Source organism: Lepus europaeus, chromosome 18 (assembly GCF_033115175.1).
Source record: "Lepus europaeus isolate LE1 chromosome 18, mLepTim1.pri, whole genome shotgun sequence".
NCBI lineage: Eukaryota > Metazoa > Chordata > Mammalia > Lagomorpha > Leporidae > Lepus > Lepus europaeus.
Window position 1 is genome coordinate 18,898,355 of NC_084844.1, and position 66,829 is coordinate 18,965,183.

General features: G+C 61.4%; 4 protein-coding genes across 12 annotated transcripts; 2 read left to right on the forward strand and 2 right to left on the reverse strand.

The window, feature by feature from the left end:
* Positions 1 to 1,015: 1,015 nt before the first annotated feature.
* Positions 1,016 to 9,946, forward strand: FAM171A2 (family with sequence similarity 171 member A2). The gene is given in 9 exon segments (XM_062216060.1): positions 1,016 to 1,133; positions 4,050 to 4,277; positions 4,474 to 4,566; positions 7,071 to 7,229; positions 7,305 to 7,484; positions 7,590 to 7,706; positions 7,798 to 7,924; positions 8,321 to 9,434; positions 9,436 to 9,946. Coding segments are annotated over 9 exon segments (2,493 nt in total). The 3' UTR covers positions 9,793 to 9,946.
* A 345-nt stretch (positions 9,947 to 10,291) lies between these two features.
* GRN (granulin precursor) lies at positions 10,292 to 16,183 on the reverse strand. Its single transcript, XM_062216855.1, has 13 exons — positions 16,124 to 16,183; positions 13,895 to 14,039; positions 13,697 to 13,822; positions 13,494 to 13,578; positions 12,993 to 13,105; positions 12,775 to 12,910; positions 12,573 to 12,691; positions 12,227 to 12,350; positions 11,892 to 11,989; positions 11,555 to 11,800; positions 11,110 to 11,343; positions 10,793 to 11,026; positions 10,292 to 10,704 (listed from the first exon to the last, which is right to left on the reverse strand). Exons 2-13 carry the CDS (start codon positions 14,030 to 14,032, stop codon positions 10,567 to 10,569), a joined length of 1,791 nt encoding a protein of 596 aa, XP_062072839.1. The 5' UTR covers positions 14,033 to 14,039; positions 16,124 to 16,183; the 3' UTR covers positions 10,292 to 10,566.
* An 11,615-nt stretch (positions 16,184 to 27,798) lies between these two features.
* On the forward strand, positions 27,799 to 31,205 carry SLC25A39 (solute carrier family 25 member 39). The gene is made up of 12 exons (XM_062215711.1): positions 27,799 to 27,901; positions 28,556 to 28,655; positions 28,743 to 28,802; positions 28,889 to 28,933; positions 29,096 to 29,205; positions 29,396 to 29,463; positions 29,561 to 29,685; positions 29,819 to 29,992; positions 30,169 to 30,278; positions 30,409 to 30,490; positions 30,562 to 30,642; positions 30,724 to 31,205. Exons 2-12 carry the CDS (start codon positions 28,571 to 28,573, stop codon positions 30,837 to 30,839), a joined length of 1,056 nt encoding a protein of 351 aa, XP_062071695.1. The 5' UTR covers positions 27,799 to 27,901; positions 28,556 to 28,570; the 3' UTR covers positions 30,840 to 31,205.
* Positions 31,206 to 31,679: 474 nt separating this feature from the next.
* On the reverse strand, positions 31,680 to 39,833 carry RUNDC3A (RUN domain containing 3A). Of its 9 annotated transcripts, none has more exons than XM_062215736.1 (11): positions 39,640 to 39,833; positions 36,447 to 36,562; positions 36,016 to 36,152; positions 35,787 to 35,872; positions 34,784 to 34,873; positions 34,615 to 34,695; positions 34,319 to 34,484; positions 34,038 to 34,195; positions 33,304 to 33,441; positions 33,096 to 33,220; positions 31,680 to 32,216 (listed from the first exon to the last, which is right to left on the reverse strand). In XM_062215736.1, the coding sequence occupies exons 1-11, from the start codon at positions 39,744 to 39,746 to the stop codon at positions 32,074 to 32,076; spliced, it is 1,347 nt and encodes a 448-aa protein (XP_062071720.1). In that variant the 5' UTR covers positions 39,747 to 39,833; the 3' UTR covers positions 31,680 to 32,073. The 9 variants fall into 9 exon arrangements, with proteins under 9 accessions (XP_062071720.1, XP_062071721.1, XP_062071719.1 ...); XM_062215737.1 differs by having other exon boundaries at positions 36,016 to 36,149; positions 39,640 to 39,832; XM_062215735.1 differs by having other exon boundaries at positions 36,016 to 36,164; positions 39,640 to 39,831.
* Positions 39,834 to 66,829: the final 26,996 nt, after the last annotated feature.

Below are 66,829 nucleotides of genomic sequence, written 5' to 3' on the forward strand. Positions count from 1 at the left end.
GGAGGGAAGGAGGGAGAGAGAGAGGGAGGGAAAGAAAGGTGAGAGAGAATCTTGGTTTTGTCCGCAAGACCATTATGAGGTCCCCTTAAGTCAGGAGACCCAACCAGGGCACCCAACCTGGAGGATGCCTGCTGTCCTCTCTGGGCTGAGGTCCTCACTCTGGTCTGGATATGCAGTCCCCTCCTGGGCACCACACGGTGACACACCACGGAGAGCCAAGAGAGGGTACAGCCCCAGGTCAGAAGGTCAGAAACTGAGTGATGGAAAAATCACTCAGTTTATAAATGCGGAAGGAAAGACAGCTTGCCCGGAGTTAGTGCAGGCCCATAGGGGTCTTCAAGGGTGAGGGTCAATGCTGGGGGAAGAGGGAGAAGACCGCTCGTCTCAGGCAGCCAGAACCAGTGGGACCAGCAGTGATGGCAGTTTCTGGCCCCCTGCACCATTTGAGTCGTGACATCCCATTAAGCCTGCGGGGCGGGGCCCACTGCTACCCCCACCCTAGAGGAAGACTGAGGACCGTGTTCGCGCAGACGCTCAGCGGCGGAGCGGAGAGTTCTTGCACCTGTCTGACACCCAGGACTACATCGCTTTGGGAATATGTTGTAAGCAATAGCTATTCTCCACCCACCCCCAGTGTTTGCACCAAATTTCGGGGACTCTCGAACCCCAGGAAGCCCCATGATAGGACCCTGACAAGACTTCTGATCGGTACACCGCCTCGCAGCTCGGAGTGCGGGAGCGGGGGTGGGAGACCGCGGGGTGGGCAGAGGGCGGGCAGCGCGAGCGGCTGCGGGCTGAGCGGGGCCGGGAGGGGGCGGCGCCGGGGGCCCGCGGTGTGGGGCGCCGCCTGCAGGGGGCGCTGGCGGGCGGCTCCGGGCGGAGACAATCGCGCCGAGCGGGCGCCGCAGCCGGAGCGGGAGCCCGAGCCGCGCGGCGCAGAGCCGGGGCTGAGCGGCGCCGGCCGAGCGGGGCCGCGCGGGAGCTATGGACCGCTAGGGCCGGGCTGAGCCCCGCGATGCCGCCGCCGAGTGGCCCCAGCGTCCTCGCGCGGCTGCTGCCGCTGCTGGGGCTGCTGCTCGGCGGCGCCTCCCGGGCTCCCGGCAAGTCACCGCCGGAGCCCCCCAGCCCGCAGGGTGAGTCTCGGCCGGGAGGGGCCGCGATCGCGAGCCTGCGCCCCCCGATCAGGCCCCCCGCCCGCCAGCCCCTCTTCGCGGCGCTCGTGAATCGAGCGGACTCTGTTCCTTGGATTTGGGTGGGGGGAGCCAGGCGCCCTGGGGTCGGTGCTGCTGGTGGGGGACGTGGCGTGGGGAAGAGGGAGACCGTCAGGGGCGAGGGTCTCCGAGAGACACAATGGGGAGGGCGGGGGTCTCTGGGCTTGGCGCCGCCGCCCCCTCCCGACTTGTTTTTCTCCCTCCTGGTCCGCGAGGCGCTGCTGCCTGAGCCATTGTCTACCGAAGACACCCGCCCAGAGGCGGGCTGGGGCGGGCGCCGGCTTCGCAGCGCCCCGCGGGGCCCTCGTTCCTGACCCCGGCTGGGTGGGGGCGCAGGCATCGGCTGCCACCCTGGGCCCGGACGGGGGCTGGGCGCCTGGAGCTGGATTCGAAGGGGGGGAGGGGAGAAGGGGAGTGGGTGAGGCTGTGGGCGGGACTGACTGCTCTAATGGGGTTCTCCGCCCTGGAGCCCGCCAGCCCCCAGCCCGCCCCCAGGTTTAGAATTTGGGGGGCACGAAAATAAAGGCCGACCGGCCCGTGACGGAGGAGGGGTTGCAGCTGAGAGAGCTCTGAGAAGAGGGGGTGTCGTGATTCTGGGCTCACGGTGCAGGGCAGGGCTGTGGTGGCAGAGCCATGCTGAGCTGGCTAGCAGGCTGTGGGCAGTGCCAGCTCAGAGGGCAGGTGCCTGGGTCCCTGTCCCCTGCCTGCCCCCAGATCACCCCCTCCTCATCTCCGCTCCCAGCACCTCCCCAGGCCCAGGTGGGTGTGTGCAGTGGGGGTGGGGCCAGCTCCTGCAAGGGAGAGGGTGGGAGAGTGAGACCATGGCTGCACCCCTGAGCTCTGTGCCCTCGGGTCCTCCATCCCCTGCAGCTCTGCACCCACTCCCCAGCCTCCTGCCCACCCCCTCACTACTGCTCTCCCCTCTCCTGCCTGTGGGAACCATGTTCTCCCCCCACCCCCTCCCAACCAAGGGTCTGGCAGGAAAGGCAGGGGGTGGGGGTCTGGACGACGGAGGTGGGGTCCGGATGAAGGAAGGGGGTGGGATTTCCTCTGGAACCAGGCAGGGCTGGGGCTGACAGGCGGATCCTGCGCAGAATGTGAGGCTGCGAGGGCTGAGGCTGGCCCTCTGCCTCAGTCTCCCTCACTCTGGAGGCAGAGAGAAGGCTGGACCAGGTAGAAGCACCCTCAGGAAGCCCCTCCCACAAGCCCCCATACGCCAAGGGTGGGGGTCCGGGGGGAGAGGATCTGCTAGACACCTGCCCCCCAACTTGGCTCCGATGCCTTCAGCAGGCCTTACCTGCCCCCGCCCCGTTTGCTTCCCCAACCCTTTCTCCTGAGGCTCTCTTAAGCCCAAGACATCCCCTCGGATGACCAGATATTCAGACCCCTGGGTGCCTTCTTCCCAGCTGCTCCCAGCCCAGAGTTGGCCTGGGGTGTAGCCAGGCCCTTCCAGCTTCTCAGAATTCCTGCTGGCTGGTGGGGGAGGACCCAAACTGGGGGCTGGTCAAGTGTGTGCGCCCAGCTGGCCAACAGCTGGATGGGATGCCAGGGGCAGGCGCGGCACCGGCCCTGGCATTGGAAACCGGAGCTAAGACACCTGTCACTGTGGAGTGTCAGCCTCCACTCCTAGCGAGGCCGTCCGAAGGTCCCTCCGTCCCGCTGTGCTCAGCTCTGGACTCCTCCTTCTGAACCTGACTTGGTTTGCCTCCAGCACCCCGCCCACAGAGCCTGGGGCCTCTGTACCTTCCCAAATCGGACACCCATGACCAGCAGCAAAGCAGCAGCCAGGCACGTTCTGCAGGGAGGGGCCCTGCCAAGTGGGCAGGGGTAGAGGGCGCCACAGGACAGAGGCTGCTGGGGAAGTCTGGGACCAACTCAAGGCCTGTCCCCTCCCCCATCACCCCATTCTAGATCAGGACTCCACAGGCCCAAGCCTGGCTGGACAGTCCTGGGGCCCGTGGCCAGAGGTGGCCCTGGAAATCCACAGACATAGGCTTCCCTTCCCAGTTTGCCTTGGGCCTGGGTCGGCCCCCCCAGATCGCCTTCCCCTCCTCAGGGCCCCAGCTCCTTGCCTCCTGGGAGGAATGAGGGCGTTGCCATGGCGACTGACTGCCGCTGACCAGCTGGGAGGGGGCAGGCTGGAGATGTGAGGGGAGGGGTCACGGGGCACTTGTTTGGGCTGAGGGGTTGGGGCAGTCCTTGAATCTGAAGTGGTGCTGGCTTGTGCCAGCCGTCCTGGAAGCATTTGCGTGATGAGAATGAGCGCTTCCCCAGTCCTCCTCACATTCTAGCCCAGCCTCCACCCTCCCTCTCCTCTCCACGGGCAGGTGCTCCCCCTGCCCCAGCCCTGCCCCCCCGCTCCTCTCCTGGTCACAAGGGGCCCAGGGGTTAAGAACTGATGTTCCAGAGGCAGACTACCAGATTCTACTGTGCCAGCATGAGAACCCTGTGAGGCTCAGTCTCCCTGTCCGTGAAATGGGCTGTGCATATTTAATCTAACCCAGGGCTCCGTTAACTGCAAGATGAACCATTATTTCCTGCACCAGCAAGAGTGGAAGAAATGTCATCAGTTGTAATTATGACATCCTCAATCATAGACATGGCCTGAATTCAGAACAGTTAACATGTAAATGCTACGTTTAAAATGTAAATGCACAGGTATGTTAGACTTGAGGAAATACGGTCACTGTACCCGTTTAAACACGGGCTCTGTCAATGCTGCTTCTCCTTGTGCAAAAGCTCTCTGGTCTCAGCCCCAGAGCCTCTCCCAGACAACAGCCCCCTCTCTGATCTCCCCCCACCCCTCCTCCTCATCCCCTCCCCCCATGTTGCCCACAGAGATCCTGATCAAGGTGCAGGTGTATGTGAGCGGAGAGCTGGTGCCCCTGGCGCGGGCCTCAGTGGACGTGTTTGGGAACCGGACCCTGCTGGCCACTGGCACCACGGACTCAGAGGGCGTGGCCACACTGCCCCTCAATTACCGCTTGGGCACCTGGGTGCTGGTCGCTGCTGCCCGCCCCGGCTTCCTCACCAACTCTGTGCCCTGGCGTGTTGACAAGCTGCCTTGTGAGTGCAGGGGCAGGGGGAGGGGGGACAACAGCTGACCCTCTGTCAGCCCCTTCCCAAAATAGGCACCTCGGGGGTGGAGGGGGCAGGATTTCCAGCAGCTGCTGCCTGGGCTGGGGTATGCAGAGGGCGTGGAGGGAGGTGTGACACCGCTGGGAGCAGGGGGCGCGGGGCTGATGGGTCACCCCTCCCGCAGTGTATGCGTCCGTCAGCCTCTACCTGCGCCCCGAGCGGCCGGCCACCCTCATCCTCTATGAGGACCTCGTGCACATCCTGCTGGGCTCCCCCGGTAAGGCTGCGTCCTCCCCACCGCCCCAGGCCAAGCCCTCATCCCCACCCCAGGTCTGGAGAGAGACCTGTGCTCCTTCACTTACTGGCTGGGTGCCCTTGGGCAAGTGACTTAACCTCTCTGGGCCATAAAGTGTCCATCTGTAAGATGTGGAAGGGCAGTGCCTACATCATCAAGTTGCGGTGCGGATTACGTAATGTCAGCGTGGCTAAAGGCACGGAAGGCGTTTGGTGACTATTCCCCTGATTGGGCTTCCTTGGGCTTTCTATTCTGGATTCTTACCTCGCTGCCAGCTGTGTCTTCTGTGAACCCACAAGACTTTGCTCTCGCCCACCGGGTGCCTGGCTATCTGTCAGAAGGCCACAGAAGGTCCTTCCACAGGTGTTGGACACCTAGCAAGTGGGGAGCCTGGAGCAGCGGCCCTGGGCCACCCACCAGCTTTGTCGCACCCAGCTCCCACTTCCTTCAGCACACGTGCTGTGCCAGGCATTGGGAGGTGCTGGGAGCAAGGGTGAGGCTGCTCTGTGGGGGTCTAGACAAGATCACTGCAGGCCCTGGAAGGTTCCGGAGGACGGGCAGCAGCCGCGGGGGGGGGGGGGGGGGGGGGGGAGCAGGCCCCTGGAACGTGTGGTGGCGGCCAGGCTGCCCAGAGAACTCGGTGACGGCGGCAGTCGGATCACGGGCACTTGGAGCTAAAGGGGAGCAAAGCTACCTTCATTGGAGAGAGGCAGAGGGCCGCCTCCATGGGCTAACTCTCAAGGGCCACAGATAGAGGCTTTGGAGTAAGGGGACCCCTCCTCAGTGTACATGCTCAGCCCGAGCCCTCTGTCTTCACTCTGACCTGAACCAAGGCAGGGAGAGAGATGTGACATCACTTCCCAAATGGCCACAACCATCGGGGCTGGGCCAAGCCAAAGCCAGGAGCCTGGAGCTCCATCCACGTCTCCTACTTGGGCCATCATCTGCTTTCCCAGGTGCATTGGCAGAGCAGCCGAAGGTGGAACCGGTACTCAGGTACTGCGGTACTCCAACGGGATGGTGGTGTCGCAAATGGGAGCTTAACCCACTGAGCTACAATGTCGGTCCCCTGAACCGAGGCTTCTGAAAGCCCCTGAAGGTCTCTGAAATGCCAGGTGACCCCTCTGTTGCCCCCTAGCTTAAAGCCCTCCCATGGCGCCCCCTGCTGTCCAGGGAGAGCCCAGACCTCTCGCACAGCTGCTAGCCCTCCCCAGTGGGAGTCCTTACTTTCCCACGGTCTCTCCCGGCTGAGTGTCACTCCCCCTGCAGGATGCCACAGGCCTTTCTTGCGCCTGGCTTGCCAAGCTCCCAGCCCCTGCATCTGCAGATGGTAGAGGTGGGGGCCCTGGAAGCCGGAAGGCCTGGGCGTCAACCCCGGCTCAAGCGTGGTGACCTTGGACAAACGACCAAACTGCTCGTGCCTCCACGTCTGGGTCTGTAAAATGGGGTTGATACTAAAGGCATCCGCTTCTGGGGGCTGTTATGCTAATTAAAGGGGCGAATACTCGCAGAGTGCCCGGCATATTTTAGAGCTTACTAAATGTCAGTTCGACCGTACTATTCTGGAATTCTGCTTATGTGTCTGCCCCCTCCTACACACACACACACACACACACCACCCAAGCTGTCTAGTGCACTGGCCGCTAGCTACCTGTAGTTACTTAAATTGAAACAATTTTATTAAGAATTCATCAAATTCCTAGATATTCAAAATGCACCTGCTCTTCAGTAACCCTGGCTATCTTTCCCATGAGAACCAAGGTGGGCCCAGCGGGCAGAGCCAACGTCAAACACCCCCATCACCGCAGCGAGTTCTAACAGGGGCTGAAAGGACAGCACCCCCCAGGTGAACCTGAAGGCAGAACGGGGTCCCTCTGAGCTCGGCATCCCCGGGCCTAACCCTGTGCTTGGCACACGTAGACAAGGCTGGCTGCTTGTGTGGGCTTATAAGGAAGCAGTGTTTCAGAGAGAACAAGGGACCCTGAGAGCCACAGGCCAGGCCCAGGACCGCAGCCGCCAGGCCTCTGGCTCTTCCAGCTAACACTCCGTGGGCTGCCCGGCTCTCCTCCCAGCTCACACCCCTCCCGGGCCTCCTCAAGTGGCCTGACCCAGGGCTCCCCTTCTTAAGAAACTTGCTTTCTGGGGCCCGTGCTGTGGCGTAGTGGGTAGAGCTGCTCCTGGTTGCTCCACTTCTGAGCCAGCTCCCTGCTAATGCACTTGGGAGCATGCTTGGGTCCCTGCCACCCATGTGGGACACTCAGAGAAAGCTCCTGGCTTTGGCTTGGCCCAGCCCTGGCTGTTGCAGCTGTTTGGGAAGTGAACCAGCGGATGGAAGTTCTCGCTCTCTCTCTCTCTCTCTTTCTCTCTCTCTAACTCTGCCTTTCAAATAAATAAAATACATCTTAAAAAAAAAAAAAAAGAAAGAAAGACACTTGTTTTCTGCTCTAGCCCTTGGCCAGGCCACTGCAGTCCCTCTCTCCACCCAGGTGCCCGCTCGCAGCCCTGGGTGCAGTTCCAGCGCCGCGCTGCCCGCCTGCCCGTCAGCTCCACCTACAGCCAGCTCTGGGCCTCACTGACACCTGCCATCACCCCACAGGAAATGCGGGCTTTCCCTGCCTTCCTGGGCACCGAGGCCTCCAGCTCAGGTACTCTGGGGGCTGGGTGTGGAATGGGTCCTTTCCCCTGGAAGTAGTCCTCAGCTCTGCGTTCTCTTCCCGCAGGCAATGGCTCCTGGCTGGAGCTGATGCCCCTGGCTGCCGTGAGTGTGCACCTGCTGACAGGCAACGGGACAGAGGTGCCACTGTCAGGCCCCATTCACCTGTCCCTGCCTGTGCCCTCAGAGACTCGTGCCCTCACTGTGGGCACCAGCATTCCAGCCTGGAGGTTTGACCCCAAGAGCGGTAAGTGCCTGGGGTGGGGGGCACAGGCACTGGGGCTGGGCCAAGGAAAGTGGCACTGAGGTGAGGTGGGGGCGCTGGGCTTGCTGGAACCCCTCCCTCTCGCAGGCCTGTGGGTGCGCAACGGCACTGGGGTGATCCGCAGGGAAGGCCGGCAGCTCCACTGGACCTTCGTCTCCCCGCAGCTGGGGTACTGGGCGGCCGCCATGGCCTCCCCCACAGCTGGTGAGAGCGGGCGCTGGGAGGAAGGGGAGGCCGGGAGCTGAAAGGCGGGAGGCTCGTCCACACCCGGACACAAAGCCCTTGCTGGTCCCAGGGCTGGTCACCATCACGTCCGGCATCCAGGACATTGGCACCTACCACACCATCTTCCTGCTGACCATCCTAGCGGCCCTGGCTCTGCTGGTGCTCATACTGCTGTGTCTGCTCATCTACTACTGCCGGTGAGTGTGCCGGGCCACCCCAGCCTCCCCTCCTTGGGCTGACCCAACGTCATCTTCAAGTTCACGGTCCAGTGCAGGGCTGACAGCTCTGTGCTTGGTCTGTGCTGGGCACCGGGGGCCCAAAAGATGCCTAAGACACGCAGTCTGGTCCTCAGGGCACTGACCGGAAAGGCCACATGTGCACGGGGGCCCTTCTGTGGTTCTCTTCCAAATGTACCCCAAGGGAGGCCACAGGCCAGGCCCCCACAACGCCCAAGCTCTTCCCACAGCCCCACCGGGGCCCCCCTCGACGCATCTCCTGCATGTCCCGGCCCCATGCTGCCGCAGCGGGGTTAGGAAGCTACTCCAGCCCTAACCCTCCTGGGGGTGCCTCTCTACTCCACCCCCCCCCTCCAGGAGGCGCTGCCTGAAGCCGAGGCAACAGCACCGCAAGCTGCAGCTCTCCGGGCCCTCCGACGGCACCAAACGAGACCAGGCCACCTCGATGTCCCAGCTCCACCTCATCTGCGGGGGACCCCTGGAGCCCGCCTCGCCAGGGGACCCCGAGGCCCCGCCTCCAGGCCCCCTCCACTCGGCTTTCTCCAGCTCCCGGGACTTGGCCGCTTCCCGGGACGACTTCTTCCGCGCCAAGCCGCGCGCGGCCAGCCGCCCGGCCGCTGAGCCTGCGGGTGCCCGCGGGGCTGAGGGCGCTGGGCTCAAGGGCGCCCGCTCCGTCGAGGGGCTGGAGCCGGGCCTGGAGGAGTACCGGCGGGGGCCGGCGGGGGCCGCGGCCTTCCTGCACGAGCCGCCGTCGCCGCCGCCGCCCTTCGACCACTACCTGAGCCACAAGGGGGCTGCCGAGAGCAAGACGCCCGACTTCCTGCTGTCGCAGTCGGTGGACCAGCTGGCGCGGCCGCAGTCGCTCGGCCAGGCCGGGCCGCTCATCTTCTGCGGCTCCATCGACCACCTCAAGGACAACGTCTACCGCAACGTCATGCCCACGCTGGTGATCCCCGCGCACTACGTGCGCCTCGGCGCCGAGGCGGGCGCCGCGGGGGTGGGCGACGAAGCCGCCCCGCCCGAGGGCACGGCCCCCGGCCCAGCGCGCGCCTTTCCCCAGCCCGACCCCCAGCGCCCGCTGATGCCGGGCCACGCGGGCGCGGGGGCCGAGGCCGGAGGGGCTGGCGGCGGCGAGGGCTGGGGGGGCGGGCGCTCGGCGCCCGTCAGCGGCTCCGTCACTATCCCGGTGCTGTTCAACGAGTCCACCATGGCGCAGCTCAACGGCGAGCTGCAGGCGCTGACCGAGAAGAAGCTGCTGGAACTGGGCGTGAAGCCGCACCCGCGCGCCTGGTTCGTGTCCCTCGACGGCCGCTCCAACTCGCAGGTGCGCCACTCCTACATCGACCTGCAGGCGGGCGGCGGGGGCCGCAGCACCGACGCCAGCCTGGACTCGGGCGTCGACGTGCACGAGGCGCGGCCCGCGCGCCGGCGGCCCCCTCGGGAGGAGCGGGAGCGCGCGCCGCCCGCCGCGCCGCAGCCGCCGCCCCCCGCCGCCGCCGCCGCCCGCGCCCCCGCGCCTGGCGCTCAGCGAGGACACGGAGCCGAGCAGCAGCGAGAGCCGCACGGGCCTCTGCTCGCCAGAGGACAACTCTCTGACGCCGCTGCTGGACGAGGTGGCGGCGCCCGAGGGCCGGGCGGCCACGGTGCCCCGGGGCCGGGGCCGCAGTCGCGGGGACAGCTCCCGCAGCAGCGCCAGCGAGCTGCGGCGCGACTCGCTCACCAGCCCCGAGGACGAGCTGGGGGCGGAGGCTGGCGACGAGGCGGGCGACAAGAAGAGCCCGTGGCAGCGGCGGGAGGAGCGGCCGCTCATGGTGTTCAACGTCAAGTAGCGCCCGCGGCCAGGCTGCGCGCCCCGGGGGCCCGTGGGGGCCCGCGCTCGTAGCCCCCTCCCCGGGCCGGGGGCCGGCGGAGCCGTTCCGTGGTATGTGTCTTGGGAGAGGGAGCCTGGGGCGGCCTCCAGCCCCGCGCTGGGAGGTGCAGGGGAGGAGGGCTGGGGGGGTTGGGGCTGTACATAGAGAGCTCTGTTGGGGGACAGCAGGAGGGGCGACCTGGCCTCAGCTGCTCGTGTGAGGGCTAGGAAGGGAGGGGGCGTTCTCTGCGGACCCCTGGGAGGGGAGGGTGCTGCTTGCCACCTCTGGGCCATGCCGTCCCGGGGCTGGTGCCGGGGCAGTTCTTGGGGGCTGGGGGCAAATGGGGATGGGGCCGTGGCGAGCAACAGCAAATATACAAGTGGTGAGGGAAACACGTGTGTGTGTTTCTGTGGGGCAGGGGAGCTGCCCTGACGCCCCTGGCTCAGGGAGGCAGGGTGGCCAAATCAGAGGCAGTGAAGAAAGTGTACAAACTTTATTGGAGCGCACACACATGTACACACACACACACACACACACACCCCTGTGGAAAAGGGACAGCACCTGACCACAGGGTCCACAGAAATCGGGGGAGGGGATGGCAGCTTGTTTGGTGGCTTCTGCCCCAGCCCCCCTTCTGACAGGGTCCCAGGCGGGGAGAGCTGGGTGGAGGAAGAGGTGCTGGAGAGGCCTGAGCAGTGGACACCCTCCGGGCGGGACCCCGAGGGCTGCCAAGTGTTTCCGGTCCTCAGTCCCTCACAACAGCTGCTGGGGCGCCAGCTCTCTCGGGGGGGCATCCCAGCGCAGGCTCCCCCAGCGCACACACTTGGTGCTCTTGGCCTTACAGTGGAAGCCGGCGGGACAGCAGTGCTGCCGGTCTGCACAGCAGGAGCCCTGGGCGGTCAGAGAGCACGACAGGGTTAGACGGGGCGGGCCCTGGTGGGCACCCAAACCCAGCCCCAGGGGTGGGGGTGGCGCTGACCTGCGGGTAGGGACAGCAGGCCCAGCCGCCTCGGCGGTCCCGGCAGCACGTCTGGTTATCATGGCAGAAGCGTCCTCCCCCACATGCCACGTCCTGCACACCCTCGCGCAGGCCGGGCAGCAGAAGCGCTGCCGCGGTACGGGCGGCCTCCACCTCCTTCTCGCAGGACCGGGCCTTCACGTTGCACGTGTAGCCAGCCGGGCAGCAGTGCTGGCGGTCCTCACAGCACACGGCCTGCGGCGACAGAACGGCATGGCAGCCTTGTCCCCGCGCCGGCCGTGGCCTCCCCAGCCTGGGGCGGGCAGGTGAGCACTCACGTGGGGCAGCTGGCAGCAGGCCCAGCCCCCGCCGAGGCTCGGGCAGCAGGTCTGCCCCACCGGGCAGCTGGTGTGCTGGTCACAGCCGATGTCCCGGGGGTGGGACAGGGACGCCTGGCGGGCAGGTGTCTTCTGCAGCCCGGCCACCGTCTCGTTCTGCCGCCGACACCGCCCCTCGGCCGTGCACGTGTGGCCCCGCGGGCAGCAGTGCTGCTGGTCCTGACAGCAGACGGCCTGGGGGGAGAGCAGGAAAGGGTGGTCCAGGGAGCTACCACGGGGGACACGGTGCCCCCAGCCACCTCTCCTGCTCACAGCCCCTCCGGCTGGGGAGAACTCAGTTGCGTGCTGCCGTGGCCTGGGCAGAGGGCAGGAGGAGGCAACACGAGCCTGGCCACCCACTGGCCCAGGCCAAGACACCGTCCCCGCCCCCACGGCCACACCGTACCGCTGGGACGGGACAGCAGCCCCACTGCCCCGACGCGAGCCGGCAGCAGGTGCTGAAGACGGGGCAGCTGGCGAGGTGATCACAGGGGACGCCGCTCCTCCAGGCTCGTGGCTCCGGCAAGCTCACGGGGGCTGGGACCTTCTCCATCCACTGCACCCGGTGGGGCCCCAGCTCACAGGTGCCTTTCTCTGTGTGACACTTAAAGCCCTCTGGACAGCAGTGTATGTGGTCCTCGCAGCACACAGCCTGGAGTGGACGAACAAGGGCCAGCAGTGACAGGGGCCTAGCTGAATGCCACCCTCCGGCTCGGCCCACCCCGCCCACTGCTCCTCGGTACCTGTGCGAAGGGGCAGCAGCCCCAGGCCCCTGACGCGAGGCGGCAGCAGGTGTAGCCATCCGGGCAGCTCACCTCCTGGTCACACTTGACATCCTGCACTGCGCGGCGGGCACACAGGACAGTCAGCAGTGGCCCTGGCCACCCTGCGGTGCCCACCTTGGCCAGCTGCATAGGCAGTGCCACCCCACAGTGATCCTGGGGCAGGGCCCAGTGTGGAGGGAAGGGGCTGCACCTGGCTGGCCCCTCCACGTGGCCACAGCACCCCACCCCAGGAACAGCTTGGGAGAGCCCCTGTTTGTGGTGCAGGGGACTGGGGTCTGGGGCCTGCCTGTTACCTGTGCGTGCCGGCAGCTTCGTGAGAAGCTCTGTAGCATTCTCCTTGGAGAGGCATTTACTCTGGACCAGGTCGCACACGGTGTCCTGGGGACAGCAGTGCTGGTGATCGGAGCAGCAGATGGCCTGGGTGGGGACGAGGGTGTATCTTGGTGACTGCCAGCTTGAACGGAGCACAGGGAGCAGACAGGCTGAGGGCTGGCACTGTCTCCAGTCTCCACTAGGGGGCAGCATGAGTCCTGAGTCCCTCGGGCTCCCTGCAACCGCGGAGCCCAGCCCCAGCCCTGGAGGCCCCCGGTAAGTCGCCCGTGCAGCCAGCTGGCCGTGGGCACACAGCCCCTCACTCACATTGGGCATTGGACAGCAGCCGTACTTCCCACTGGGCAGCTCACAGCAGGTAGAGTCATCAGGGCACTGGGAGCGTCCGTCAGGGCACAGGATGGAGGTGGGCAAAGCCACTAACGGCACTGGAGGAGGAGCCAGGTGTGAGGGGGGCCGGCCGGGGTGCTTTCTCCAACAGGGTCTCCCGTGGTGCCCCGCTGCTCCTCACCTAGGCTGTTGGTCCTCTGCGCAGGGGTCTTCTTGGCCAGGGGCTGGGTGCCTGTGGCCATGATGCAGCGGGTATGAACCAGGTCACAGACGGCGCCGTGGGGGCAGCAGTGCACCCTGTCCTCACAGCAAGAAGCCTGAGAAGAGATGGTCCCGATCGGCCTCTGCTCCCACCCAGCCCCCTCCCAGCCCCCTCCAAGCCCCCTCCCAGACCTGTACCTCAGGCATGGGGCAGCAGCCCCAGGAGCCGTCCAACATGACACAGCACGTGGAGGAGTCTGGGCATTGGAACTGGCTCCCGGGGCACTGGACGGCTCCCAGGGAGTTGTTACCTGTGGACAGGTAACAAGCAAGCCGCTCAGCGAAGGGCCTTTCCCCGCCCCTCACGAGGACACACAGGCCCAATGATCTCCCAGGCTCCCCTATACACCCCCGCCCCCCAAGCCAGTCCCTGCCCCAGCAAGATGACATAGGGCAGGGGCAGCCACGGACAGCAGGTCGGCACTCAAACAGCACGACCCCCGCCCCGCCCCGCAGTGCCTGCAGCTGGGCCTGGAGTCCCGCATTCTCTCCTCCCCTCCTCTCGCCCCCTCTGCCCAGAGCAGCCAGGGAGGTCGCACAGGGCAGATGCCGCATGACGAGGGCACAAAGGCAAGAGACAGGGCCACTCCGCTGGCCGGGCTCCGGGCCCGCCGGCCGTCCCCTGTGCCCCCGCCGCACCTGACGCCCGGAAGCAGGCTCGCCCATCCGCGCTGCAGTGGAAGCCCCGAGGGCAGCAGTGGCGGCCATCCGCGCAGGACACAGCCTGTGGGACACAGAGGCATCTGCGTCGGGATGGCCCTCCTACCCGGGAGGGCGGAGGGCAAGCAGGGAAAGTGCGAAGGCAGCTCCGAGCCCCTCCATCGCGTAAGCGGCACCCTCACCTCCGGGAAGGGGCAGCAGCTGGAGGTGCCCGAGACGGTGAGGACGCAGGAGGCACCGTGGGTGCAGTGGGCACCCCCCTGGCAGGGTCTGCCCAGACGCCTGCTCAGTGTCGGGGGCCATTTGTCCTGCAAAGAGAGGCCAGAGAATAAACCAAAGGCCTCTGCCCGCCTTGGGAAGGCTCTCAGCCGGGCACTCACCCGCACGCGGCTGCAGCAGCTGTAGCTGGCTCCTCCGGGGTCCAGGCAGCAGGCCTCGGGGCAGCGCTGACCGTCAGGGCACTGTGTTCCAGCGACCAGCCCTGCCGTGACGGCCACCCAGCTCACCAGGGCCCACATGGTCTGCCTGCGAACACCAACGGGCATCTGTCAACCAGCTGAAGTCCAGGCTGCCTCGGAGTCTGAAGCCGCTCACTCAACGCATCCCCAAGCCGACGTCCAGGCCCGGGAGACCTGGAGCCTGCCTCCCAGCTCCATCCCGACAGGCAGAAACGTGTGGCTCGGACTCAGCTTCCTCCGTGTGTGTCATTGCATGTTCCAAGCACGTGACACCCCCGCGTCTCCGTGTGCGAGTGCGCAGACGCGGGCTTGTGAGACGCAGTGTGGGTTCTGTGGACGTGATATGTGGAGACATGGGCCACCTCAAGGGGTGGGGGTGGGGCCTCAGGGCCAGGGGAGAGGATGGGGCTGGGGTACAGGAGGGGCTTCCCCTCCAGGAGCAGCCAAGGCTCCCCCCTCCTCAGCCAGTCCCCCGAACGCTACACCCACATCTGCCTTTGCTGTGGTCTCGTAGGGCCCAGTGGTCACCTCCTGACACAAGCCACAGGGTTAAGAAAAGTTGTGAAACAGGAAGTGGCAGCCAGCGGAGACTCGGGTGTCTTCCCTCGGGCTCCCTCACTGCTGCCCACGGCGGTCCCCACCCCACCCAGGACAGGAGACACGGAGGCGAGGGCAGCTTCGAGATCCCTCGAACGCCACCAAGGGCCCTGTCAAGTTCCCCAAACACATCACCCGTCCCCCTGCCTCTCTCTGCTGGAAGTGAGGCAGCCACATGTGGGCAGAGACTACTGCGCCCGCTGGGCTGCCCATCTGAGTCAGCGGGTGGAACCGGGCCGCAGGCTCCTGGGGGGAGCCGCCTCCCGCTACCCACACAAGTCTTTCCCCCGGCTCGGGGCCTGCGCCGCCAACCCAAGAGGCGCTACCTTGCCTCCGGGCCGGGCCGCGTGCCTGCCGGGGCCAGGTACAGCACTCCTGGTTGTTTACTGCTTTGCAACCGTCATCCCGCCTGAGGAGCACGACCTTTACCCTCAGAAGGAAACTGGAGCCTGAGGCTTTATGCCAGGAGTCCAGCCCCATGCCAGCTCCAGTGAGAGCCAGCTCTGATGGCTCAGGGGCATGCCGGCCCGGGACGGACCCCAAGCCGCAGGAGGGGTGGGTCTGGGGTCCAGGCACAGGCAGGGAACGGAAGTGTTTCCTGCATTTGCCCAAGTTCCGCCCCCCCCCCCCCCGCTCCCCCACACACCTGGAAGGCCACCCCCGGCTCTCGCAGCCACAGCCTGGTCCTGGACCGAGCTCCCTGGTCCGCGCTCGCCCCTCAGCTCCTAGGCAGAGCCCGCGCAGCTGCCTGCACCTGCTTCTCCGTGCCCAGCCCCAGCGCAGCGCAGGCCGCCAGGTGGGGGCCTGTCTGCCCGGGACTATCCGGCGCCCGTGACCTAGCTGTCGCCCGTGACCTAGCTGTTGTATCTTCCTCGCCCTTTATCTGGAGTGGGGGGATTGCAGTGCACGCTCTGGCGAATCCACAGGCACGCAGGTGCGCACAGCCCCGGCGATGGGGCGAGGGTCTCCCTCACCCCACCTTCACCCCCGGCCCAGAGAGGACGGAGCCTCTGTAAGCCCCTGGCACCTTCCGCTAAGTGGCACCCCAACCCCAGGGCCAAGGGGCCAGGAAATTCCCCAAAGGTGAACTGCGAAGGCGCAGGAAAAAGTGGCGGGGAGAAGAGGAAGTTAGCTCGTGCCACCCCCTGACAGAGGAAGTTGGGGAAGAGCCAGACTCCACCCGGGGGTTCAGTCACCTCTCCCCTGTCCCGCTCCAAGCCCCTCTGGGCCCCCGGACAAGGGGCGGGCGGGCGTGCCTCCCCTTCAGGGACCACCCACCACCCTCACCGCCAGAAGGGGAAGAGCCGGCACCTGCCTGCAGGCGGTGGGGCAGGCTCAAGAATCGGGGGGACTGCGGCTCCCCGGGATTCTGGGGAGGCAGAGAAGCCCCTCGGGTGGGGGTGTCTGCAGTGACTGCTTGCGCCCCCCACCCCGTGCATCAGAAACCCCTAAAGGAGCTTCCACAAGCGGCTCTTCTCTCGTCTCCGGGCTGAGACGCCAGACGACCCCTAAGCCCACATCCCCCTCCAAGCCCCCGCGCCGCCGCCCTCCTACCTGCGTCCGCGTCCGCGTCCGCGCTCGCTGGGCAGCAGCCGCGGCTCCCCTCACGGACGCCGGCCCCTCAGCGCGCTGGCCCGCCCTCCTCCGTTTCCATTGGCCGGGGCTCCCAGATACCGCGCCCCCATTGGCTAATCCTCGACGTAGAGGCGGGGCCAGCCTGGAAAGCTCTGTTTCTTTTTCTCAATTCAGCCTCCTCCTCCCCTTCCTCTCTCTCCCCACACCCCATTTTCTTGGGATCATGTGATTGGGGCATCATATGACGCCTCGGCCCGGCTGCCGCCGCCAGCCTCGCTGCCAGCCGCGTGCCGCCGGCGCCTGGAGTTGTGTGCGGGAGGAGGGGCCCGCGTTATTTGTGGGCGCTGACCGCCGGCCGGCCGCGCCTCGGCGGGGCGTCCGCGGGCTGGGCGGCCGAGCTTTGTGCACTCCGCTCTTGTTCTCTGAGCCGCCTCGCGTTAGCGGCCGGGCAGCCGAACCCCGAGGGGAGATGAGGGATGGCTGTGGACGCCGAAAGGGGCAGCTCCCAGACCCTCGCCTACGCGGCCGGGTTCGGCTTAGCGCGCCTGCAGGGTGCCGTGGAGGTGCCCGGGGGAGAGGAGCGAGGGTGGCTCACGCCCGGGAAGGAGGGATTGAAGTCGGCTCTGGGAACAGTGGCTCGAGCTGAACCCGCGAGGACCTGGGTCGCAGCGGGTGCGGGGCGGGGCACTGGGAGACCGCACAGGCCCGGAGCCAGAGGGGCGCCCGGCGCAGGTGGGCAGCGAGGGCAAGTGGCTCCTAGCTTCCAGGAGCGGACACGGCGAGTGAGGAGCGCAGATTCCCCAACGGGGGCAGTGTTGCCCACCCGGGACGTTCGCAGCAGTGTTTGGAGACGTCTTGGGGTTGTCACGGCCTCAGGGGTGAGGGATGTGTTCGCCTCACACCGGGCGTCTTTTCTGTTAGTTTGCACACTTTTTAATGTTCTCGTTTCCCAGCAACAAGCGGTTTTGAAAAGATGGGGACTGTGTGTGTTGAGGCTTCTAGAAGCAGTCGCTATGGGTTTAGCACAGATTAAGAGCATTCAATAGGAAAATGGCAGAAGGACTTAGAAGTCCAGTGCGCTGGGGACGTTGGCGATAGGGGCACAAGGTCCTGGATGCCCTAAGGCGGCCTTCTCCAAGGCCGGCAGTGAGGCTGAGCAGCCGTGCCCTTGCTCTGATTGCTGGCGGCAGGAAGTGTGCAATCGGTTTGCAATGAGCTTGTCCAGTGGTTGCAGCGAGCCCGCGGCACTTCCACGCCCAGGGACAGAGGGACGTGCGCTGTCACTGGCCAGCTTCTCCCCCAACCCGAGAGCCTCCAGCTCCGGAGCCTTTGCCACTACCCTTGCCTTCCAGGGTGCAGCAGCTGTGGTGAACTTCACGAGAGAGGCAGACGTCCAGCTCATAGAAACGTTTGCCACCGGGGGTCGGGCCCGACGTGCCCCTTCCCCGAGCCTCCCGTGGGCCCCTGGCCAGGCCTGTGGCTCCCTCACCCAGCCACCCTGGCGGGTGCCACCCTGACCTCCCTCGCTTTCAGGTTTTACTATCACTGCCTCCTTCTCCACAGACCCGTTCTCTCCTCCCCCACCTCGGCACCCCAGCGTCCCCGGTCCCTCGGCAGCCTGGCGCTGCCCTGTTGCAAGCTGAGGCCCCTCTACAGACCCCTGGCCGCCTCCTACCTGCCTGCTCTTCCTGCTCTGAGGGCCTCAGCCACTTCCCTGCAAGTCCTGGTCCTCAGCCGGACTCCAGGGTGGGCACCGCGGCCTTGACCTCACAGGCCACTTTGGCAGCACTGGGTGGCAGGGAGGGGCATGGAGCAAGCCTCTGTCCTAGGGAACGTGCATCTTCTCCCCTTCCTTCGCTCCTTCTCGCCTCCCCCTCCCCCTCCTCCCCCTCCTTCTCCTCTTCTTTCCCCGCTTCCCTCTCCTCTCTCTGTCTTCCATCTCCTTTTTTCCCTGCACTGCATGTGGGGCACTGGACATGTGTGGAGCAGCAGAAGGTTCCCAACCCCACCCCAGGACCTGCGCCCCGATTCCCCCCTCCCACCCTGGGCCCCTCTCCTCCCACTTCCGGAAGTGCAGAAGTGGCGGTGACTGGGACTCCCTGGCCTCTGGCCGAGGCCTCGGTCCCCTCTCCGGAGCCTGGGGCCTCGGTGTGACTCACCCCGACCCGCATGCCTCCTTGGGGCTGAGCCCAGCCGCCGCAGTCCAGGGCCTGATGACTCCATGACTCGGGCAGGTGCCTCGGAAACTTGGGCAACAATGGCTCACGAGGGCTGACTCAGGCAGGAAGGGCAGGGGTGGGGGCGGGGGGCTGGCTATTTTTGCGCCCTCTCTGCAGCCCAGCCTTCCAGGGTTGCCAGACTGAGCACAGAACAATACAAGATGCACAGTTGCAATTTAATTTCAGATACAGGATTGACAATTTTTAAGTATAATATTGTCTCAAATATTGCATGGGTATTCTTTTTAAAAAAAGATTTAATTTATTTACTTGAAAGAGTTAGTGAGAGAGAGAGAGAATCTTCCATCCACTGGTTCACTCCCCAGATGGCTGCAATGCCCAGGCCGAAGCCAGGAGCCAGGAGCTTCTTCCAGGTCTCCCATGCGGGTAGCAGGGGCCCAGGCACTTGGGCCGTCTTCTGCTGCCTTTCCCAGGCCATTAGTAGAGACTTAGTTGGAAATGGAGCAGCCAGGACTTGAACCAGTGCCCATATGGGATGCCAGCATTATAGGTGGTGGTTTTACCCACTATGCCACAGCATGGACATGTATATACTAAAAAATTTCACTTTAAAATGTATTTATTTGGGGACCAGCACTGTGGCATAGTGGGTAAAGCGTCCGCCTGCAGTGCCAGCATCCCATATGGGCGCCGGTTCAAGTCTCAGCTGCTCCACTTGTGGTCCTTCTCTCTGCTATGGCCTGGGAAAGCAGTGGAAGATGGCCCAAGTCCTTAGGCCCCTGCACCTGCATGGGAGACCCGGAAGAAGCTGGCTCCTGGCTTTGGATGGCACAGCTCCGGCAGTTGCAGCCATCTGGGGAGTGAACCAGCGGATGGGAAACCTCTCTTTCTCTGCCCCTGCCTCTCTGTAACTCTGCCTTTCAAATAAATAAAACAATCTCTCCTTTTTTTTTTTTTTAAAGTATTTATTTGAAAGGCAGAGAGAGAGAGAAAAAAAAAAAAACAGAGCGAGCTCCCATCTGCTGGTTCACTCCCCAGATGTCTGCAGTGACCTGGACTGAAGCTGAGAGCTGGGAGCTCCATCTCTGTCTCCCACGTGGCTGGCAGGAGCCCAATCTCTCAAGCCATCACCGCTGCCTCCCAGGGTTTGCATTAGCAGAAGCAAGAGCCGGGAATCAAACCCAGGTATCTCCACGTGGGATGTGGGTGTCAACCTCCAGGCTAAACAGTCATCCCCCAAAGTCCACCTTTACGTTGAAGTTCAAGTGTAACTGGGTGTGCGAGCGGTGGAAGTCCCGGCTGTGGGATGGCTGCGGCCCCTCTGGGGCAGAGTAGAAATTCTCAATGAAGAAAATCCTGAAGATCAACCAGGGAGTCAGGGGAGGCGGGGAGACGTGCGGGCCTTGGGCAGGGAAAGCTTCCCAGCCCCTCGTCCAGCCCACACCTCGGAAGCAGTGCAGGGCTGGCCTGGAAGAACCTGGACGTGTGAGGGACATGCAGGGGGCGGGGACCCCTAGGGCCTCTCCAGCCAGGCTCCTGGTCTGCACCACCTGTCACTCCCAGTGCCTCCATCCAGGGCTGGCCTCTGGGGCCCAGCTCAGCCCAGCCGAGGCTGCAACAGGAATAGCAACAGACCAGGAAGGGCATATTTATAACTTCTGAAGCAAGGGAAAAAAGCAGAAGCCACTAAGAGCGGGATTGATCAGTGGTTTTCCCATGACTTTAACATAATCGCACACGACAGACAGCTGGGGAGGAAGTAGCTGCCTTGGACACAGAAACTGGAATAGAGAAACAGCTCGGACGGCTCAGCTCCTAAGAAAACAAACACACAAACACAGCAGGAAGACGAGCAAAGTCTACTGGGATGGTGTTTTGGGTGAGGGAACAAATCACCCTCCGTAGCCTGCGTGGGCCTCGTCCAACTCACGGAAGGGATTTTCCAGCCGGTGACCATGGACTCCAGCTCCACCAGAGCGCCTGGGCTCTCCGATCCGTCAGCTGATGCTAAAGACTCAGGACAGTTGAGAAAGACAGCCTCGTGGCACAGCTTGGGAGGCCAGCACCCTGTATCTGAGTGCAGGTTCGAGTCCCAGCTCCTCCACTTCCTATCCAGCTTCCTGCTAACATGCTTGGGAAGGCAGCAGGGGATGCCCCAAGTTTCTGGGCCCTTGCCATCCTCATGGGAGACTTGGATGGAGTACCTGCCTTCTGGCTTTGGCCTGCCCCAGCCCTGTTGCAGGTATTTGGGAAGTGACTCAGCAAATGGAAGATATCTCTCTTTCTTTCTCTCTCTTCCTCCCTCCCTCCCTCTGTCACTCTGCCTTTCAAATACAGAAATAAACTTAAAGAGAGCGAGCGAGCAAGCGCGCGCCTGGGCCAGCATTGTGGTGTAGCAGGTTAAGCCACTGCCTGTGACTCAGGAATCTCATATGGGCGCTGGTTCAAGTCCTGGCTGCTCCACTTCTGATCCAGCTCCCTGCTAATGCACCTGGAAAGCAACAGAAGATAGCCCAAGTGCTTGGGCCCCTGCGCCCACGTGAGAGACCCAGAAGAATCTCCTGGCTCCTGGCTTCAGTCTGGCCCAGCCCTGGTCATCTGGGGAGTGAACCGGCAGATGGAAGATCTCTTTCTCTGTCCCTCCCTCTCTCTCTGTAACTCTGCTTTCAAATAAAATAAATAAATCTTAAGAACAAAAAGAGCCAAGCACATATAGTTTCTTTGTAAACTATCATTTCTCCCTCCATCATACCTATGTTTGAAAGAAGTTTGATGAGTAAACTGCATTTATTCAAGACAAAGACATTCATTTTTCAAGTAAGTGTTACAAACTGGTAACAGGAAATCTAATCGCAGAAGAGTAGAAGGGGAAAAATCAAAGAAGCAAAAAAAACCAACCAGACAGGGGCTCAGGTCTCCTAAACCCCTCGTGAGCGCCTCTGAGGCCACCCGGGGCCCACATCCAAGGACACCGGCTCTCTCCGCAGGGGTGGCGGCCTGGCCTGGAAGCGTTGGGAAGAGTGGGGAGTGGCCCCAGCCCCCCACCTCGGTGGTCCGGCCACTGTCACACCCTGTGCCTTTTTCTGAACTCGAGGTCCCTGGGCAGCCATGCCTGTCCATGGTGGCCCGGAGGCCACTGCGTTGCTGGTGCACTCTGGGAGCTGGAGCCAGCCGTCACAATGGCCAGGAAGTGGGCAGAAAGCAGCTGAGGTTGTGGGCGCCATGGCAGCCCGTTTGTCAGAGCTGGGCGCTAAGGAGCTTGGTGTTGGTGGCAGAAACATAGGGAAGAATGAAGACTGTGTTTTTAATATGATTTTTATTTAATTATTTTATTTATTTGAAATCAGAGAACCCAACAGAAGTCTCCCATCCACTGCTTAACTCAATGCCTACAGCCCCTGGCCGAAGCCAGGAGCCAGGAACCCTGAGTGGGTGGCAGAGACACAGCCGGCTGAGCCAGCACCGGCTGCCTCCCAGGGTTGCATCAGCAGGTGGCTGGGACTGCATGTGTGGCCAGGATTTGAACCCAGGGATTCTGATGTGAGATGTGGCTGTCCCGAGTGGCATCTTTTTTTAAAAAAATATTTTATTTATTTGAGAGCCAGAGTTAGAGAGAGACAGAGAGAGGTATCTTCCATCTGCTGGTTCACTCCCCAAATGGCCACAACAGCCAGGGCTGGGCCAGGCTTCCATCCAGGTCTCCCACGTGGGTTCAGGGGTTCAAGCATAGGCGCCATCCTCTGAGCGTGTTAGCAGGGAGCTGGATTGGAAGTGGAGCAGCTGACCTCGAACTGGCACCCGTGTGGGATGCTGGTGTCACAGGCGGCGGCTCCACGTGCTTCGCCACAATGCCAGCGCCCCACAGTAGCCTCCTAACTGCTGCACTGTTTCCAGGGTGAACCCTCTCCTGCCTACGGCGACGCTGCCGAGAACTCTCTCCACTGCGCAAGCGCACACCGTGCTAAGGGTCCTGTCCAGGGTCCCGCAGCCAGGGAGCGGAGAGGTCAGAACCCGAGGCTCGGTGATTGAAATCCCAGAGGTCATCAGGAGAATGGGCACACAGCAACCCCGGCGCACCCTCCACGCAGTCCCACGAGGCTCAAACGGGATGAGGGCTGTGAGGAAAGCTCATAAACTGGCTCATCAGAGCCGCCGGGAATTCTCCCCGGGACATCAAGGGCGCTTCGGTCAGCCCCGTGAGCTGTCGCTGGGGCGTCGTCTCCTGGAGCCCCGAGGGGAGGCGGCTGCCAGGGCAGGGAGGGGTGGGGACAGGGCGCGCAGCCAGCATAGGGCTGGGGGGGGGGCGGCGGGTGTGAGTGGGGAAACCGCCCACGCGGGACACCCCTTCCTGCCCACAAACCACATTCACACATCTGTCACTCCAACCTCAGCAGCCCCCAGAGCGAGTAGGGTCCGGGGTATTGCTCGGTCCATTTTAAAGGTGAAGAGACGGAGGCCCAGGAAGGAGACAGGGCCCCAAGGATCAGGCAGAGAAACCTGCCTTGGGACGCCCCTGGCTCTCTGCGGTTCCACCTCTCCCGTGGCTGTCTTCAAACACAAGTCCTGCCCGCACTTGCTGAAGTCGGCATGGTGCCAAGTTCCCTATTATAGTCTCCTTCCATATTTGTGTGTATTCCTTAGTTATTCCAGAGGGAGAGAGCAAGAGAGAGAGATCCTATCTGCTGGGTCTCTCCTCAAATGCCTGCAGCCGGGAACTCCAAGCGAGCCGCCCACGTGAGTGGCTGGGACCCCCTTCCTTCAGCCACCACCTGCTGCCTTCCAGGGTGCCCATCAGGCTGGGACCCCACCCTGGCATGGGACGGGGTGCAGGTGTCTCAACCACTAGCAAAGCACCGCCCTTCTCCTTTAATCTTTAGCGCAGCCCTTTGAGGTTGGTGCAATTGTTAGTTCCATTTTTATGAGAGAACTGAGAGGCAGGTGGGCCAGGCTTCCCAAGGTCACGCGGCTGACAGTGCGGGGGGAGGGGCCCGAGCCAGCATCCAGGCCTGGGCCCCTCTCTCCAGCTGATCCCAAGCCTTCTCCCATGAGACCCTGGCTTCTTGCCCCTACAGATGTCCTCACTGTCCACAGCGGCACGGCTGAGCAGGGGCCTCGGGAGCCTTCATCTTTGCTGCATCCCAGGGCCCACAACAGGGTCTAGCAGAAACCCTCAAAGCTGTTAAAAAAAAGAAGAAGAACCAAAGAGAGAAATGCTCCACAAATCAACAGAAGACTCATGTGTGCGCACACACACACACACACACGTGCAGTCAGTGGGTGCCCAGTGGGGACAGCTCCTCTTCCTTTTGGGTCCCTGTGATCTAGGTTCAGACAGGGCTCGGCCGGGCTGGTCTGGGGCCCCCCGTCCCCCAGGCAGCGGCGGTCACCCTGAGAGGCCAGACCTGGCAGCCACCGCGTGGGACTGGGAGCAACTTGCTGTGGTGAGCACGTGCTCCTCTGTGGGGCTCTTAGCCAAAAACAGCTCCCAAATCTGCTTTTGGTAATGGCGGCTTTGTAGTTCTCTCTCTCTCTCTCTCTCTCTCTCTTTTTTTTTTTGACAGGCAGAGTGGATAGTGAGAGAAACAGAGAGAAAGGTCTTCCTTTTTGCCGTTGGTTCACCCTCCAATGGCCACTGCAGCCGGCTCATCGCGCTGATCCGAAGCCAGGAGCCAGGCGCTTCTCCTGGTCTCCCATGCAGGTGCAGGGCCCAAGCACTTGGGCCATCCTCCACTGCCTTCCCGGGCCATAGCAGAGAGCTGGCCTGGAAGAGGGGCAACCGGGATAGAATCCAGCGCCCTGACCGGGACTAGAACCCGGTGTGCCGGCGCCGCAAGGCAGAGGATTAGCCTGTTAAGCCACAGCGCCGGCCTATGTAGTTCTCTTTTAATATTCAGAAGCAAAATTCTTAGATAATACAATTTTCCTACACAAGGTGTTCTTAAAAATCTAGATAAAGTTCGAGCTATAGGGGCTGGCGTTGTGGTGCAGTGGGTTAAGCCACCGCCACCTGCGACTCCAGCATCCCATATGGGCACCAGTTCCTGTCTCGGCTGGGCCCCTCCACTTCCAGTCCAGCTCCCTGCTAATGGCCTGGGGAAGCAGTGGAAGATGGCTCAAGTGCTTGTGCCCCGGCACCCAAGTGGGAGACCAGATGGAGTTCCTGGCTCCTGGCTTCAGCCTGGCCCAGCCCCAGTGTTGCCACCACTCTGGGAGTGAACCAGCAGGTGGAAGAGCTTCTCTCTCTGTGTAACTGCCTTTCAAGCGAATTCTCAAAAAAAAATTTTTTTTAAAGTTTGAGTGTAATAGAAAGGAACAAAAACTCTGTCCCAGCATTGCATGGTGAAAAATCCCATGTTTATTAAAACTGCTCCCAAAAGATGTGGGGAAAATAGAGCTGCGTGGCCAGTTGCTCATGCCTGTGACCTGAGAAAAGGCAGCGAAGAACCGGGAGAGCTGTCCTTGCTGGACCGACCCTCTGACCCTTGCCTGGACATTGCGCACCGGTGAGCTGCCAGCCCACAGGTGCGGGGCCGGCGACCTTTCCCCACCACCGACACACAGGCTTCGCAGATGTCAGGAACGTCCCCTAGGGGGCGCTGGCACTCCTGCCGCGAGCCCTCGGCAGCGCCCCGCGGCTAAACCCCGGCCTTAGGCTGGAGAGCTCGGCCTCCCTCCAGGGAAGGGAGCATTTTTTTTTTTTTTTTTTTTAAGATGTATTTATTCGAGAGACAGAGTTACACAGAGAGAGGGAGAGACAGAGCGACATCTTCCATGCGCTAGTTCACTTCCCAAAGGGTTATGACAGCCAGGGCTTGACCAGGCCCACGCCAGGAGCCGGGAACTCTCTGGCTCTCTCTTCCTGTGGCTGCCTTTCAAATGGATAACATTTTAAGAATAAATCAATAAAAGCGTCAAACAAAAACGGTTGCTGCTTCGGATTCTTTCAGTACCACCTGTGTATTTGTGGGGGTCCCCTTCTCCTCCAAGTCTTTATTTTAAATACAGCAAGAAAGTTGCAAAAACAGCACAGTGAACACCCCCAGGCCTTGCCTTGACCCACAGTGGGGAACAGTTGCTGCACTGGCTCCCCCCCCTTTCTTGCTCTTGCTCTCTCAAAACCCAGCTGAGACTAAGTTACTGATCCTCCCACATCACCCCCAAAGCCTGCAGCAGGCCTTGATTTCCTGAGAACAGGGGAGAAGTCAGGAGAAACTTCCGCAGCCAAGGCGACATCCCCCACTCGGAGCTCACTCTGGTTTGGCCATTGGTGCTCCAGGGCTCTGGGACCCCCTCTCACCCGCACATTCCAGTCGCAGCTCAGCCTGGCGTCTAGCTCTGTGCCTGGGGAGGGAGCCTCCAGGACGCTACGCTCCACGGGGACAGCTCTGGCCCCAGGCTCACAGGCACTGGGGGTCCCTGCCCTGACCCCCCTGAGCACCTCTCCAGCCCCCTAGCTGCCTCCCTAGGCCCCTGACCGTACACCTGTCACAGCTCCAATCTGCTCCAGAAACGGCTGCGGGGAAGAAGGCGTCACAGGGCCCTGGCCAGCCTCGGCGTCCCCTCCTGGCTCGCAGTCAGGCCAGGACCTGCCCCAGGCCCCCGTGGCAGAGTTGAAAGCAGACATGGGTGCTCGGCAGAATGGTTTCAGTGCGGCGGGCGATGCCCACACCCATATCAAAGGGCCCGGGGTTCAACTGCCAGCTGCTGCTCACCCTGGCGGGCAGCTGGGCCCCTCCACCGCCCTCCTGGGAGACCTGAGACCCAGCTGGACTTGCAGGCTCCCGGCCCCAGCCTGGCCCAGCCCTGGCTGTGGTGGGGGTTTGCCAGCAGCTCTCACAGGGGGGGTTTAGCTTGAGGCAGGGCAGCTGGTGGGAACGCCTTCATTTTGAGACGGGGACGCAGAAGAGTTGTGGCAAATCTTGAAGGTGTCTTACTTAAGGTCGTTGCAAGCCCCGCCTTCTGCCCTGGTGACGCCCGCATGGCGGAGGCACAGGTGGCTCGGAGCTCAGAGAAGTTTCTGTGCTGGGGGCCTGGGGACAACTGATGGTAGTAGTACAATGGCAGCTTCGGCTCCAGAGCTGCGAGGGGGGGTGCTATAGCCACGGGCTCCCTCTACAAGCCGGGAAAGTGAGGTTCAGGGGGTGGGCACGCCCGGTAGGGCCCCTCCCCGCGATGGAGGAGGCAGGTGAGGCTGGAACCGGGACACACAGGTGCACAGGCGGTAGAGCAGGAGTTGGGCCTCCTGACGGGGGCGTCACCCAGGTCGGGGTCTGACCCCCGGGGCTGCGTCTGGCTCTACGCTGGAGCCTCAGGTTGCCCCCCCACCCCACCCCGTGGAGTGAGGACAATCCCGCGGCCGTGAACTGGTAAACCCTAACTTTTGAGGTTGCAAAGGGCCTTAAAGGGGGCTGCGTCCTCGCTTGAACGGACTGTTTGTAAAGCGACTTTGTGTCGCTAGTGAACTCTGGGGGGGGGGGGGGGTGAAGGGAGTGTAAAGGACCCCCCGGCCTCCAGCCTTTTTGACCTTCGGCCTCCTCCCCCGCCCCAAGCTGGGGCGTCCCAGCCTCGCAGAGCTACAAGGCTTTCTCAGGGAATGAGAACGGTTGGCCCCTTGGCATCCACGTGCTAAGCCGGCAGCAACCGGCTGGCTGGGCGGCTCCGGCGCCGTTCGCAACCAGTTGGAACCCGAGGGGCGGGGAAGATAGTGACGTCAAAGTCCCCGCCCACCCCTCTTAAAGGTGAAGGCTCGTTTTCTGTCTCAGGACAAATAATCACACTGGGGCGAAAGTTTTAAAGGCGAGGCAGGCGTGGGGTCTCGGCCGCGGGGGGAAGCGAGACCCCGAGGAGCCGGATCAGAGGCGCCAGCGCCGGCCCTCGGCGCGGGGTCACCCCGGCCGCGAGCCCGAGCCCGGGCCTCGGCTCCGGTACAGCGGGGCAGCCTGACAACCCGCGCAAAGAGCTCAGACGCTCGAGGGCCGGGGGCGGCGGTTACGGCCACCGCGTCCTGCCCTGCACGACCTGGCCCCGTCCCGGGGGCGCCGCCCCAGCCCCCGCCAGCGGCCGGAGCCCCCAGGCCTGAGCGGCCGGCTCCCCACGTGAGCACGAGCCAGGAGCAGTTTCCAGGAAAAGCCACCCAAAAACAGCGCCGTGAGCGTGGCGGGCTCCCCGGCGACGCTGCGGCCCCAGGCGGTGCGGGGCGCGGCTCCCGGGCCCCTCAGCCTCGCTCGGGCGCCTGCCAGCCGCGCAGTCCGCGAGCCCGTGCAGCGCCCGCCGGGTGCCGGGGCCGTGGAGTACGGGGAGCGGCCATGCCGGGCCCGGCGCGGGAGCGCGAACGCGGGACGGGGCGGGGCCGCGGCCTGGGACGCGAGTGGGCGGGGCCGAGGTACTCCGGGTTAGCGGCCGGTCGGCCCGCGGGGGGCGGGGCCTCTCGCGCAGCCCGGGGGCGGGGCCGGCTCCGCCGCTTTCCTGGTCGGCCTTGGTGCGAGGCGGGGGCGCGGGACCTCGCTCCGGCCGCGGAGCGGCTATGGGCCCGCGGGGCCCTGGGCGCCGTGCCGCACGAGCACCGGCTGAGAGCTAGGTGAGCAGGCCGGGAGCGGGGCCGGGGCGGGAGACGGGGGGCGGAGACGGGAGGGAGTGCGATCCCCGGGGGGGGGTCCCTGGGAGCCCGGAGCCGCGGGCCACCGTGCGACCGCGTCGCTTTACGGGGCTTCCCTGTTCGCAGACCCTGGGCACGGAGTGTCGGCGAGAAGCGAGGGGAGACCCCGTCTCCCCAACCCCACGCCCCCTCGTCTGGGCCCCCGGCCCGTATTTTAGGAGAAGGCAGGAAGAGTGGTCAAAGCCCAGCGCCTGGCCCGTCCGGCGCCGGGAGCAGGCCGCGGGGAGCCCGGGCACCCCAGCCTGCAGTCGCGTGTGCCGGCCCCCGGGATTTGATCTTTGAGACTGGGCGCGGGCACCTGAGAGCTGCACCGTGAGCACGTGTGGCGCTGAGCAGGGAATGGCAGTGGCGGCTGTTGCCATGGGCCAGCGAAGGACCACCCGGCCTCGACCAGACCGGAGTGACCTCACCTCGCCTCCCCAGCCTTGGTTTCGCTGCTGGCAAAGATGGGGCTGACGGGAGCCGCTTCAGAGGGGCGCTGAAGAGCTTGATGCGGGGCCAGCGTGGGTCAAGTGCCTCTGCCTCCTGCCCCCCCACGTGGGAGTGGGCGCCTACTGACTGGAGTGTCTTTCTCAGGACTGGAGCCGCAAGATGGCGGAGCAGGACCGTGGGGGCATCAGCCCCCTCCAGCAGATGGTGGCCTCGGGCGCTGGGGCTGTGGTCACCTCCCTCTTCAGTAAGACCTGGGTTGGAGGCGCCTGGGGGCGGGGGCGGGGCGGAGTGGGGTCCTGACTGGGGCCTTCTGCTCTGCCCCCCCCGCCAGTGACACCCCTGGACGTGGTGAAGGTCCGCCTGCAGTCCCAGCGCCCATCGGGGGCCAGTGGTGAGCACTGTGCCCGGAGCCTGTGGGGGGCGGGGACCCCCGGGCGGGCCGGGCTCTCCTGACCGGATGGGCTGCCTGTGTTTCAGGGCTGACACACCCCTCCAGGCTCTGGAGCCTCTCCTACGCCAACTGTGAGTGCCGACCAGGGGGCTTGGGGGGGGGAGTGTCCTACCGTCTCCAGGGGCCCCCGAGCCAGCGCCTCCCCCCCCCCCCCCGCCCCGGTCCTGCAGGAGAGCGTCCAGACAGGGAGCCCAGGTTCGCCGGCCCTCCAGTGCCCCCTCTCCCACCCACAGGGAAGTGCCTGCTGTACTGCAGTGGTGTCCTGGAGCCCCTGTACTTGTGCCCGAACAGTGCCCGCTGTGCCAGCTGGTTTCAGGACCCCACCCGCTTCACTGGCACCATGGTGAGGGGCAGCTGTGCCCACTGCGGGGGTGGGGGGGTGGTAGGAGGGGAGCGGGTCAGGTCGGGGATGGTTTCCCGGAGGAGTCCGCCTGGGCCCTGGCTGCACGGTGGCCCCTGCGGAAGCCTGGTGGGCGGAGGCCTGGTTCACGTCCACCCTGTCCCCCACCCCCCGGCTGCGCCCACTTGGCCAGGACGCCTTTGTGAAGATTGTGAGGCACGAGGGCACCAGGACGCTGTGGAGCGGCCTCCCTGCCACCCTGTGAGTGACCCGGCCCCTGCTGCTCGCTGGTGGGGGCGGGGCAGGGGTGCTTGAGAGGTTTGGGAGCCTTGGGGTCCTAAGTCACATCTACACCCAGGGTGATGACCGTGCCAGCTACCGCCGTCTACTTCACTGCCTACGACCAGCTCAAGGCCTTCCTGTGTGCTCGAGCCCTGACCTCTGACCTCTACGCGCCCATGGTGGCTGGCGCACTGGCCCGCCGTGAGCACAGCCTGGGGCCTTGGCGTCCCTCTGCCCCCACCTGTGCCCAAGCCCCTGCCAGCCCGGGGGTGGCGGAATGTTCTGGGCTCTGTCGTGTGGGCCGGGCAGCTGATGTACCTCTCCCTCCCCGCAGTGGGCACCGTGACCGTGGTCAGCCCCCTGGAGCTGGTGCGGACGAAGCTGCAGGCTCGGCACGTGTCGTACCGGGAGCTGGGCGCCTGTGTTCGGGCTGCAGTGGCCCAGGGTGGCTGGCGCTCGCTGTGGCTGGGCTGGGGCCCCACAGCCCTTCGAGACGTGCCCTTCTCAGGTAGGGGCAGGGTGAGGGAGTCAAGTCCCCCTGGGCCTCTCAGCTGCCCCAAGCCCGAGGCTCCCTGTCTGTGCAGGGGCCCAGCCAGCAGTCTGCCGGCCCCCAGGAGCAGGTTCCTGCGAGGGCCTGCCACGGCAGCTGGGCCCCCCCACCGCTGATGAGGCCCCCTCTCCCAGCCCTGTACTGGTTCAACTATGAGCTGGTGAAGAGCTGGCTGAACGGGCGGAGACCGAAGGACCAGACGCCGGTGGGCATCAGCTTCGTGGCTGGCGGCATCTCGGGGATGGTGAGTCCCTGGCAGCCTAGCTGTCCCTGGCCCGTCCTGTGCTGCTCTTGTCCCTCCCAACCCCTACAGCCGCTTGGGGTGCAGGGGCCAGGGCTCCTGGGCGAGGGGATGAGCTCTGCCCACCCCGCAGGTGGCTGCCACCCTGACCCTGCCCTTCGACGTGGTGAAGACTCAGCGCCAGGTGGCTCTGGGAGCCATGGAGGCCGTGCGAGGTGAGGGGCAGGTGACCCGGCTGGGGGCGCGGGGCCGGCAGGGCTCCTACTGAGCGGCCTGGTGTTCGCAGTGTCACCCCCGCACACCGCCTCCACGTGGCTGCTGCTGCGGAGGATCCGGGCTGAGTCAGGCACCAGGGGCCTCTTCGCAGGTAAGTGCAGCACTCCTGCCACTTGCCCTGGCCCCTGACCCCTGACCTCTGACCCCGCGCCCCACCTCCCCTGCCCTGCAGGCTTCCTGCCCAGGATCATCAAGGCTGCTCCCTCCTGTGCCATCATGATCAGCACTTACGAGTTTGGCAAAAGCTTCTTCCAGAGGCTCAACCAAGACCGGCCTCTGTGCCCCTGAGAGGGGCGAGGATCCCAGCGTCTCCGCCCCGCGTGGTGGGGGCAGGAAGGGGCTGAGCCAAGTGCCTTTTCCGCAGCACCCAGGGGCAGGGCCCTGCTTCCCCTCCCTCCCCGCCCCCAGCCCCAGGCGGGCTGCCCCCCTGGGCCTCCAGGTCTTTCTCAGTCACAGCTGCTCCCATCCCCAAGGATCATCACTTGCCTACCCCCCAAGTTCAAGACCAAATCTGCCTCCTGCCCCCATCCCCACCCCCACCCTGCATTTCCCTTTGTGTTTGTTAGCTGGGCTGCCTCCAGGAGCCAAGAAACCCTGGCTTGGCTCAGACCCCCTCCCCTGTGAGTTTCTGAAGTCTAAAGATAATGAACTTCCGCCCAGTGCCTGTGACTTTGGGGGGCCTGGGGTGGCGGGGAGATGGGCGCCTGTGAGGGAATCCGAGGGGAGGCCTGGGAGGGAACCCGGGGCTGGCTCTGGCTGCCCAGGGCTGTACCTGTGAACAGGGCTCCCCGCCCAGCGCCGGGCCCGCGTGTGGAGGGAGCAGCCCCGGGGCTGGGGGGCTCTGCTGAGGGCACCCGGAGTGGCAGCAGAGCGGGAGCCTCTGGCGGGCAAGGCCTGCAGCTGGGGCTCACACAGGGAAGGGGGTTCCCGGCAGGGGCAGGGCGGGGGCGCTTGCCTGGCCCCCTCTCCCCGCACACCTCGGCCTTGGGATGCTTCCTGCAGAAGCTACCCCTCCCTGCTCCCGGAGGGCACCCGGCCTTGGCCGCAGGGCCTGCTGTAGCTCTGCTGCCCTCTGCAGACCTCCGGTCAGCGCCCTGCCCAGCCCCCCACAGATGAGGCCACCCTCGGTCCTCTGCTTTTTATTTGCCTGGTTCCCTCCTGAGCCCCGACTCCGGGGGCTGAGGAAGAAGTGACTCCAAGGGACAGGCGGGGCATGGGGGAGGGGAGGTGCCGAGGTGGGGCCACCAGCTCCTCCGGTTCTGGGTGATGAGACAAGGAGAGTCCGGCAGGGGGCCAGCCAGGCACGGGGTCGCCAGAGTAGCAGAGCAGCCTCCCTAGGGGCTCCCCGAGGCCCCCCAGGCCCAGCCAGCGTCCCTTTGCAGCCCCGCCTTCCTGCACAGGGAGCTAGAACAGGCAAGAGGCCCCCAGCTGGGTGGCAGCGTTCTCTGGGGGGGCGTCCTGGGTTGGGGGGCTCGAGGACAGGTGACAGGTGTCCATGAGCTGGCCCCGCCCACGCCGCTCCTCAGCTGGGGCTCAGTGCCGGGCTGCCCTCGGGACTGTCGCTCACCAGGCACTCGTTGGATTTGAAGCTCGCCAGGGACTTGCAGCTGGGGATGGAAGCCAGGGAACCGCAGAGGCCCAGCATGGAGGGCGTGGGGTCCTTCCCTGGGGAGAGAGGGCGGGTGAGGCGGGGCCGGGCAGCCTGCATGTGCGTGTGAGCTGGGACAGGCATGCGTGAAGGCAGCCTGCAGGTCCCCCCCGGGGGCCCGGTCTCTGCCGGAGCAGTTGGCATCAGCTGCCCGTGCCGTGCGCAGTGCTGGGCACGCTACGGTGTCTGTCTCCCCCTGAGGTTCATCCTCTGCTCATTTATTAACCACGCAGCGAGCGCTTGCTCTGTTCCGAGCGCTGGGGGTACAGAGAACGACGAGAGACACGGTCCCTGCCCTCGCGGAGCTCACAGTCTGGCGGGGCGGACAGACAGACAGCCACACGCAGTGTTGCTGGGGTTACGAGTCCGAAGCCTGCCTTGTCTCAAGGAAGGCCCCTGGGCGTCCGATACAGAGTGGTCAGGAAAAAAGAAAGAAAAAGGCAGGAGATCCAGGCACAAGGGAAACTAGGATGGGAAAAACCAAGCTGAAGCCAGGGGTGAGGTCAACACAAAATGCATGCGTTGAAGTCCTGGGCATTCGCTCGAAGGGAGCCACTAATTTGGCTCTGAGCTTCCTGGCAGCCAAAGAAAAAGGGGGAAAGAACGGTCAGGCAAGCAGTTCACAGAGTGCATGAGAAGCGCAAGAATCCCCCGAGCTCGGGCACCCCTGGAGGCTGTCCTGCTGCCGGCTGGGACTGGTCCAGCCGCAGAGCCAGGCGTTGGCCCTGGGGTCTTGCTGCCCAACAGTCAAGCCAAGCTCTGGTTGCTGGGCGGGGCTTGCAGGAAGTTGCGGAGAGGAGGGAGAGTGGCCAGGGCCTGGCTGACAGCCCCAAGGCCTCGCCTCCACCCTTCCTGGAGGGGTGCTGGGTGCAGGGGAGGGGAGGAGGGGAGCTCACCGATGGGGCCCCAGGGCTCCTCATCCCGCTTGCCCTCTCCCAGGCGCTGGGAGTCCGAGCTCAGACTGGCTTCCGCGGACAGCGGCTCCGTGCTCATGAAGCTGTGTCTGGGGCAGAGTGGGGTGCTAGGGTGTGGGAGAGGGCTGCAGCCCCAAGGCCCGCAGCCCCTGAGACCCGCACTCTGGGCCCAAGCCTGGCTGCGGCTTACCTCCGGTACAGCTTGGAGTTACTGGCGCCCTCCGCCCCGTTGAGCGTCCCCAGCGAGGGCCACTGGTTGACCAGGGGCGTGGTGAGCTCCTTGGAACCCTGAGCCAGGGGGGCGTGGTCACCAGGGATCAGACCTGTCCTGGGAGGGGGAAGGGGGTCAGGCCTGGCTGGGAGAGGGAGCGCAGTTGGGGAAGGGAGTCAGCGGGCGCGGGGAGGGAGAGCCAGGAGTGAGACCCGTGCAGCAAAGGAGGGGGCGCGACGTTGGGGTGAGCGAGGCGGATCCCGAGAAGCCATGGACGTGGTACTCGGGGAAGAGGGTGGCGGGGATTCGTGCACTCCCGTCAGGCGCTGCAGGGGATAACGGGGCGCTGAAGGAGTCAGCGAGGGCGAAGAGGGGGTTCCTGAAGGGCAATGCGGGGTTTTGGGGGGCCATTCTGGAAGATCAGGGCGTGAACAGTTCAGGGAAGAGGTGCTAGAGGGGTCTGTGGAGGCGAGGTGGCGGGGTCCCCGCGGGTGGTGGTGGGCAGAAGCACTCGGAGCAGTGGGAACTGCGGCCACGTAGGAGGGTGCTGAGTGTGCGCAATGCGGGGTCCCGGCAGCGAGGTGCATGCCCGCTGCAGGGTAACAGTGAGGAGGGGGCGGCTGTTGGAAGCCGCGGGATCTTGGGGTGAGGACAATGTTAGGCGGGATCGGGGCGGGCGACGCTGGGTCCCCCGGGGCAGTGGGCGCGCTCACAGCTGCTCCTGCAGCTCCAGGATCACGCCTTCCAGCTCCCGCTTCTCGCGCTGGTTCTGCGCCGCCGCTTCCTCCAGCTGCAGCTGCAGCCGCCGGTTCTCCGCCTCCAGGTCTTTCAGCTGCGACTCGCGCAAGCGCACCAGCTCCTCCAGGTAGCCCTGCGGGGCGCCGGCTCAGCGCGCGCGGCCGGAGGAGGGGGCCCAGCTGCGGGCCGGGCCGCTGGGAGCCCTGTCCCCACCCCCTGCCCAGCCCCCGCGCGTCCCCCGCCGCGCCTCGCGCACCTTCTGCGCGTAAACGATGCGGAATTTCTGCTCCATCTTGTGCCACTTGCTGTACCAGCTGTCCTCGTCGGTGACGAGCGGCAGGTACGGGTGCTCGGGCGAGTTGTCCTCGCTCGTGCTGCTCTCGGCGCTGTGCCGCTCCTCCTCGTCCGTCAGGTAGTCGTAGCTGGCGGAAGGGAGCAGCGGCCGTGGCCGGGCCCGCGGCGCGCGCGGCCCACCCTGCCCGCTCCGGGTAGCGGCACGAGGACGGGCCCGGTCCCCCCTGGCCGCCCCACAGCCTGCACAGGGCTGCTCACCTCTGGGTGAACTTCAGGTAGGGCGTGTAGTCGATGACCACGGGGGTCTTCCCGTCCAGGACTTCACCCTTTAGACAGAAACTGGGGCAGAGGAGCCACGGGTTGGGGGCAGGTGCGAGGGCTGGGGGTGTGGGGGAAACAGCCGCCTCCTCCGGGCCGCAGGCCCCACCTGAAGTCGATGGCGCCCAGCCCGATCAGCATCCCGGTGAGGACGGTGGCCTCCTCCCGCAGCATGATGGCGCCGGAGTCATAGAACCGCCTGCGGGGAGAGGGAGGCCGGGGTGCGGCCGTCGTCCCCTCCCCCCACACACCCGGGCTCCCGGGACCTACTACACCTCTGGCCCAGAGGAAGGAGGAGGTGTGGACCCTGACTCTCTTGCTGGGCTCCCCCGGCCCCCCAGGTCCAGGGTCACCCAGATCCTTCAAGTCGGGGAACAAGTCTTAACCATGAGTGCTTGGGGTCTTCCAAAAGCTGGTGGGCAACGTGAATTATGAAGAACTGCACATGCGTTTCAAGAATGTTTTGCATCTGAACAAAAGTACCTTCATGCAGCAGGCACTGAAAACCTAGGCTGAGGGGCACCCTGAACTGTGGAGACCAGGAATAGAATGCGGTGAGTGTCCAGCTGGACGTGGCCACTTGGGAGGGGGCGGTGCCTGTCCCCCACTGCACCCAGACAGCGTCACCTGAAGCTCCCCACACTGGCACACTCTGCCCAGGCACCCAGCCTCCCTTCCAACCTGAGTCCAGGGCTGAAGCTCGTTGGGACCATGTCTGTGGGTAGCAGGTGTGCACTCCAGCCACCGGAAGGAGTCCTGGGGCTAGGTACTGCAGCCCATGGCTCAAGGCCGACAAGTAAAATGGTACGTGGCTGAGGGTGTCCACAGGTGTGTCCAGTGGGAGAGCAGTGCATGCTGGGAATGGTGCTGGACAATGAGGGTGGGTACGGCACTGGAACCTGACGTGGAAGCCATGGCGATGGTGCTAGAAGTGTGTTCTGGGACAGCAGATTGGGCCGCCCGGTGGGCAGTGGGGAAGAAGGAAACGGCAGTGTGTGCTGGGACTTGTAGTCCAGGGCCTGAAGGAACTTGCTGCAGTAACGTGAGGACTGACTGTGGGCAACCAGCGCACACGCTGGGGCCCGTGGCCCAAGCTGCGTGAGCGGTCTGACCTGGTGGTCCGGGTGTCCCGCAGAGCCGTGGTGATGTACTCCGACATGCGCTTCTCCATCAGCGCCACCCGGATCCATGCACGGCCCTGCAAAGCACGCTCGCTTTGCTCGCTGCCCCGAAGGCAGGCGTGCGTCCAGCCTGGCTCTTCCCCGCTGTGCCCTGGGCAGGAAGTGAGCACCAGGGCGCGGGCAGCGGCTGTCCTGCCCCTGCGCCCCGCAGGCCCCTCACCTTGGCTCGCGCAGTGCTGATATTCTCCATGTTCTCAATGCTGCTCACGCAGTTGTTGGGCACTTTGCTGCAGGCCAACCGGATGTAGTCCCAGAAGCCCCGCTGCCCATCCGAGCTGAACCAGCTCACTGGACCTGCTGGGGCACAGGCTGAGCCAGGGCAGGGAGCAGGCTCAGCAAGACCAGGGAGTCTGCAGAGGGCCCATGTAGCAGGGCACCCACAGACATGAATAGGAGCATCCAAGCAAACGCCTCCCCCAAACGCCTGTATGCAAAGGACACACCAGCTAGAGCGACACCCACATTGGTGGGGCTCGGGGCAGGAGACCCGTCCCGGCTTCCCCATGAGCCAGGCGCAGTGATGGGGCCCAGAGATCCGTGGCGTCCCTCAGAGCGGGGAGGCTGGGGGCGTGGGGAGGAGCCTGGACCCACCTTTGAAACGGTGGCTGAGGATCTGCTCCAAAATGGCCGCGAAATTCACAAACTCCTCTGAGGAGTCATCGATGGGCTCCGCCGTGTACTTCTCCAGCAGCGTTTTCACAGAGAACCTGCACCCAGGGGCAGGGAGATGGGGCAGTGGGCTGTCAGGCGAGAAGGCGGGGCGCTAGGGGTGGAGGAAGGGGGCGGGGCCGGGCAAAGAGACCACAGTGACCGCAGAGGAGCCATGTGGACTCAGGGTGACAGGTGGGAAGCTGATTGACAAGGTGGTTGACGGGAGAAGTGACAGGAACAAGGAATGAGAGGGGATGAGACAGCAGGTAGAGAGACGAGGCACCAGGGCCCACGGGCCCAGCCCAGAGCCTCTTTGGCCACCCCTCCCTGTGGCACCATCCGTGCTGGGAGCTGGGGCCAACCAGGAATTAGAAGCCCGCTTGTACCCTGCCCTGAGCTGTCTCCTGAAGTTGCCGGAGCAACCGTCAGTCCCTTCTCGGGACATGGGGTCACCTGTGCCCCAGCATGTGAGTTGGCACAGTGCACGTGGCGCGTGGGCACGCACGGGTGGCCAGGTGGGCTCTCAGCACCCGGCTGCCCCCTCCCCCCTTTCCTTTCCTGGCTCAGCCGCCCACACACCAGCTGCCCAGAACCAAGCAGTGCAGAGCTGGGCAGGGGGAGGCAGGGGTGTGGGCCTGACACACCCACTGGGTGGGAGGGGACACTGGCAGTAAGTCCCTGGAAGGGACTTGGGGGCCCAGACACCCAGCTCCTCAGGGAGGGGGAGAGCCACGGGATGCTAGTGTGGCCAAGGCGCTGGAACCACGTGTGCCCTGTCCCTCTCCCAACCTTGCGCGAAACCTGAGGCTCCCTCTGCTGTTCCCACCCCTGCAGCCGTCACCTGCTGCCCCCATTATCGCCCTGTCGTGGGTGGTAGAGCAGGGGCGGGGCAGGATGTCCAAGGATACGGGAACTGTGTGAAACTGTCCTTTTTCTCTCCCCTTGGAACGTGCCATGCATGCAATACGGCCCTGGGAGGCAGGGTCTGCCTAACCCCATTTGACAGATAAGGAAACTGAGGGGCCCTAAGAGATTAACTGCTGTGTCCAGAGCCACGCAGCTCACAGGGTATATCTGATTTGCAAGCCTACGCTCTTGCCGCTGTCTTTCGGCCTCTGGACGCCTGTCACCAATCACCCTGCTCTCCTCTGCCCTCCGTACTCCACTCTGCAAGGTGACAGCCCTGGAGCACCGGCTTCCAAGGCTCTCAGGCCATGGCACAGCTGAGCCCGAGCCCACCCGCTGTGGGCTTAGAGTTGGACTGGCCTGAGGTCAGAGGCAGGTCTGGGTCAGGGCTGCACTGGGGAGAGGGAGCGTGCTGCATTTGAATTGTGTCCTTGGGTGCACACAGGGTGCTGGGATCTGCCTCACTAACACTGGTTCAGATCCCACTGCCTACTGCCGGTGGGCAGGGAGCTGGGCCATCACGGGAAGGCAGCCTGTGCGCAGGGCATTTTCTGGGCCTCGTGATGCACCTCCTTCCACTTGGTCATCTGGGTCAGCCCTCCATGGGGGCCCGGGGCTGGATTTGGCACGGCAGCCGTCTGCCAGAACTCCTGAGGGCTGCTGCAGAGCTGGTCATGGCCCTGGAGCCCCATGGTGTGCGCCCTGGTAGGAGGTGCAGTGGCTGCTGCGGGTTACCATGGAGACGAGGAGGCCAGGGCCCAGGGGAGCCTGCGGCCTGCTAACGGGAACTGTTCTGGGAGCTGGAGGCAAACCATGTGATGGCAGGCGTGCACAGAGGCCTGAGGGGCATCTGAGCCCTTGTCAGGGTCCGGATTCCTGCCAGATCCAGCCCTAACCCCCCAGCTCTAGCCCCCTCCAGCCCTCCAGAGCCCTCCTTCCCCCACACCTGCAAGAGGTTCAGGCATCCTGGCACTTAGGAGGTCAAGAGCAGAGACAGGGGCAGGAAGGGCGTCACCAGGACAGGGCTGGTGCTGTGTGCGGGAGGGCTCCTCCCAGGCATGCCACTCCTGCGCCCTGGGGCGGCTCTCCCAGGTACGATGGGGATGATGAGGTGCCCAAGGCCCAGAGAGGCTAGGAGACCTCGCCAAGACTGCACAGCCAACAGGAAAGAGCTTGACCTGAGGACTCTCTGGCTCCACACTGCCAGGTCTGTGAGGATGAGGGAAGAGGCCGTGGCTGCACTTGGGGCTGCCTCCTTCCTCCCATCACATCAGGGCATTTCCCCAGGGGGCTGATGCACACAGCACTGTGCCTGGCCCTGGGGTACGATGGGGTCAGACAGACGCAGTACCCTTGGGTGCATGCCCAGGAACCTGGAAGGAGCTGTGGGAGCCAGGAGCGCCGGCATCAGGTGGGCACTGAGCTGGCAGCAGCGGGGGCAGAGGGTGCAGGTGGAGAAGGCAGCTGGCATGGGGGTCCAAGAGGGAGAGGGGCGTACGGGCATGGGTGCATGGTAGGAAGAGGAGCTGAGACGCTGGCCATTCCTAGCCTTGGCAGGACAGGACAGTCACTGCACCGCTGAAGGCTCCCTTCCCGGGCCCAAGAGAGCAGTCAGATCTTTCCCAATCCTGCGGCAGCCCCACCCTCCACGACCAGTGGCCCTGCCCTCCCAGTCTCCTCTGCCTGAACCAGGAGACCCAGGCTTGGGGGCCCAAGGCCCGGGTTCTCCTCACAGCCCGGGGAGTGCCCCTCACCCTTCAGGAAGGGCCTGGGGGCTTCGCCCACAAGCCCAGTGTGACCCCGCCAATGGCTGCCGCTGTAGGGGAGTCGCCGTCTCCTCCAGGATTTGCGCGTGGCAGTGGGGAGAGGTCAGACAGACAGGGGGTGGCCACGAGGGTGCGTCGGAGGGCGCTGCTTCCCCCGTGGGTGCCCCTCGGCCCATCCGCCCCCGCTCCCAGCCAGGGAGCCAGCCGTCCGCACTCCTCCCCCTCGCGCAATGTCACTTCCTGGTGCTCACAGGAAGCTGCAGTGCCAATTAAGCCCCCTCACCCCCAGGCCCTAGGCCGGGCAAAGGCCTGGCTTGGCTGGGAAGAGTAAGGACCGACTTCCATGCCTCTCGGTTCCGGGCCCTGGGGAGGCCGGGCGTGCACTCCTCCTAACCCTTCGTCCCCTCCCGTCCGCGGCAGCCGCGCTCCGCCCAGCCCCTGCCCGGACCGGCGGCGCCCACCTGCACACGGTGATCAGGTTCCTGCGCTCCACGACCACGTTCCGGGAAGACGCTTTCTTGGAGGACAGCCCCAGAGCCATGGTGGTCTGGACAAAGCTCGCTTCCATCCAGATGTGCGGCCACTGCTGCCGCCGCCCTCTGCCCTCCACCCCTCCCGGGGGCCCGGCCCCCCCGCCGGATCACGGCTGGGCGCTCAGCCCGCCGGAGCCCCTCGACCCCTCCGCGGCCATCCCTCTGCCTCTGCGCCAGGTGCCCGGCCCCCTCGCTCCCTCCCCCGGCGGCGATTCCGAAGCAAAACAAGGCCGGGGAGGGAGCTCTCCGAGGTGCTGAGCCGGCCCCGTCACCCCCCTCCCCCAGCAGCCCGCCCCCCTCGGCCGGTGACGTCAGGGCCCTCGGGCCCCGCCCCCCAGCAGGCCGGGGACCAATCCGCAGAGGGTGCAGGGGTTGAGGGGAGGGGGAGGTCTGGGGCCCCGGGGAGGGCCGAGGGGGGTCCCCGGGAGATGCGGAGATCCGAGGACGGAACAGGGGGCCTGTCTTCCACCTCCAGGGGTCCTCCGCTCTCGCTCTGGGCTGCGACGCCCACTTCCTGCTTCTGACCTGTGACGGGTGCTGATGGCTATCTCTCGTCCCCCCCTCCCCCGGGGCACCTGGGGAGTGGAGGTCCTACATCCCGACCCCGCCCCCACCGACTGCCGGGACACCCTCAGCGCGGCCGCGTGGCGTTTGCTGAGCCCGGAGGCCCAGGAGCCGACCGAGGGACTGCGCATCTCCAGGCCTGTCTGTGGCCAGGCGGGACTTGTCTTCAGGGCCGGGCGCAGCCAACTTCCCCCGGGGCTGGAGGATGGGAATGCAAACGAAGCCGTAGCAGCCCCGCGCCGGGAACCACCCGGGACGGAGACTGGGGGAAGACTGGTGGCTAAGGGCTGGCTCTGCGAAGGTTCCTGGCGCCCACAGTCGCAGTGGCACCTAGGCGACTGGAGGGGGTGGCAGCCAAACCCCTCACCACCTCAAGGGCCAGCTGGTCCAACAATTAACCCCTTGGTTGCCAGCATTGCTGGATGATGCCATCAACCTTCTCTGGAAGCCAGGCAGGTCCTGCAAAAGAGGTTGCAGCTTTCACTAGAAGGAGGGGAGAGGAAGGCCTACGCTGGCCCCCAGGTCCCTGCTCCCACCTGCTCCATTCCTCTGTTCAACTGGGTTGCTTGCTTTTCGTTGGTGTTGAGTTTTAGTTCTCTGTATCGTCTAGCTACCAATCCCCTACCAGATGTGTGCTTTATCACTGTTCTCTCCTGTGGGTTACCTTCTTACTCTGTTGCATTTGTCTTGTGATGCATGCAATTATAAACTCTCCATAAAGTCTTTGGTCCATTTTGAGTTAATTTCTGGATATATTATCAGATAAAGGTCCAAACTCATTTTTTTTTAATTTACCGAAAACCATACATTTATTTTACCACTACCCACCACTGGATTTGCCTCAAACAGGTACCCAGGGAGGTGTCTGCAGCTGGTGGGCAGCGTTGCAGCCCAGCGTCACGGCCTCCGGGAGGGCGATGTTCTCCAGGAAGCTCACCTCTGGGTCCTGGCAAGCTCGGCACCCTGCAGCTCGGGGCCAATGGTGAGCGCCTTCTGGATTAAGGCCACCAGTTCCCACTTGCCTAAGGCGCTCCTACCATCCTCCTCCCAGAGGGGCACAGCACAGCTAAGACGGGGCTGGGAAGGAGGCGGCACAGCAGGGAGGCGGCACAGCAGGGAGGGAGTGGTCAGGGCACCCAGCGTCATCCTTCTGCAGGAGGACGTCCAGTGTCCCCAGCACCACTTGTTAAAAACGCATCTTTCCCTGTGACATTCTCACTGAAAATCGTTGATTTTGGAAAACTGAGTTAAAAGATAAGTTTCTTTTGGTGCGAACATTTTTGAAATCCATACAAAGTTTGTCCACGACGTGCTTTTCTGCCTAACTTTTGAGAAAGAGTGTATTTCTGAGGTCTCTACTCTGTTCCGTTGGTCTGTATGTCTGTCTTCCCCCAGCACCACATTGTTTTGATAACCATAGCTTTGTACTGCATTCTGAAACCCAGGAGTGTGAGAACTCCAACTTTGCTTTCTCATATCTTGAATTTCGGGATAATTGTTTTCTTGCTTTTCTTCATAGTTTTATCACCTGTGTGTATCAGTAAAAATATACTCTCCTGTTGCCAGTGTGTGAGCTTTATAGAAACAGAGGGATCTTGTATGAGTTCAGCATGATTTACTTCTGTCTGGAGAGTTCATTTTGCTCATAGGAGTGTGCTGCTCCAGTGCTGGTGTCCCACAACCCCCATTGTGGCATTATGCTAATTATGCTAATTATGCTAATGTGTGGATTAGGATCTGGTTGGGGAGACAGAAACCACCCGATGTGTTTCAAATGGAGAGGATTTAATACAGGAACTTGGCTACACAGGAGTCACTGGACTCATGAGACAACACAGAACAGTAACTGCCCGAAGCCCCAAGGGCTGAGGGAAGAAGTGGGGTTTGCACAACCCAGGAGCCCAGAGGCAGCTCAGAATCCAGGCTGCGGCTCCAAGGGGAACCAGCAGCAGGCTGCTGCCCCACTGCTTTGCAGCCCCATCTGCAAGGCTGGTTCTCCGAATGGAGAAAGATGCTGAGGACTGGAGCCAACTGGTGATGGTAGAACTGGCAGACATGGGGGGGCTGGCGCCATGGCTCACTTGGTTAATCCTCCGCCCGTGGCGCCGGCATCCCATATGGGAACAGGGTTCTAGTCCCGGTTGCTCCTCTTCCAGTCCAGCTCTCTGCTGTGGCCTGGGAAGGCAGTGGAGGATGGCCCAGGGGCTTGGGCCCTACACCCGCATGGGAGACCTGGCTCCTGGCGTTGGATTCATGCGGCGCGCCAGCCATAGCAGCCATTTTGGGGTGAACCAATGGAAGGAAGACCTTTCTCTCTGTCTCTGTCTCTGTCTCTGTCTCTGTCTCTCTCACTGTCTAACTCTGCCTGTCAAAGAAAGAAAGGAAGGAAGGAAGGAAGGAAGGAAGGAAGGAAGGAAGGAAGGAAGGAAAAGAAAGAAAGAAAGAAAGAAAGAAAGGAAGAAAGAAAGAAAGAAAGAAATGGCAGACATGGGGCCAGCGCTGTGGCACAGTGGGTTAAAGCCCCAGCCTACAGCGCTGGCATCCCATATGGGTGCCGGTTCGAGTCCCAGCTGCTCTTCTTCCCATCCAGCGCTCTGCTAATGGCCTGGGAAAGCAGTAGAAGATGGCCCAAGTCCTTGGGCCCCTGCACCCATATGGGAGACCCAGAGGAAACTCCTGGCTCCTGGCTTCAGATCGGCACAGCTCTGGCCGTTGTGGTCATTTGGGGAGTGAACCAGCAGAATGGAAGACCTCTCTCTCTGTGTCTCTACTTCTCTCTGTAACTGTCTTTCAAATAAGTAAAAATTAGGCCGGCGCCGCGGCTCACTAGGTTAATCCTCCGCCTTGCGGCGCCGGCACAGCGGGTTCTAGTCCCGGTTGGGGCACCAATCCTGTCCCGGTTGCCCCTCTTCCAGGCCAGCTCTCTGCTGTGGCCAGGGAGTGCAGTGGAGGATGGCCCAGGTGCTTGGGCCCTGCACCCCATGGGAGACCAGGAGAAGCACCTGGCTCCTGCCATCGGATCAGCGCGGTGCGCCGGCCGCAGCGCACCTACTGCGGCGGCCATTGGAGGGTGAACCAACGGCAAAAGGAAGACCTTTCTCTCTGTCTCTCTCTCACTGTCCACTCTGCCTGTCAAAAATAATAAAAATAAACAAATAAATAAAAAATAATTCTTTAAAAAAAAAAGAGAGAGAAATGGCACACAGTCCCTTCTCCCTACCTCCTGCCTTGCATCTCCCTTTGTGTCTCCTATTCGCAGAACCTGCCAGGAAGACAGTAATGGAGGCTGAGACACAGAATCCCAGCCTGACCCAACAGCAGAGAGCAGAGAACATACGGCTGGGTTTGCAGGGTAGGCAATGAGCACACAGCTGGCACTGTCTACCCCTTTTCCACTCAGCGCCAACACAGCTTCCGTATCTAAATCAGAGCGACTTCACCGGTGTCCAACAGGTGCAACTGTCCTTCCCACAGACGCCGGCGCCCACCCCCAGGGCCGAGAGGCAAAGTCTCAGCAGTAACTGTGCATCTCTGTACGATGCCAACGCTGCTCCTGGTTCAGCTGCGTTTCCTCCAGGGTATGCCGGAACCAGACTCGGTTATGAAGCTCACTGTGGGGCGTGCGTTGTGCACAGTTAAACTGTTGCTCAGCATGCCAGCATCCCGCGTGAGCGTGCTGGTTCAAGTCCTGGCTGCTCTGCTTCCTATCCAGACCCCTGCTCCTGCACCTGGGAGGACCGTGGCTGGTGGCCCAAGTACCTGGGGCCCCTGCACCCATGTAGGAGATCTGGCTCCAGCCAGCCCACCCAGGCCGTCGCAGCCATTTGGGGAATGAACTAGAACATGGAAGATCTCTCTCTCTCTCTCTCTGTCACACTGCCTTTCAAATAAACAAACACACAAAATTTTTTTAAAAGTTTACTACCAACAACAAGCCTTATATGAAATAAAAAAGGAGAGGAAGGAGAAGAAATTAATTAATATTTAGAGAGAGTGTGGATTACGAAACAAGCTGGAAAAACAATACTCGCAGCTTCTGCATCTATTTTTTTTTTTTTTTTGACAGGCAGAGTGGACAGTGAGAGAGAGAGAGAGACAGAGAAAGGTCTTCCTTTGCCATTGGTTCACCCTCCAATGGCTGCCGCGGCCGGTGCCCTGCGGCCGGCACATCACTCTGATCCGAAGGCAGGAGCCAGGTGCTTCTCCTGGTCTCCCATGGGGTGCAGGGCCCAAGCACTTGGGCCACCCTCCACTGCCTTCCCGGGCCATAGCAGAGAGCTGGCCTGGAAGAGGGGCAACCAGGACAGAATCCGGCGCCCCGACCAGGACTAGAACCCGGTGTGCCGGCGTCACAGGCAGAGGATTAGCCTGTTGAGCGTGGCACTGGCCTTCTGCATCTTTATTCTGTAACCAGACACTGATATTTGTAACTTTTCCTCCTCCTTTCATTTTGGCTTTGCTCTTGGCTGGCACCTCAATTTATTGGTGTTTTTTTAAGAATACGGTTTAGTGAACAAGCTTTCACTCCTGAATAATCTGAATTGGATTGCTGTAATTTTCCTTTAACTCTTACTGCTGGGCATGGGCGTAGGAAGAGGCACAGCAGAGAATCCCCTGGGTTGCACGCGTCATCCTCCCTGCCTTCATGGTGTCCCTGCAGCCCAGGTTCCCCTTGGCACTGGGGATCAGCCACCCTAGAAGGTGACCCCTTCTTTGCCCTGAGCCCGGGTGAGAGTCTTTGCTCCCAGTCCAGCGGAGCCATAACTGTGCCTCTTCCAGGCATAGTCGATGCTGTCATTGCCCCCCCCACACACACTCCCTAGGCTCTTGGCTGCACTGGATGAACACCCAACCACCAGAACCCTCCCCTCTTTACCTGAGGGCATTCCCCACCCTTGGCAGGGCAGCTAAATGTTAGGGCTCTTGTTTTCCCATCCATAGCAATAACTGATGGTGTTTGTTGGATAATCCCATCCCCAGCTCCCTCATCCCGACGGTGGGGAGCACCTGTGGCGCACACGGGCCCCTTGAGTTCCTCTGCAGGATTAAGCTCCAGCTGTCCGCATTCTTACCCTGCTGGATAATACTCCCATCAGGAGCCTGGCACCCTTTCTGCACAGGCTCCTGGCTGCGAGCATCGCTTCTCAAGTCAACACTAGCTTTGAATCCTTGACTACAGGGCTTCTTATGGGGGGTCCCCAGGAGAAGATGGGGTCATCCACCGACCGGATGAGTGGAGGTGGGAGAGGGGCCGCTGCCGGCGTGCTGGGCAGATCAGTCTGTGGTCTGACTGCGGTGTTTAAAGCTGAGCAGCCCAGGCCCTGACAGGGAAGGAGTAGAACTCGGAGTCCGCGAGTGGGAACATCCATTCTGGCGCCCCCAGCTTTTCCCAGCAGAGGGGACCTCTGCTTCCGCCTTGGCGGAAGACGGCAGTCTCCCCATGCCGGGGTAAGGGTCCCAGTCCCACCTGCTTTCTGCAACACCTGGCCCTTGCCCCGCCCCCCACCCGGCTTCTACACCAAACCTCCTCTGTCCCAGCTGTGGGAAGAAAGGGATCACTCACCCAAGGAGCTGCAGGAGGCAGCTGCCATGAACACACACCAGCAGAAAGTGGGAGAGCACGCGTGGGAATGGCTCTAGGCTGTGTTGACTGGAGCCAGGGTTGGAATAGGACCGGAACAAGGGAGAGCAGATGATGTGGGATGCCTGACCGTGACTGAGGACCCAGCGTTCTCAAGGTTTGGCAAGGTCATCCGAGCCAGTTGGAATATACTGCTGGGACAGATCCTCGAAGTGTAGGAAGAGCCGTGGGTTAGAACTAAAGAGGTGGAGATAGGGGAACCCCTTTGTCAGAATACCGGGGAGGAGTGGAAGGCTACTCACAAAGTGGGCAGGCAAGAAGGAAATAACTATTTCCAAATTAATTGTATTTGGGAGGCAGTGAGACAGAAAGAGCGAGCGAGCGCTCCCATCTGCTGGTTCACTCCCCACGTGCCCCCATTGGCTGGGGCTGGGCCAAGGCTGAAGCTGGGATTCAGGAATGTGATCCCGGCCTCCCACAAGGTGGCAATGACTTGAGCCATCACTGCCGCCTCCCAGGGTCTGCGTTAGCAGGAAGCCAGAGTCAGGAGCCAGCGTCAGGAATGGAACCCAGGTCCTCCAATGTGGGGTACAGACATAACTGCCTGGCTAATACCCATCCCTGAATTATTCTAAGGCCAGAGGACCCGCCCATCTACTGTGTTCCTCACTAAGGCCCTGGAATACTCCCTCCAGGAAAGTCCTACAATATGCGCTTGTGGAAGGAGGGCCTTTGCGGCTTGGAGATGGCCTCCCTCTGCGGGCCAGCAGGCATTGACAGCAGAAGCTGTTGTGGAACTGGGTACCGTGGGGCCCATGGGTAGGACAGAAGTCCAGCACAGAGGCCGGTGACAGCACGGGGTCATCAGAGGCCAGGTGGACATAAAACAGCAACGAGTGGAGAGACTAGAACAGTCCACAGTGCTCTGTTGCTATGGCCCTGAGACCTGGTGCTCCTCTGCAGGTGCACAGCCCATGGGGGCTCTTCTTGACTTTTACAACCAAAACCAAGCCAGGAGAGAGCCTAAGGCTGATTTGGCACTGCCACGGGGACGCGGGCTGCCTCACCCCGCATCCAGATACAGAGCCCACAGACTGCAGGGAGGCCCGTCCCCTGCAGGAAGGCGATGGCGATGCCACAGCGAGGTTCTGTCACAGGAATGACCTCACCCTTCCCCCGGGTACTTAACGGGCACTGGGACGTGGGGAACGCTCGGATATCCCGAAGCTTTTGGACACAACTTGTGCTGACGTTCACAGTTGAGGATCAAGGTGTCACTGGAGGCACATTAGAGAGGGGGCATTCAGAGGCCAGGTGAGAAAAGGAGGCTGGGCCAGATCCCCTTGGCGGTCATTCCATCTGCCTCCTGTCACAGAGAAAGAGTATTCTAACAGCTCGCAGAGCCCCGCATTGGCTCCTGGAATAAAAGCCATTCTCTCTCTCTCTCTCTCTCTCTCTTAAGATTATTTATTTATTTGAAAGTCAGAGTTACTTACACAGAGAGAGAAGGGGAGTCAGAGACAGAGAGAGAGAGAGGTCTTCCATCCACTGGTTCACTCCCCAATTGGCTGCAACGGCCGGAGCTGCGCCGATCCAAAGCCAGGAGCCAGGAGCTTCTTCTGGGTCTCCCACACGGGTGCAGGGGCCCAAGGACTTGGGTCATCTTCCACTGCTTTCCCAGGCCAAAATAGAGAGCTGGATCTAAAGTGGAGCAGCCGGGAATCGAACTGGTGCCCATATGGGATGCTGGCACCACAGGCAGCAGCTTTATCTGCTACGCCACAGCACCTGCCCCGCCATTCTTTAATCACCTCCTCTTCTGGCCAGGGCAGCAAGACAGAAGCAACTCTCCATGGCCGGTGGAAGGCAGTGATTAAGGGTACTTACGGGCCAGCACTGTGGCACAGCGGGTTAAAGCCCTGGCCTGAAGCGCCGGCATCCCATATGGGCACTGGTTCTAGTCCCAGCTGCTCCTCTTCCGATCCAGCTCGCAGCCATGCCTGGGAAAGCAGTAGAAGATGGCCCAAGTCCTTGGGCCCCTGCACCCGTGAGGGAGACCCAGAAGAAGCTCCTGGCTCCTGGCTTTGGATCGGCGCAGCTCCAGCCATTGCGGCCAATTGGGGAGTGAACCAGTGGATGGAAGACCTCTGTCTTTCTCTGTCTCTACTTCTCTCTGTAACTCTGTCTTTCAAATAAATAAAATAAATCTTAAAAAAAAAAAAAAAGGTACTCAAGAGGACACCAGAACCTAGTTCCCATTGCACCTCCACTTCACTCGCCAGCCTGGCTCTTCCCAAAGCCACGACTCCCTGCGAGCATCAGCAAGGGGCCGCCCCTGAGCTGCTGCGGCCCTGCCACGGAAGTGCGGCTGCAGTGCACAGCCCTGCTGTGTGTGTGGCCATCAGTTTGGTGAAGGAGATTAGAAGTTGTCCCCTCTCCCCAGGGATGTGGCCCTCCTACACTCGCAGGAAGGGCCCTGACCATCCTGTATTCCACAGACAATCACTCCGTCCGCTGAGGGTGTCAATGACCTGGAGCCGTTAAACCTGGGGGCTGGAAGTGGCGAGCACTCTGGACAGTCCAGCGAGGCCCCTGCCTGATGCAGAGATCCCTGTGACACTGGTCGGGGTGCAGTGGCCTGGCACCTCGGTGTCTCCTAGCACGAGGAGACACAGAGTTCGGTAGCCCCCTGCAGCATTCGCCACCTTTGGAAACAGCGCTCCCACTTAATCATCAGTTGGCACAGAAGGCTGCGGGGTGTCAGTGGGTCCAGAACTACAGGGAGTTTTCAAGTCCAGGCCAAGATGGTAATGGAGCCCAGCACCTGTCCCCGTAACCCAGCAGGTGCTGTCTCTCTGTGATTCAGAGGAATGGTTGGGGGCAGGGGGAGGGCTCTCTCGCAAGCCCAGAAGGTTCTGGAGCAAGGTCACGCCATCTTCAGCCGAGGACTAGGCACACGGAGCAGGTGTGGTGGGGTGGTCGGTGGCGCCTGCTATGAGCTGGGTCTTGTGGATAAACCCAGTCTCACGGTGGAGCAGGCGCAGCAAGACTCCATCACAGGCTGGAAAGGGCGCGTCCTTGGTCATGCCCGAGTGAGTGCACTGGGCACAAGGAAGCTACACACACAGGGCGCTGGGCCCCCTAGGGCCCCTCCTCTGTTGCACTTACACCTTGACCTCAAGTCACCCCTTTGGCCTCACAAGGGGGTTCCCTGCCACAGTTGACAGAACTGGGGGAGGCTCTCGGGCCTGGTCTCCCACAGCCACAAGCAAGGGTGGCTCTGAAAGGTGGTGGCCAGGGGCCATCCCCTTGGAGGCCAGCCAGCGCTTCCAGATCGATCTGTTCATCCACATGGAGCTAGGGGGATGTCCGTAGGCTGCAGGCAGGCAGCGGCCAGTGGCTAGGCTGATAGGCCAGAGACCTAGAGAGAGCAAGGCGGGCGGATCAGAGGCGGGCTTGCTGCGGGCAGGGCATGGATGGATCTGTCCGTCCAGTGCAGTTTGTAGCTCTTTGTGTCCCCACAGCTCGGCAGCCAGGTGGACCAGGCAGATGTCCACTTCTGTGGAGTGCCCGGGACCAGCAGCCCTGAGACGGGGACAGAGGCACTGCAGGGCCGGGATGGGGGGCTTGCTCGCTGAGGCTGCTCGGTCATTGCTGAAGACCCACAGCAGAGATGACCCCTAGTCTTTGACAAGGTCCCATTTCCCAGGGAGATCAACCAAGGTCTGACTGCTTCCACCTCCCACCCGCCCCGGGACGGCGTGGTTTGTCCCACTGGGAGTCGCACAGGACCCGGACGGGATGGGAGTTTGCCTTCCTTGCCCACTGTCCATGAGTTCCCAGAGTGCTTTAGCAACATGGGGTCCTGAATATCCTGGTGTTGGGCTGATGGATGTACTCTGTAAGGAAGTTGTGACAATGGGCCCAAGATCACCTGAACGCGAGTCCTACCACTTCCCACATCACCTGGACTCGCTGGCCTGCACTAGGGGGCCATTCTGGAAGGTGAGTGTCTATGTTGAACCACGGGCCATTCCATGGTGCCGTGTCCACGACGGAGGGAACCCATGGTTCCGGAATCAAGGAATGGAAGTCAGAGTGGCTCTGTCACCATCACGCCCAGGGACCCCCTGGGGAATCCGTGTCTCCCCCTCCTCCATCTGCATACGTGGGTAGCCATTGTCATTTCCCTAAGTAGGTCCAGGGACTGCTTCTACCAGGCCCAAGGCCTCGCAGTGAGAATTCCGCCCGAGGGGCTGGTGCTGTGGTGCAGTATGGGTATTCCGGGTGGGCACTGGTTGGTGTTCTGGCTGCTCCACTTCCGATCCAGCTCTCTGCTAACGCACCTGGGAAAGCAGTGGAAGATGGCCCAAGTGCTTGGGCCCCTGCACCCATGTGGGAGACCTGGAAGTTCCTGGCTCCTGGCTTTGGCCTGGCCCAGCCCTGGCCATTGTGTCTGTCTGGGGAGTAAACCAGTAGATGAAGATCTCTCTCTGTCTCTGTCTCTCCCTCTCTGTAATCTGGCTTTCAGATAAATAAAAATAAATAAATATTAAAAAAACAAGAAGAATTCCACCGAAGTCAAGGCTACGGCTGCCTCATGGTCGCTTGGAGCTCCTTGTGCCAGCAGGCCAGCGCCGCAGGGTGAAGCGGCTATCCCGGCAGGGGTAAGGGGCCTGGTTATCCCGGGAGCTAGGGCTGTGGCTGTGTGTTGGAGGGAGGGAAGACCAAACCTGGACCTCGGAGATGAGCTTGGTATAACTCACTGGGTGCCGTGCCTTGCAGAGGACTTGGCTCCTGACCCCAGCACACACCTGGTTCCCCAGGACGTAGCTTGGTGGTACTCGGAGGGAGACACTCAGTCCAATGAAGGCGTCCGGAAGGCGGCATGGGCTCACTGGGGGTGTGCCCCGGGGAGGGCCAAGTTCTCACCAGACGGTTGATTCTAACAGCCTGAGTTGGCAGAGCCAGCATTATCCTGCCTGTTAAGAAGCCTGCATCCTAGGCCAGTGCCGTGGCTCAACAGGCTAATCCTCCGCCTTGCGGCGCCGGCACCCTGGGTTCTAGTCCCGGTCAGGGTGCTGGATTCTGTCCTGGTTGCCCCTCTTCCAGTCCAGCTCTCTGCTGTGGCCCAGGAGTGCAGTGGAGGATGGCCCAAGTGCTTGGGCCCTGCACCTCATGGGAGACCAGGAGAAGCACCTGGCTCCTGGCTTCAGATTGGCACAGCGTGCCGGCTGTGGCAGCCATTTGGGGGGTGAACCAACGGAAGGAAGACCTTTCTCTCTGTCTCTCTCTCTCTCTCTCTCTCACTGTCTAACTCTGCCTGTCCAAAAAGCAAACAAAAAAAAGTATTTTTTAACTGTTGCTACCATAGAAAAGTAATTGACTGTGTGAAATAAAACAGAAAATTTGCCCTTTAAACTATTTTTACTGACTTACTGTATTTATTTGAAAGACAGAGTTACAGAGAGAGAGAGGTCTTCCATCTGCTGGTTCACTCTCCAGATAACCTCAACCACCAGAGCTGTGCTGAATTGAAGCCAGGAGCCAGGAGCTTCTTCCAGGTCTCCCACATGGGTGCAGGGGCCCAAGGACTTGGGCCATCTTCTACTGCTTTCCCAGGCCATAGCTGCGAGCTGGATCGGAAGTGGATCAGCCAGGACTTGAACCGGTGCCCATATGGGATGCCGGTGTTGCAGGCAGCAGCTTTACCCGCTACACCACAGCGCCGGCCCCAAGGCGTCTGCTTTCTCACCTATACTTGCCATTTTTTCTTGACACTAGCGATTGCTGTGGCGTGCGGTGGGGTCTCACCGTGGGTTTGGTTTTGCGTTCCCCAGGTGATGATAGATGATGAGCATGTTTGCAAGCCCTTAGGGCTCCTTGTGTGTCTTCTGCGGAGAAGCTCTGTTCGTGTCTTTCGACCATTTTTGATTGGCTTATTTGCCTGCTTCTGCAGTTGATTTTTTTAAACTGATTTTAGTAGTTTATCAAACACTTCTGGAAGTTTCAGTAATCGACCCTCGGCTTCTTTGGGTCGTCTTCCTACACAACTGGGTAATTTACAAATAACAGGCTTGTTTCTTCCACTCTTGTTTGTTTCTGACCTAAGAAGAAAACATTTTCCGTCTCTGTCTCTCTACCTTCCAAATACAAATAAAAAATAACTACATTTCTAGGGGCCGGCACTGTGGTGTAGCCAGGAAAGCCACTGCCTGCAATGCCGGCATCTCATATGGGTGCCGGTTCGAGTCCCGGCTGCTCCTCTTCCCATTCAGCGCTCTGCTATGGCCTGGGAAAGCAGTGGAAGATGGCCCAAGTCCTTGGGCTTCTGCACCCACGTGGGAGACCTGGAAGAAGCTCCTGGCTTCAGATCGGTGCAGCTCCGGCCATTGCAACCATTTGGGGAGTGAACCAGCAGATGGAAGACCTCTCTCTCTCTCTCTCTCTCTCTTTCTCTCTCTCTGCCTCTCCTCTCTCTGTGTAACTCTGAGTTTCAAATAAATAAATCTTTTTGAAAAAAAAATAACTGCATTTCTAAAGGGTTGAGGAAGGTGTTTGGCATAGCAGGTAGATGACTGGTTGGGACGCCAGCGTCGCCTTGGGAGGGCTCCGGCTCCTGTCCTGGCTCTGGCTCCCAACTCCACGTTCCTGCGATTGCAGACCCTGGTGGCAGCAGGTGAAAGCTCAAGCAGTCTGGTCCCTGCCACCGAGGGAGTGACTCAGGCTGAGCTGCTGGGCCTCAGCCGTGGCTGGAATCTGGGGAGTGAACCAGGGGTGGTTCTGTCTGCCTGTCTGTCCACCTCTGTGTCTCTCTAGCTTCAAACAGATACATAAATATTTTTAATGTAAGTTATTTGTGTTATGCATTTATTCAAAAGCCAGAGTGTCAGAGGAGGAGGAGAGGAGGGTAGGGAGGGAGGGGGAGCGAGAGACCACTGATCCTCTGGTTCACTCTCCATGGTTCCAACAGCCAGGGCTAGACCAGGGCAAAGTCTGGAGCCAGGGACTCCAAACCAATCTCCCACGTGGCTGCCAGGGACACAAGCACTTGGGGCAACTTCCAGTGCCTTCCCAGGCACATTAACACAAAGCTGGGTTGGAGGCAGAGCAGCCAGAACTCCAACCAGCACTCTGATGTGGGACGCCAGCTCTCAAGTGGCCGCTTAACTCCCTGGGCCACAGTGCCGGCCCCTACATAAGCCTTGTTAAAAAGAAAGAACCGCTTCTGCATCAAGTGTGACATGTGCTGCAGGTTGCTATCGCTCTCCCTTAGGTTACGGATGCTTCCTTCTGTTCGCAGTTGGTTCAGTGTTAATCATTAATGGTTGGCAAATTCCGTCAAGCACGTCTTCCGTTTCCGCGATGAATATTTCATGTCTACTCATTGTCCGTATTCATGTGAAGGATTAAATTAATGAATTTTTCTAATTTATCAAACTCCTCTCTGGGGAGCCTAAACTCTGGCAGTTAGCAGGAGACAAGGCGCGAAGCTGGGCTGACTTGGGCAGAGGCAAATGAGAAGTGAGGAAGAGGAGAGGAGAGTTAGCCCTCTCCTACCCGCCTCCCCGCCTGTCCATCCATCGTCCGTCCTCCTGTCCGTCCACCCCCCATGTCTCTTTAGGAACCTAGCTCTGAGACAGGGCGCCCCTATCTATCTCCCCTTCTACCTATGTATCTGCCTAGACAGACTTCCTGCTTCTTGCCCAGAAAGCGACGTCATCAGTTGTGGGGGCTGGCTGGAGGCTCCAGAACCTCCAGGCTGGAAGCTCTCAGACAGGAGCCCACGCCGCAGTCCGCAGGCACGATGTGTCCTGCCTCAGGGGAATATCCGTCTTGGTCTTAATTCCTTTTTTTTTTTTTTTTTTTTTTTTTTTTGACAGGTAGAGTGGATAGTGAGAGAGAGACAGAGAGAAAGGTCTTCCTTTTTTGCCGTTGGTTCACCCTCCAATGGCCGCCGCGGCCGGCGCATCTTGCTGATCTGAAGCCAGGAGCCAGGTGCTTCTCCTGGTCTCCCATGCGGGTGCAGGGCCCAAGGACTTGCGCCATCCTCCACTGCCTTCCCGGGCCACAGCGGAGAGCTGGCCTGGAAGAGGGGCAACCGGGACAGAATCTGGCACCCCAACCGGGACTAGAACCCGGTGTGCCGGCTCCGTAAGGCGGAGGATTAGCCTGTTAAGCCACGGCGCCGGCCCCTTAATTCCTTTTAAGTGATTGGACAAGAATCATCGAGAAAATCAAGGACAAACTGATTGTAGATGTTAATCACACGTGCAAATTACTTTCTCAGCCCCACCCTGACGAGTTTGGGTTGATAACAGGGTGCCGTGGGCAAGCCAAGTCCACACATACGAGGGGACTTCAAAAGCTCATGGGAAAAAACGGCATTTAAAAATATTTAGCAAAAATAAATTTAAAATAAATAAATAAAAGATGTTTAGCAGCTGGCATTGTGGCCTGGTGGGTAAAGCTGTCACCTGCAGCACCGGCATCCCATAAGGACTCTGGTTTGAGTCCCGGCTGTGCCACTTCTGATCCAGCTCTCTGCTAATGGCCTGGGAAAGCAGCGGAAGATGGTTCAAGTGCTTGGGCCCCTGCACCCATGTGGGAGACCCAGAAGAAGCTCCGGTTTCAGATCAGCCCAGCTCCGGCCATTGTGGCCATTTGGGGAGTGAGCCAGCTGACAGGACTTTTCTCTCTGTCTCTCCCTCTCTCTTTCTGTAACTCTGTATCTCAAATAAATAAATAAAATTTAAAAAAACAAACAGGAGCTGAGAGCGGGTGACCGGTGATGGAGAAGCAGCCTGGGTTGGCCCTCAGATTGTGGGGTCCCGGGGCGTCTCATTGGGCACCCCCTAGCCCATCTACAAGGCCTTCCCTGGACCAGAGCAGCAAGCAGTTTTGGAAGAGAAGTGCTGAGCTGCCGACGAACTCCCTGCTGTGGTCTGGGAAAGAAGTGGAAGATGGACCAAGGACCCCTACACCTGTGTGAGAGACCTGGAAGAAGCTCTTCGCTCCTGGCTTCAGATCAGCGCGGGGTGGGGGTGGTGAACCAGCAGATGGAAGACCTATGCCTCTCTCTTTTGACCTCTGCCTTCTGTAACTCTACCTTTCAAATAAATAAATCTAAAAAATAAAAACCAGAAGCCTGGAACTCAGGGGTCAGGATCTGGGACTCAAACCCTAGCACTCTGGTACAGGCTGTGGAGCCCCGAGCAGCATCTCAACCGCGGTGCCAAGCCCAGGGGCCCGGGACCCGCCCCCAGGCATTTTCTGCAAGGACTAAGGGCAGAAGAGCCACCAGTACCGTGCTAATTGGAAACGGCCCTGCTGGGGACATCTGGCTGGGCTCCGCCTCAGCCTGAGTTCTTGGAAGGCTGGCTAAAGAGCTTAGGTTCCGCTTGGTGACGTGGAACTTGAGCCCGAGTGACTATTTTGATTTTCAGGCTGGGCTCTTGGGGCCCAGTGCGGGAGCTGAGACCCTAGCGTTTAGATGCCTCCTGTAGTTTTTACTCAACAGTACATTAGGTTATAACTCAAAGTAGAAAGTCCATGTTACCGGTCACAGAAGGGAGGGCGGTTGCTGGAGCCGGGACACAATTTGCAAAGCGGCAGAAACTTTTACTTGATTGGCAAGCAACAGAGAAAGCATCTGGTCCAAGAGGAGCCCAGGCGGAGTGCCCGGGCGGGACACTGGCTTTGAGGAAGTGTCCTGGGTTTTTAAGACATTACTATCTTTTTATTTGGTCATTCTGTGGGGGCACCCATTGGACAGGGGGTTTCACATATGTGTGTTGATTGGCTTAGGGCTCATGGAGATAGCAGGGGTCTCCTGGAGACTGTCTGTCTCTGTAGAGGCTCAGCCCCCTCCTCTGCTGGTCCTGGGGGAGACTGCACCCACCCTGAAGGGGTGAGTTAAGGCTGCAAGGTCACACGGGCAGCACAAAGCTGCTAGTGGGGGAGATGCCAGTTGGCCTGGAGCCAGGCGTTCCAGCCACAGCGGACAGTTTGCTTTGAAGGACGCTCTACCTATGTCTGGAGGGGCCACAGACTCCCAGCCCCACTGGCCGGCCCCAGTCAATATCCGCGAACCCACACTGATGTGTTTACATGACGGATGGAGTTAATAAATGGGAAGAAAGGACAAACCTGCTCTGCAGAAGAATCTAATCCTGCGCCCAGATGGCCTGTCCTCAAGGGTGCGCTGCACAGAGCATGGCTGGGAATGTGTGGTGGGCTTTCCCGGCCCCTAGGACCCCAGCCAGTGAACTTGGTCAACGTCACCCACCATGAGTTATGGGACAGCATCCGCTCTTCACAGGAGGGCATAAAATGGGCTCTGCCTGGAACTCAATCCTGGTCTTCCACGTGGGTGGCAGGGACCCAGCCACATGGGGCCGTGCAGGGCCAGGCCAGCAGCCCCGTGAGAAGAGGGGCACGGGGCTCCTCCCCCACACCCTACAGCAGCGCAAGCTGGAGCCTCGTGTGCCCGGTGGTGCGGGCAGCGGCTTTCGGGGGGATTCTAGCCCTCTCCCTGAGGCAGCTTAGGGGAATCTCCCCCATCCACCCAGCATCAGGCCCCGGGAGGATTTTCAGGAATTCCACACCCAGGAAGCTCTCCAACCTGGTGGCTTTGGGATCCGCATGGAGGAAAGGCCTGCACTTGCAGGGAAGAAAAGTCCTTGTCAAGGTCCCTGCGGGTGCCTAAAGGTCAACCAATGAGATCAGACCCGCCTCAACCTTTAACCCCCATGCCCTGAATCTATAAAAGGAGCCCTCCCAATCCCTGACTTTCCCAGCCCCAGCTCTGTTGCTCTGTTGGGACCGGGGAACCTCGCCCAGGAGCAGAATCCTAATAAAAGCCTGTGAATTAATTGATTCGTCTGCCTGGGAAGATTTGTTACGTGCCGGACACCTTGCACAACCAGCAATTTCCCTGAAGTAGAGGAGGGGATCAGTACTCATCTATAAACACTGCAGTGTAGGTGCAGATGGGACGCTCAGTGCTTTGCGGAGACGCCTGCCTGCACTGTCACGTGTGTTTTCTCTTCAACCTTTCCTACACCGCTTACCACTACTGTGTCTCATGTCTGAAGACAAGAGTCCCTGGGCAGCCGGCTCAGCAAACGAGACAGCTGAAGTCCTTAAGCTGTCATTGTGTCCTGGACTCCCGGGTTATTCTGCCCACACATTGTTGTAGCTTTCACGGTTGTCTTTCCCTGTGCACTTTTTTCTTTTCTTTTTTAAAAGATTTTATTCATTTATTTGAGAAGGTAAAGTTACAGATATATAGAGAGAGGTCTTCCATCCGATGATTCACTCTCCAAATGGCTGCAACAGCCAGTGCTGTGCCAGTACGAAGCCAAGAGCCAGGAGCTTCTTCCAGGTCTCCCACGCGGGTGCAGGGGCCCAAGGACTTGGGCCATCTTCTACTGCTTTCCCAGGCCATAGCAGAGAGCTGGATCGGAAGTGGAGCTGCCGGGACTCAAACTGGAGCCCATTTGGGATGCAGGCGCTGCAGGAGGATTAACCTACCACAGCACAGCGCCAGCCCCTCCCCTTGCACTTTCTACAAATGCACATTGATCACCCACAACACACTGTGCCCTGTGCTGCCCACCAGGGTCTACTCATAGTACGATACAGGAAGGAAGAGGGAGGGAAGAAGGAAACCCTCAGGTTAGACAGACGCTCCGAGATCCGAACCGTAGCTGGAAGAGACAGGTTCCAATTGGGGCTTCAGACCGCCAGCCGTTATAGGAGAGCCAGGAGAGGGCTCCCTGGTGATCGGCCAGGTGAGGCAGAAGCTTTGCGAAGCTTCGCAGCCAGTGCCGGGGTGAACTGGCGTGTACTGGCTTCAGAGATAGGGCGTCTTGGAAGAGCGCCAAGTCACGAGAGTGCGCAGAGCTGACGTGAAGATAGCCCGACAGACGGACGAGGTGGGGGCAGACAGCGGCTTGGCAGATAGAGAAGCCATCAGGCAGACAGGCGGGGGCCCAAGAGCCAGAGTTTCCCAGGCCTGGGGGCACTGAGACGTCTGGTGCCCCGTGGGGCGTGACCATGGAACCCACCAATTGATGGGCTTCCCCTGGGAGACTGGAGAAAGGCTGGACGGCCTGGGGTCGAGAGGGACCAAGGCTGGAGACAGCGCTGGGAAGAGGAGGAGAGAGCAGGGCAATGGATCTAGCTAGGGGCAAGGGGAGAGCGGATGTTTTAATGGGGTGGACGTGTGCTCCCTGCCGGGCTGTAGGGAGGAGGGAGCGCAGCCCACGGTTCTAGGGGAGGGGGGGATGCCGGAGGGAGCAGAGACCAAGGCAGGCACACGTGTGGGGGTCTGCTCAAGGTGATCGAGGAGCCCCCTGCAGGACGCCGGTGTCACTGCAGAGGCGGCTGCAGGAGCAGGGGGACCCCAGGACAAAGAGCTGCATTGCACAGCGTGGATGAACTTGGAGACCTTATTGAGCAACTGGTGTCTCTTTAAGCAATCAACACCCCTGTGATATTCGCCCAAGCAGCTGTTAACCCTCAGGAACTTGACAAATTAAAAATTTCCATTTTCGACAGGAATTACCCAAAATCAACAATGCCGGCAGACATTATCACATTAGGCTTACTCTGTGCGTTTGCCACTTAATCCTCACAACCCAGTGAAGAACGGGCTACCTTTGTGGCTCGGTTCCTCGTCCGCAGCCAGGGCAGCTCAGGGGAGCGGTGCCTTGCCCAAGATCACACAGCGGGCGAGCGTTGGAGGGAGCCCGGCCCGGGAACCCCCGGAGCCCCGGAGACACCCATCAGGCCAGGAAGCCAGGCAAGCTGAGGCCCCCCTGGGGTGGCCAATTTCCTTTTTAACTTTTATTTGTTATTTATTTAAAGGCAGAGAGAAGGAGGGAGGGTCTGAGAGGCAGAGAAAGAGACCAGAGGCAGAACTCTCCTCCCATCGCCGGGTTCTCTCCACAGCTGCCCTCAGTAGCTGGACTGGGCCAGGCTGAACCAGTCTCTGGGTCCTGGAACTCTCCCTTGGGTGACGGGGCCCATGCCTGAGCCATCACCTCGTGCCGCCCAGGGCGTGCAGGAAGCTGGGACTGGCCCCAGGCTGGCCCCAGTGTCCGATTTCCAGTGACCCAAACACTCCCCGAAGTGCAGGCTGACCAGGGGACCTTGAGGCCCCCACGTGTCGTTGTTTGTCTCGGGTGACCGTTACTTCACGCACGCTGCCACTCCTCAGAGCCTTGCCCATGCTCACCAGCCTGGTCGAGCCTCCAGCCTGTCTGGTTCACCCAGGCTTGTTTCAGGCCGGCCTAACCATCCCTCTCTCCTGGTGCTCAGGACAAGCATCCCGGCACCGCCCCAACACCCTGGGCCACCGTCTCGCTCCCTGGGGTCAGCCAGAGATGCTGTCTCATCCGGACTTCCATTTCCTAGCTGGGGACCTTAGGGACCACCCTCGCCCTGGGCTCTCCTCTCCTTCGTGGGGGCTGGGCCACGTGGCAGCTGAGTAATGGCCTCCAACAGCCAGGAGCTGGCGGGGGGGGGGGGGGGGGGGAGCCACACAGCCCCAGGGGTCCAGCAGGGCTGACGGGGCGGGGGTGGAGGGCTCTGCGCACCACAGGCAGCCACAGTCTCTCGTGGTGTCCGCCTTCCAGTGCTGCCACCCGAGGGACAAGTGATGGCAGAGCCATGGCTGCAACGAGGCTTCGAGCAGAAAGTCACAGAGGGAAGCCCCACTCACCGCCGGCCTTGCTGAGCCAAAGGACAGCTACGTGGTGCCAGGAGGCCCCGGCACAGCCCTGGACACCTGTGCTCCTCCCCACGGGGAGGTTTCCAGGCCCCTCAACCTGGGTTTCAGGTATTTTTAAATTCACTTTTTATTAATTTTTATAAATGCGGAGTGACAAAGAGAGAGGAAAAGACATCCTCCACCTGCTGGTTCATTCCCCTGAAGGCCACAATGACCAGGGCTGGGCCAGGCCAAAGCCAGGTGCCTGGAACTCCATCTGGGTCTCCCATGTGGGCGGCAGGGACCCACGCACCTGGGCCAACCCTCATCTTTTTTTTTTTCAATATTTATTTTTTACTTATTTGAAAGGCAGAGAGTTACAAAGAAGAGGAGGACAGAGAAAGAGGTCTTCCATCTACTAGTTCACCTCCCACAATGGCCACAACAACTACACCAGGCTGAAGCCAGGAGCCAGGAGCCAGGAGCTTCCTCTGGGTCTCCCATGTGGATGTAGGGGCCCAAGGACTTGGGCCATCCTCTGCTGCCCTCCCAGGCATATTAGCAGGGAGCTGGATCAGATGTCTTCAACCAGTGCCCATAGGGGATGCCGGTGTAACAGGAGGTTAACCTGCTACCCCACGCCACCAGCCCCAACTCCCATCTTCTTAAAGTGGAGGCTAGAAAGTCCAGTCTGGGGCTGGTGCTGTGGTGTAGTGGGTAAAGCCACCGCCTGCAGTGCTGGCATCCCATGTGAGCACTGGTTTGAGTCCCAGCTGCTCCACTTCTGATCCAGCTCTCTTATATGGCCTGGGAAAGCAGTAGGAGATGGCCCAAGTCCTTGGGCCCCTGCACCCACGTGGGAAACCTGGAAGAAGCTCCTGGCTCCTGGCTTCAGATCAGCCCAGCTCCAGCCATTATGTCATTTGGGGAGTAACCCAGCAGATGGAAGACTTCTCCCTGCTTCTCTGTAACTCTGCCTTTTAAATAAATTAATTAATCTTTTCTTTAAAAAAGTCCATTCTTCCTGTTTTCAAAGGATAAACTGAGGCACAAACTGGGAACCCCTCCCCCAGGCTGACAGCAGATCCAGTAATTTTCTCCAAGGCAGGGTGGGTCAATGCCGTCCCCTCCCAAGGCTCCCAGCTGACAGCTCTGGGTCCTAGGAGATAGGGCCCAGGCCTGTGCAGATGCCACACTGTACTCCACCCCACCCCACCCAGGCCCTTCAGCGCCACTGGCCTGGAGCCAATTGAAATTACCCAGCAGGCCTGGGGCTCTGGGTCCTGATTGGCTGCCCCAAGTTCTGTTCAAAAAGAAACAAAGAGCAGGCGGGAGAGGGAGCCTGGGTTTGGGGCAGGGGGTCCCTGAGCTGAGTGCTAGAGGCTGCCGGGCCACCCCCTCCCACAGGAAGACGGAGGCCCACAGAGGACTCAACTTCCTGCTGGGACTGGCCATGGTGACTCAAGTCTCCTGTTTGGGGGCGTCTACAAAGCCCGGGAAGTCAGGATCAGGGGTCTCAGGACCCCGAGGACTTGCTCCGCACCCTTCCCCATCATCCAGACCGCTGGGAGTGGCATGGAGGTGGCAGGGTCGCCCCCCAGGTGACCCCCACGCTGATGGGGATTTTCCCCCAGACCTGGCCAGAGCCACTCTTCACCATGCTTCTCTCTACGTGGCTGGGCTCTGGCTCCCCACGCAGCCTCGCTCTGCCGCCCAGCCTGTCCCGATGAACCGGAGCCTTCAGGGACCCCTGGGGACCTCCAGAGATGCTAGACTCACTGAGCCAGGAGCTGAGCCCCGCCCCCGCCATCATACACACTCAGTGGGGGACACACCCATGGCCCTGCTCCCCCCACCATGGACCCTGCTGACAGCTGTCAGGCAGAGCCCCCGCATCTGGCTCTGCAGATAGGAGGGGCCCAGGACGGCTGGGCTGATGGTGCCCAAGGGGGAGGCTGTCACAAGCCAGGGTGTAGCCCTTTCCTGGGGAGCCCTCTGTCCCCTCCTGTGGGACAGGCAGGCGCCCTCAGGAGCTGGGAGGGGAGGCGGGGACTAGGGGGATATCTGTCCAGGGGGTAGTGAGTCAGAGAGGGAACCAGGGGGTTCATGAGAGAGGAAGGCCAGGGGCCGTCCACGTGGCCTTCCTGTCTGCTCAGGTGCCCGATCACAAGGACACACAGTCACACAGGGCACAAAATCTCCCCCTCCACTCCCAGCCAGGGCCTGCGGGGAGCGCGGGGAGCCTGGTCTCTTGCTGCTGTCCCAGCTGGATGACTGGTCACAGCTGCACTGAGCACACTTAGGCATTTGTGGGTTTTCAAGGACAAGCATGGTGGGTGGGGGTGGGGTCCAGATGCACAGCGAGTGGTGCCCCAGGGGCCAGGGTGAATGTGTCTAGTCACAGCACCACCACCACCACCACCCCCAGAGCCCAGGGTGCTGCACCACCCACCAACCCCACAGCCGAGCAGGTGGCTCCGCTCTTTCAAAGGGTCAGACCTGGGGCAGTGAGGGCTGGAACCCCAGTCACCCGACAAGGGGTAACCCAGTGCCCCCAGCACTAAGCTCTGAGCTCCCCTGAGTGTGCAGAGGGTGACGAGTCCCAGGCAGCTGGGTCCTCGGGAAGGGAATACCCAGGGGAGGCCCCCGGGCTTCAGGGAGCCAGGGGAGAGCTGCAGTCCACCCCAAGCCATGGAGGGGACATGGCTGGGCTGCAGAAGCCATTGAGCCTGGATTTTTTTGAAAATTTATTTGCAGGGCCGGCACTGTGGCATAGCAGGCTAAGCCTCCGCCTGCGACACCAGCATCCCATCTGGGCGCCGGTTCTAGTCCCGGCTGCTCCACTTCCGATCCAGCTCTCTGCTTATGGCCTGGGAAAGCAGTAGCAGACGGCCCAAGTCCTTGGGCCCCTCCACCTACGTGGAAGACCTGGAAGAAGCTCCTGGCTCTTGGCTTCAGATCGGCCCAGCTCTGGCTGTTGTGGCCATTTGGGGAGTGAGCCGGCAGATGGAAGACCTTTCTTTCTGTCTCTCCCTCTGTCTGTCTGTAACTCTGCCTCTCAAATAAATAAATAAATAAATAATCTTTTAAAAAATGTATGTGAGTTCTCATCTGAGGCTGGGCCAAGCTGAAGCCAGGAGCCCATCCGGGTCTTCCACAGTGGTGACAGGAACCCAAGTGCTCGCACCATCACTGCTGCCTCCCAGGGTGCACAGCAGCAGGGGCGGAGCCGGGACTTGAACCCGGGCTCTCCCACGTGGACAAAGGCATCTCCAGTGGTATCTTAACTGGTGCACCAAATGCCTGACCCTGAGCTCAGCTCAAAAATGAGGCAGAGGAAGGGGGAGCAAAGAGAGGAGGGCTGTCAGGGCTGGGGAGCTGGGGCCACGCCAGGAAGAGAAACCTGGACTCCGTTCCAAGGCCACGTGGGACAGCAGGGAGGGTAGGCGGGGCGGGGGCTGGGATCCTGGCGTGCAGGGCCCCCAGCACGCAGTAGTGCGGGATGAGGAGCACCCTCCCTGCAGGTGTTTCCTGCCTGTTCCCGCATAGGCCCCGGTTCAGGAGCCTCCACAGCTGGCTCTCTGCCCCTCCCTGCAGGCCTCGCTCCGCACAGGCCTGCCGCCTGGGCCACCTGGGCCGACTGGGCTCGGACGTGGTCGGTCTGTGCTGGGAGCCAAGAGGCTGTGCCCTGCTGCCCAGCCGGCCTCGCAGGCCAAGGGCAGTGTAGTGGGCTGCGGTTTCCGGTCTGCTGCAGCCCCGCCCGAGCTCGCGTCCCTGAGCGCCTGCCCTCCTTCGGCCGGTCTGACCTTGAACTCTCGGGACTGAAAAGAGCCAGAGCCATTTCCTGGACGGTTTTTCCTCACTGCTGCCTTCCCAAGCTTTGGTCCCTCGCTGCCTGCGGGCAAATCTGGTTCCAGCTCCCGCTGCTTGTGGGCTGTGTGACCTGGGGAAGCGGCGTCACCTCTCCAAGCCTCCACTTTCAAGTATTGTGAGGATTAATTGAGAACAGGTTTATAAGCAAAGCCAATGCACGTTTTTCCTTTTAGACTTATTTATTTGAGAGAGAGAGAGAGAGAGAGAAGAGGACCTTCCATTCTCTGCTTTACTCTACAGAGGGCTGCAATAACCAGGTCTGGGAGCCCGGAAGTCATTTGGATCTCCCACGTGGGTGGCAGGGCCCAGCGCTTGAGCTGCCGGCCAGGGTGGGCACCAGCAGGAGGTGGAGCCGCCGGCTGGGAGGGGAGAGGAGCTGAACCCCCTCTCTGAGGTCTGCTGCCTCACCCCAGGCAGCTCACCCTCCAGAGAGGGGTCTCGCGCCTCACGTGATCAAGGCTTTTGGGGACGAGGAGGCTCACAAGTGAGGGAGAGAGCTGGGGTTTGGCCTCTGGCCCCGGGCTGGGCTTTTTCCAAGAGCAAACTGCCCCCCATCACCCCTGCGTGAGCCCCGCGAGCAGAGGATCATTTCAGTGGTGCCCTGCACACAGCAGGTGTCTAGCAGCCAAGTGGAGGAGTGGCGGCTGCTGGCTGACTTGTCGCTTTGCAATCTTGTGGTCCCTGGGGACTTGGGAGCCCTCTAGAGCTGCTCTGTCCACCTGTGGGCCGTGTGCCACCTCCTCTCCCGCCCCCCGACCCGGGGGCAGAACCTCTGGCTATATTAGTGGAGGATGAGATGGTACAAAAGGAAGAGGGCCAGGTTGGAACGTGCAGGTGACCTCAGAATTCAGTGGGTAAAGGGATGATCCACTTTCTACACCAGAGGACCCCACCCAGGCTTCAAGATGCCTCCTCCAGGAAGCCTTCCCTGACCACTTCCCTCTCTTATCTGGGAATTCCTGGGGCGTGAGAAACTGTGCTCCACTTGGTGACTGGGTGTGCCTGCTACTGCGGGGCCCAAGAGCTGACTGTGTGTGCAGTTTTCCTACGCTTTAGCCCTTGAATACTGCCCACAGCTGTGGCAGGTCGTTCTATGCTCTCCACAATGCGAAGCTTCAGGGAAGTTTGAAGATCTTGCTAACGAGAGCGTTGGCTGTCACTCAAGTCCAATTTCCCTGGTTCTACATCACACACATTCCGTTCACCTGGGTCGGGGCTAGCCATGGGTGCATCATTAATAGTCAGTTTCCTAGCAGCCAAGGTGAAAAAGGAAACCTGATTAGACGGTTCTCTTTGTCTGAAACAAAGACATCTCTGAGCTCCTGCGACGTTCCAGACTTCGTCCGGTGCTAAATTCCAGGAAGAATGTCTTGTGGATCCTGGTGACAGCCTCACCCACTGGCGTGTAGGAAGGCTACAAAAACTTTCCCCAAACAACCGGGTGCTATGCTGATTCCACCAGAGGCTGTCAGAATGCCACAGTGAAACAGGGGCTGGACTTCCCCAGGGGGCGGCAGGACAGACTCCAGGCAAGTAACTCCCGGCTCCAGGTTTGATGCAGCGTGGAGCTGGGAGGTTGGAGCAGCAGCCCATGAAGGGAGTGAGCTGGAAGCCCTGGAGCCACAGCAGGGCTGCAGTCCGGACCCCGTGGCCACCTGTGCGACCTCGGCGAGTTAATCGCTCCATACTCTGTCCACTCAGGACTCTCTCAGCGCCTCAGTCTACCCCTTTGTGGAATGGGGATGAGAGGGCATCTCTCCAATCATTGTAGGAAGTCGTCCGACCGTTCACTCAGCAAACATTCAGAGTCCGCCCTTTGCCAGCTGCTGGAGATACAGCGACGGACGCCCACGACCGAGAACCTGCCCTCGTGGGGCTCGGGTTCCGGGCACGAGGCCACCAACAGACCGGCCAGGAGGGCAGAGGTCAGGCCAGGTGCTAGGGCTCTGGCCGGGATTTAGATGTCCTTTAATTTCTATTCTCTTCTTTTGCAACAGAACTCTGGACGCACGGCTTTCCAGAATAAGGATGGCGTCGAGCAGCGGCAGGGGCGAGGGGCAGGCACGTGCTGCAGGGGCTAAGTCACCACTTGGGACGCCCACCTTGCACTTCAGAGGGTCTACTCCAAGTCTGGGCTGCTCACTTCCCACCCAGCTCCCTGCCAATGCAGCTGGGAGGCAGCGGATGACCCAAGTGCTTGAGCCCCTGCACCCTCGTGGGCCACCAGCCTGGAGCTCCTGACTCCTGGCTTCAGCCTGGTCCAGCCTCAGCTGCTGGGGCCATCTGGGAAGTGAACCAGCAGATGGAAGATCTCTCACTGACTCTCCCTTTCTCTCTCTCACTCTGCCTTTGACATAAATAGATTTTTAAAAGACTACATTTCCCAGGCTCCCTTGAAGCTAAGTATAGCCATGAAACTAAGTCTTGACCAATGGGATGTCCACAGAAATACCCTCAGGAAATAACCTTAAATAAATAGAACATTCCACTTTACTCCTCCCTCCTTCCTGCTGGAATGCAGAAGTAATGGCTGAAGCTCAAGCAGCCACATTGGAGCAAGAGGAGAAAGCCAGCTGCTGAAGATACCGTATAAAAGATAGAAGGAACCTTGGGGTCGGCGCCGTGACGCAGCAGATTAAGCTGCCACCTGAAACACAGGTCTCCGTGTGAAAGCCAATTCCGGTCCCGGCTGCTCCGCTTCCCATCCAGCTCTCTGCTATGGCCTGGGAAAGCAGCAGAAAACGGCCCAAGTGCTTGAGCCCCTGCACCCGCGCGGGAGACCTGGAAGAAGCTCCTGGCTCCTGGCTTCGGATAGGCCCAGCTTTAGCCGTTGTGGACATCTGGGGAGTGAACCAGCGATGGAAGACCTCTCTCTCCCTCTCTCTCTCTCTCTCTCTCTCTCTCTCTCTCTCTGCCTCTCTGTAACTCCACCTTCAAATAATAAATAAACCTTAAAAAAAAAAAAAAAAGGCAGCTGGCGGACCCCGTGGGGCGCCAGGCAGCTTGGGCCCTCCTGCCTCCAGACTCCAGGTCAGAGGGACAGTAACTTCTGTCTTGCTCATGCCGCCCAGTGTTCCCCTCTCACACCTCATTCTGATTTTCCCTGCAGTGACAGAGCTCGGGGCCCCGGCCAACTGAGTGGCCAAAAAAGGCCCTTTGGGGGGCGCGGGTTGGCCCGAGACCTGATCAGTGGGACTCCTCCAGGCAAGAAAGGCCCTGGGGGACCGGAGGAGCCCCAGGAAGGGGGTGAGTGGGGGCGGGAGCTGCTGGAGCAGCTGGGATCGCTCAGCACACGCGTGACAGCATCTGATGGGCAGGGGAGCGGGGCCGGCATGCCGGTGTGGTGGACAGCGCAGCATCAGGGGAAGGGGGGAATCAGGGCG

Bases quoted from the DNA above. Each gene is read 5' to 3' on its own strand.
- SLC25A39 (XM_062215711.1), top strand. From the start codon at position 28,571: ATGGCGGAGCAGGACCGTGGGGGCATCAGCCCCCTCCAGCAGATGGTG. The intron at 30,491-30,561 runs GTGAGGGGCAGG...TGGTGTTCGCAG, and splicing joins AGCCATGGAGGCCGTGCGAG to TGTCACCCCCGCACACCGCC. The intron at 30,643-30,723 runs GTAAGTGCAGCA...CCTGCCCTGCAG, and splicing joins CACCAGGGGCCTCTTCGCAG to GCTTCCTGCCCAGGATCATC.
- GRN (XM_062216855.1), bottom strand. From the start codon at position 14,032: ATGTGGGCCCTGGTGAGCTGGGTGGCCGTCACGGCAGGGCTGGTCGCT. The intron at 12,692-12,774 runs GTGAGGAGCAGC...CTCCTCCTCCAG, and splicing joins GCAGAGGACCAACAGCCTAG to TGCCGTTAGTGGCTTTGCCC. The intron at 12,351-12,572 runs GTGAGTGAGGGG...GTCCCCACCCAG, and splicing joins GCTGCTGTCCAATGCCCAAT to GCCATCTGCTGCTCCGATCA.
- RUNDC3A (XM_062215735.1), bottom strand. From the start codon at position 39,746: ATGGAAGCGAGCTTTGTCCAGACCACCATGGCTCTGGGGCTGTCCTCC. The intron at 36,165-36,446 runs GTGGGTCCAGGC...GCCCTGGCTCAG, and splicing joins CCTCAGCCACCGTTTCAAAG to CCTGTGCCCCAGCAGGTCCA. The intron at 34,696-34,783 runs GTGGGGCCTGCG...CCTCTGCCCCAG, and splicing joins CTGGGCGCCATCGACTTCAG to TTTCTGTCTAAAGGGTGAAG.